At 38.8% G+C, this 72,089-nt stretch overlaps 2 protein-coding genes across 2 annotated transcripts; both read left to right on the top strand.

The window, feature by feature from the left end:
• The first annotated feature begins 18,039 nt into the window (after nucleotides 1-18,039).
• Nucleotides 18,040-56,037, top strand: LOC134568159 (ras-related C3 botulinum toxin substrate 2). The gene is made up of 7 exons (XM_063426512.1): nucleotides 18,040-18,156; nucleotides 31,138-31,209; nucleotides 32,767-32,884; nucleotides 33,360-33,422; nucleotides 39,755-39,914; nucleotides 40,036-40,167; nucleotides 55,778-56,037. The coding sequence occupies exons 1-6, from the start codon at nucleotides 18,122-18,124 to the stop codon at nucleotides 40,164-40,166; spliced, it is 579 nt and encodes a 192-aa protein (XP_063282582.1). The 5' UTR covers nucleotides 18,040-18,121; the 3' UTR covers nucleotide 40,167; nucleotides 55,778-56,037.
• An 857-nt stretch (nucleotides 56,038-56,894) lies between these two features.
• Nucleotides 56,895-62,761, top strand: SSTR3 (somatostatin receptor 3). Its single transcript, XM_063426511.1, has 2 exons — nucleotides 56,895-57,055; nucleotides 60,334-62,761. Exon 2 carries the CDS (start codon nucleotides 60,941-60,943, stop codon nucleotides 62,147-62,149), a length of 1,209 nt encoding a protein of 402 aa, XP_063282581.1. The 5' UTR covers nucleotides 56,895-57,055; nucleotides 60,334-60,940; the 3' UTR covers nucleotides 62,150-62,761.
• Nucleotides 62,762-72,089: the final 9,328 nt, after the last annotated feature.

Below are 72,089 nucleotides of genomic sequence, written 5' to 3'. Positions count from 1 at the left end.
CTCGGAGGCATAGTGCCGGGTAGAAGCTTAATCTTACAGTCAAATGACCTGTGTGGAGGCAAAGAATCAGCATTCTTCTTGTCAAACACTGCCCTTAAGTCTAGGTAAAGGTCTGGTATTTGTCTTTCTGTGGACTGAGTAGGATTCTCCGGTAGGTTAATATTAGCTAATGGAGAAACCTTGCACAAACACCGATCCTGGCAGCCCTGGCCCCACGAGAGTATCTCTCCTAACTCCCAATCGATAATAGGGTTATGTTTTTTCAACCATGGGTACCCCAGAACTATGGGAACGGAAGGAGACGAAATGAGCATAAGAGATAAATTCTCCACGTGTAGGATACCAACATTTAAATCAATGGGTATGGTCTCACGAAAGATAACAGGGTCTAGTAGTGGTCTACCATCTATGGCCTCAACGGCCAAAGGTGTCTCCCTTAGCTGGGATGGGAAATTGTTCTTACTAGCAAAGGCTTGGTCGATAAAATTCTCAGCAGCACCGGAATCTATCAATGCCATAGCCCCTACTACTTTCTTCCCCCAAGTTAAGGAAACTGGTAGCAGAAGCCTGTGATCTTTATAATTAGGAGTAGAGGACAAAATAGAAACACCCAAGGCCTGTCCTCTAGAGAGACTTAGGTGCGAGCGTTTCCCGGGTGTTTAGAACAGTTCGAGAGTAAATGACCCTTGGCTCCACAATACATACACAAACCCTCTCTTCTCCTGTGCTGTCTTTCCTCCTTAGAGAGGCGGGTATACCCTATCTGCATAGGTTCAGTAAGCAAAGATATCGTGGAGTCAGGACTTGGAAAAGCGGGAGCTAACCTAAAAGAAGGTCTCTGGTTCCTCTCTCGAGTGTTCTGTCTCTCTCTTAGACGTTCATCTATACGAGAGATGAACGAAATTAAATCCTCTCAATTCTCAGGGAGTTCTCTGGTAGCAACCTCATCAAGGATTACATCAGATAGGCCATTCAAAAATACATCCATATACGCCTGCTCATTCCACTTGATTTCTGCCGCCAGAAACCTGAACTCTAATGCATAATCCACAAGTGTTCGGTTCTCCTGTCTCAGGCGCAACAGTAATCTGGCTGCATTAACCTTTCTACCTGGAGGGTCAAATGTTCTTCTAAAAGCAGCTACAAATGCGTTATAGTTATAAACTAATGGGTTATCGTTCTCCCATAGTGGGTTGGCCCATCTCAGAGCTTTCTCAATGAGTAGGGTGATAATAAATCCTACTTTTGCCCTATCTGTAGGATAAGAGCGAGGTTGCAATTCAAAGTGGATACTAATTTGGTTTAAAAAACCACGACACTTCTCAGGAGCCCCACCATAGCGTACTGGGGGGGTAATGCGAGAAGAAGCACCCACTGTGGCTACCTCTAGACCTGAACCGACAGGAGAAACAGGGGTATTACGTATCTCCTCTGGTGGGTTATTGGCACAAGCTAATAGAGCCTGTAGCGCAAGCGCCATCTGATCCATTCTGTGATCCATGGCTTCAAACCTAGGATCAGGAGCAGCCAGCTGACTGTTTGTACTTGCAGGATCCATAGGCCCTGTCGTAATGTCAGGATCGGGACAGGGATCCAACACGCAGAGTACAAACAGTAGCCAGATACGTATACCGGACCTTAGAATGGCCGGACTAACGTAAGTAGTACAGTATAGAATGGTCAAAGACAAGCCGAGGTCGAGGGTAACAGAAGACAGGTAAGCGAGAGACAAGCCGAATCAAGGGTAACAGAGATAAGCAGAGTAAGGTAAACAAGCCGGGTCAAAACCAAAAGGGATAATAGAATAAACAAGCACTGAGTGACTAGAACAAGCTAGAACCACGACAGGGCAATGAGCTAATGAAAGAAGCTCTGTTAAATACCCTGTTCAGAGCAGTAACCACGTCTCCGAGGCGTCCTGATTGGTCCTGCAGCAATTGACTGACAGGTTGTTCCGGGGGAGTCTCCTGATGACTACTTCCTGCCTAGATGCTGTAAAAGGCAGTCACTCCCTCGCGGCCGGCCTAGCATGACCGGATAGACCGCGGGGAAGGGAGCCATCAGACCGTCTGGATGGAGGAACAGCTAAGTCTCTACCTCTTTCGGAGGTAGAGACCACAGGTACCCTGACAAGGGTGAGGCATGGGAGGTGCGGGCGGACAGGAAGATGAGCCTCGCCGGCGCATTCATTATGGACTGTAACGGCGCAAGTTGGGAGCACGTAAGACCACTGAGAAGCGGATTACAGTAGTCAAGGCGAGAAAGTACAGTGGAATGGACCAGCACCTTAGTCGCATCTGGCGTTAAGTAGGGGCGGATGCGCGCAATGTTTTTGAGATGGAAATGACAGGATTTGGCGATAGAGTGAACATGAGGCTTGAAGGAGAGGTCGGAGTCAAAGAGAACACCTAGGCAGCGAGCCTGTGTGGTGGAGCTGATGGTAGCACCATTGACTTGGAGGGAGACAGACACAGGAGTAACAACACTTGAGGGAGGAAAGACCAGAATTTCAGTTTTGGTCAAGTTTAGTTTAAGGAAGTGGGCAGCCATCCAGTTAGAAACCGCACACAGGCAGTCAGAGACACTAGTCAAGAGGGACGGGGAGAGATCCGGAGAGGACAGGTAGATTTGCGTGTCATCTGCATAGAAATGATATTGGAAGCCAAAGGAGCTAATGAGTTTACCAAGGGAGGCAGTATAGATAGAGAACAGTAGGGGACCAAGGACTGAACCTTGAGGGACACCAACAGAGAGGAGTTGGGGAGAAGAAGCAGAGCCAGAGAAGGAAACACTGAAAGAGCGATGGGAGAGGTAGGAGGAGCACCAGGAGAGAGCAATATCTTGTAGACCGATATTGCTAAGGATGAGAAGAAGCTGTTGATGATCAACAGTGTCAAAAGCCGCAGACAGGTCAAGGAGAATTAGGATAGAGTAGTGACCACGAGATTTTGCAGCGAGTAGATCATTGGATACTTTGGTCAGTGCCGTTTCCACAGAGTGCTTAGCGCGGAAACCAGACTGAAGCGGGTCTAGCAGAGAGTTGGATTCGAGGAAGTCTGTCAATCTCGCATACACAATTCTTTCAAGGATCTTGGATGCAAAAGGCAGTAGCGAGATAGGACGATAGTTGGATGGGGAGTTAGGGTCAAGATTGGGCTTCTTTAGAATTGGGGTTACAGTTGCATGTTTGAAGGGCGATGGAAATATACCAGAGGAGAGAGAGAGATTGAGAATTTTAGTGAGAGGTGGAGAAAGAGAAGAAGACAGAGTACGGATGAGATGCGAGGGAATTGGATCTAGGGAGCAGGTGGTGGGGCGGGAGGACTGGAGCAGAGCAGAAACCTCTTCCAATGTAGCGGGTGCGAATGAACATAGAACAGCAGAGGGAGTGAAGTTAGGGGAATCCACATAAGTTAGGGGAAGTATCTGATATTTCCTACTCACATGGAATGCAGACGTATATATTTAGATGGTACTTTACCAGGAAGAACATATAGAGGTTAATTTTCTAACACATTCTGGAATGTATAAACAGTACAATCTAGTAGCACACTGAAATGTTTAATAGGGTTATTCACTATACTGCAAATGATCAAAAACTGACCAGGGAATCAAGTTTTAAGTCAAATAGCCATATTAAAATCGTTTTTAACTTTATAACTATTCTTCCAGCTTGGTTCTTCTAACCTGTAATTTATATTTCCTCAGTTTACATTCGCCAGTATGTTAAATGTATCAGTAAGATTTAAAGGGAAACTGCAAATTACTAGTCAATACAAGTGGTTACTGTAACACTAGCTGTATGTGTCGGGATAACTCTCACCGGCAGAGGGATTGGGTGTGAAGGAGCATGAGGGATATGCGGATGTAAGCAAAAATAAAGGTGGAGGGATCAGTGCTTCTCTCTCACCCACAGAGTAAGTTTTTTGTAGGACGCAGACCCTCGCCAAGCAATATCCTCCAGATGTGATCCGAACTGTGCCTAATTATAGTATGCTTGAGATCACAACGTTCTAGGACAGCTTCAGATGCTGTATGACTTCTTATGCAGACCATACACCTCTAAAAAGGTTGAAAAAACAGCTTTTCTCTGGGAGCTCTCAGAAGACGCAACCAATCAGCATGGCAGTCTGGCCCGCCCCTGAATTCCTTTTCTTAACGTGACTCTGTCACTATCTGGGGACTTTACATAATTTGCAAAGTCCCCAGATGGAGACTGCTCCGCTGGGTGTCAGGTGGGTGCAGGGAAAGGTGAGATTTTCTAACTTAAAACTATACTTTGAGGCCCCTGCTATGTTCTTCCTGCTGGTCGTATTTAACTCCTGGCGCTTGAGCTACCAGCAGCCAACATCAGTGTTGTACTCTTGTGTATGGGTGAAAGTACAACACTGAGGTCAATGGAGGGTGCTGAGAGACCCAATAGACAATGCCTTTTCACTAGTCATGGCCGGGATAAATGACAAAACTAGACAAAGATAGCTCTGTAAAGCATTCGGAATACACTAAGAAAAGTAGTCCCTTCTTTGTCTTAGTATAACTTTTGACTGCGTTGGAATTTCAATGAAATTCCAACACAACTGTTGTGGTCGTGACTTAAATATGGATATTAATCTCTTAATACATAATAATTAAGCAATACGGAACAACATTAATATTTTTATAGTTCATGGTATTATGGTCGAATATGTGGATAGAAAATACACAAAATGTTGTAATATTAAATGTATATTTAATATAACTATAATAAATAAACAGATGCTAGCAGAATGTCAATTTACCACAATAAACTACAACATATTACTTACAAAAAGTTGCTAAATGTTATACAAAAGGCTTTTACAATTGCTAAATGTTACAATGGATTCATATTACTTACAAGGCCCCAGCCCTTTGGCTGGGGTTAAGTCAGAGCTGGTACTACATCCTAGGTTCAGTCAGGTACAGGCAAAGAGACAAAGTTTCTCATACATCTGGTTTTTATTCAGTGTATTCCTAAATAGGCTGGCCTGTGATGTCACTGCCAGAAGAAAATGTATTCCTACACACTGCCCCTAGTGGTGCCTCCAAAGCATTACACTAAATATGCTTTCTTTATGATGTAAAGTCATTCATTAATAAATACCATTACAACAACCAATGTGAGTATTTCATAAAGAATTTCCCTTCATGAAATACTCATTTTGGAGGGGAGGGGGGAGATGAGGGGGGTGAGAGTGCTGCTTTATTTGATATGTGTAATTGTTTTTTGGATGGATTGTAACAGGATCTGGGTGCCTAGTTTCCAGATCCACATAAGACCCTGTGTTTGTTCCATTTCTGTGCCTCCAGTAGCTACCACAATAACCTGGTACCAACTCTTGTAACAGCATGCACTTACTCAGTGGTGTCTCACAACTATCAGCCAACCAGTGGATGGAGTGATAAATAGTTCTCTCAACCTCATGCTGAAATTCAAGAGAAGGTCAAAACAACCTGTTTATTAAACACAGACAGGCTATGTAGATGACCGAATTTACAGACGTTTGTAGGCACAGTAAGACACTCCCTGTTCCTTCCTTCCAAAAATAAAATACAGACAAACAGAGTTTAACAAATTTATTAACTGGAAATTGCAAGCATAAAATGTAAAAAAAAAACATATATTCTTCACGGATAACTGCACATGTATGTAAACATGTATAGATATGCATATTTCTGCTTGTAATGTGTTTTAATTTGCGTGTAATGAGTGTATGCAGCTGGGCAAATGCCTGCAGGGTTAAAGGTATGTAAGAAGTGGTTAGTGTAAAGGGATGTTCATGGTTAGGGGGACTTGTAGTATGCAAATAACTCTTCAGCAGCGTTCTCTGCGTTGTCCTGACATGCGCATAGTCGTACCCTAGGCATATTCCAAATAAACCCATCATAAGACCAACCCCAATAAACACGGACACAAATATTTCTTGGGAAAATATCACAGCTTTTATTAATATAATTTTCACACGTAAGTTGTTAAAGTCAAACACACTTAAAGACATTGAAGCCCTATACTTTTCCAATGTAAACATTTACAGACAATGACCCCCACATAAATGACAGCAATCCTAACACAACATTTACCATACAACACACCAGTTATCACAGCCACCAAGGGCAACTTTTCCACAGCCACCAAGGGCCTCCTTAACCACTTGTAGAGGTATACCGAAATACCGCTACACACCCAGGTTCAGAGCTACCGATGAGCTTGAACCTACCCAACAAATGCAAACCTAACTATTGCTCCTGAACTTGAACTTCCCTACCTTACTAAGCCAACGTACCCAAATTATCCTAGCCAAACCCCGCCACAGAACAGAGCGTGACCTTAAGCTGACCCTTCAGCCTAACACTGACCCTTCAGCCTGCTTCCTTGAGCTTCTGGCAAAGATATCTCTAATGAGACAGAAAGGGGTATTTTTTTATATACACCCCTTTACTTATTAACCCTTAATAGGGAACACATGGGATGGGTAGCAGCATTGTAACCAGGCTGTGTGATACAAAGTAAATACAAATACAAAAAGAGAAGTCCTGCGCTTAAGCAGCAAGGACTACAACACACATCAGCCCCAATATATAGTAAAAACCAAAGAAAAGAAAATGTTACTTGCGCTTTTTCCTTAATCCCTCTTTACTTATTAACCCTTAATAGGGAACACATGGGATGGGTAGCAGCATTGTAACCAGGCTGTGTGCCAGGCTTTTGTATTTGTATTTACTTTGTATCACACAGCCTGGTTACAATGCTGCTACCCATCCCATGTGTTCCCTATTAAGGGTTAATAAGTAAAGGGGTGTATATAAAAAAATACCCCTTTCTGTCTCATTAGAGATATCTTTGCCAGAAGCTCAAGGAAGCAGGCTGAAGGGTCAGTGTTAGGACCCGCTTAGGGGGGTCTGCCTTGACGTTGGCAGGCGGGCATCCCTCCAATGGCCATTGGAGCAACTAAATGACCTCCATTTGTCTAAATATACATAGGGATTAAGGAAAAAGCGCAAGTAACATTTTCTTTTCTTTGGTTTTTACTATATATTGGGGCTGATGTGTGTTGTAGTCCTTGCTGCTTAAGCGCAGGACTTCTCTTTTTGTATTTGTATTTACTTTGTATCACACAGCCTGGTTACAATGCTGCTACCCATCCCATGTGTTCCCTATTAAGGGTTAATAAGTAAAGGGGTGTATATAAAAAAATACCCCTTTCTGTCTCATTAGAGATATCTTTGCCAGAAGCTCAAGGAAGCAGGCTGAAGGGTCAGTGTTAGGACCCGCTTAGGGGGGTCTGCCTTGACGTTGGCAGGCGGGCATCCCTCCAATGGCCATTGGAGCAACTAAATGACCTCCATTTGTCTAAATATACATAGGGATTAAGGAAAAAGCGCAAGTAACATTTTCTTTTCTTTGGTTTTTACTAACTTTTATTATGTTGCATTTTTTTTTTCATGTTTTTTTTTTTTTTACGATCCGGTTTTTCTTTTTCATTTTAATATTAGCGTTGGAACATTTTTTCTTTTTCATTTTAATATTAGCGTTGGAACATTATGGCTTTTTACTTGCCTTTTTGGGCTGAAAAAAAGAATTGAAGAAAAAAGAAGGCATCTGATGATAAGTAGAATGTATTTGACTGCGTGCAACTGTATGTTGGATATGCAACCCTCTGTTTTCTGTGGAACTATTTTGGGACATCACCTCGTGGCCGACCGGCCAAAACTTTATTTGAATGGCAATTCTGAACTACCGAAGGGATCTGAGTGCTATTTCAACAAAGTGGGTGGTTCGTGTAGTTGCTGAGGGAGGATTATTACAAACCTTCTTTCAGCTTTGAGGAAGGAATAGTGATACGTAGTCGTGGTATTGGAGCTCCGCTATATAAAGCAAGATGATTTACTTAAAGATTTTATTCCTCTTCTTTTTATTGCAACCTAAATGTTTTTTTGTTTTTTTATTGTAAACTGTGCATAGTCTGTAAAACTACAGGTTCTAATGCACAATCAAAAACAACAATAAAACCAGAAATTAAAGAATGTATTTGCTATAATACTAAAATTGTTATCTACATTTTGGAGTGCCCATGTGGACTCCAATATGTTGGAATGACCACCAGATGCCTTAAGGTAAGACTGGTGGAACATAACAACAATCCTAAGCTTTTTAAGTGTACTGGTATACTTGAGATATTAAAATAAAATTTAATTTAAAATCTCTAGCCCCAGAATTTTAATGTTGTTTTTCATCTTTTAAATGTTTTACAATATAAAATAAAGAAACAATATGGTTATTATGGTTATATTATTATACTTGCTATATATTATATTTTTTAGTATTTGTTTACTTTTTTCCATTACCTATACCTTTTTATTTTTAACCTTATGGTTTGTTTATTTTTATTTTTATCTAATCTATTTCATTGGATTTTTTAGTTTTATTCCATCTCTTATTTATATAAGTAATTTATCCAGTTCTATGTGCCTGTAGTTATGTTTTTATTTTATTTTTCCCAAATACAATTTTATTGTGAATGCAAGATAGAATTGATGATATACATTGCAAGATATATAACATATAAATGGCATAGTGACCTAGTGGACATTCTCTTTATTTTTATTTTACATAAGAAATAGAATGTATAAAACTAAAGAAAAAAAAGGAAAAGCTAGAGAGAGCTCAAATGTCTAGTCCCACTAATTCTTTAGCAATGCGTACTCTCTGTGGTCACTACCATGCCCTGAAAATCATCCACTAGGCCTCCCATCCGGAACCACAAGGGAGAGACAAGTCACACCAAAATAATTACAAGTAGAGCAAAGCCGTTGCAAAGTGAGAGAGTATTGGGAACACAGAAAGGTTGCCATGATCCATAAAGAATGGATAGAATGATTTCCACAAAACGGGGTAAGTAGCTGTGACATCATCTACTATTAGAGTTTTCCCAGCAAGGCAACATTGAAACCCATAGCAATCATATGAAAACCCCTAAGGCCATCAGCTGGTAGTATGGTATATGAACAGGAGTGCAGGTTTTTAGCCTTGTTGTATGATAATGGAGGAGACACAAGTGCACTGTGGAAAAAAAGCTTGGACACAATTCAGTGTGCAATTTCCCAAGTCTCCTAGGGCTACCTGGGAGCAGAGCTGACAATCCAGAAATGGAATGAAACAACACTAAGTGTAGAGAACTGGGCGGATGGACTAGTAGAAACTAAAGAGAACTGAAAAAAAAGAAACAAAACACCAGTCTGCCACTTCACCCTGCTACCATCTTATTCTACTCAAGGATGTGTCTGGATTTGAAAACACTGGACAATTAGCTAGTAGTGATGTACCGAACGGTTCGCTGGCGAATAGTTCCTGGCTAACATAGCGTGTTCGCGTTCGCCACGGCAGGCGAACACATGCGCGGTTCGATCTGCCCCATATTCGTCATCATTGAGTAAACTTTGACCCTGTGCCTCACGGTCAGCAGACACATTCCAGCAAATTAGCAGCAGACCCTCCCTTCCAGACCCTCCCACCTCCTGTACAGCATCCATTTTAGATTCATTCTGAAGCTGCATTCTTAGATAGAGGAGGGAAAGTGTAGCTGCTGCTCATTTGATAGGGAAATTGATAGCTCGGCTAGGGTTTTCAGTGTCCACTACAGTCCTGAAGGACTCATCTGATCTCTGCTGTAAGGACAGCACCCCAAAAAGCCCTTTTTAGGGCTAGAACATCAGTCTGCTTTATTTTATTTTTTTCCTCCTGTGTAATGTAATTGCAGTTGCCTGCCTGCCTGCTTCTGTGTCAGGCTCACAGTGGATACTGTGCCCACTTGCCCAGTGCCACCACTCATATCTGGTGTCACAATAGCTTAAGCTTGCATTTAAAAACCAAAATTTTTTTCACTGTAATAGATTGAATAGCAGTTAGTTGTCTGCCAGCTTCTGTGTCAGGCTCACAGTGGATACTGTGCCTACTTGCCCAGTGCCACCACTCATATCTGGTGTCACAGTAGCTTAAGCTTGCATTTAAAAACAAAAAAAAATGTCACTGTAATAGATTGAATAGCAGTTAGTTGTCTGCAAGCGTCTGGGTGCCAGGCCTTCAGCGTGTACTCTGCCAACCTCTGCAAGTGCACTTTGCCACTCATATCTGGTGTCACAATAGCGTGCCTTTAAAAAGCAAAAAAGTTTTTCACTGTAAGCTAATAGCAGTCCGTGTACTTCAAGCGGGTGTCAGGCCTACAGCGTGTACTCTGCCAACCTCTGCCAGTGCACATTGCCACTCATATCTGGTTTTACAGTAGCTTGCACACATAGTACCACTAATCCCCAAAAAAATGACAGGCAGAGGCAGGCCACCCCGCAGGGGCCATCGTGGTCGTGGTGCTGTGATTCCCTTTGGCCCTAGAATAATGCCCAGTTTTCAGAGGCCACGTACCCTGAACTTGAAAAGTTCTGAGGACATAGTTAACTGGCTAACACAGGACACCCAATCTTCTACAGCTTCTGCTCGGAACCATGATGCACCATCCTCCTCCAGCTTAGCTTCGGGCACCTCTCAAGATACCACTCACCCGCCTGCCGCCACCACCAACACTAGCACCACAGCCGTTTCACTTGGTATGTCAGAGGAGTTATTTACACATCCGTTTGAAGAAATTAGTGATGCGCAACCATTATTGCCAGCGGATGTAGATAACAGGGATATGTCTGGCAGGCCCAGAGAGGCAGGCAGCATTACACGCATGGACGTACGGTGTGATGATGTTGTACCCGCTGCTGCTTCCTTTGCTGAGTTGTCAGATACAAGTGAAGCGGTTGATGATGACGATGCGTCCATGGATGTCACGTGGGTGCCCGCTTGGCAAGAAGAACAGGGCGAAAGTTCAGATGGGGAGACAGAAAGGAGGAGGAGGAGAAGACGAGTTGGAAGCAGGGGGAGGTCGTCGCAAGGAGCTAGTGGCACAGTCAGACAGCATGCATCGGCACCCGGGGTCAGCCCGACAGCACGCCAATCAACGCATGCTGGTGTCCACCACCAGAATGCCGTCATTGCAGAGCTCAGCAGTGTTGCATTTTGTTTGTGTGTCTGCCTCTGACAACAGCGATGCCATTTGCAACCTGTGCCAAAAGAAACTGAGTCCTGGGAAGTCCAACACCCACATAGGTACAACTGCTTTGCGTAGGCACATGATCGCACATCACAAACGCCTATGGGATCAACACATGAGTACAAGCAGCACACAAACTCAAAGCCGCCATCCTCCTCCTGGTCCAGCATCTTCAGCCACGTCAACCACTGCTGTCCTCCTTGCCCCCTCTCAACCATCCACCACTCCGTCTCTCGCCCTGAGCTGTTCCCGCTCATCTGCCCACAGTCAGGTGTCTGTCAAGGACATGTTTGAGCGTAAGAAGCCAATGTCAGAAAGTCACCCCCTTGCCCAGCGTCTTACAGCTGGCTTGTCTGAACTATTAGCCCGCCAGCTTTTACCATACAAGCCTGTGGAGTCTGAGGCGTTCAAAAAAATTGTGGCTGTTGTACCGCAGTGGAAGGTACCTGTTGTACCGCAGTGGAAGATACCTGGACGAAATTTCTTTGCCCTAAAGGCAATCCCCAACCTGTACTCGATTGTGCAAAAGGAAGTAATGGCACGTCTGGCACACAGTGTTGGGGCAAGGGTCCATCTGACCACTGATACCTGGTCTGCAAAGCATGGTCAGGGCAGGTATATCACCTACACTGTGCATTGGGTAAACCTACTGACGGCTGCCAAGCATGGAATGCGTGGCTCTGCAGAGGAGTTGGTGACACCTCCACGACTTGCAGGCAGTCCTGCTGCCACCTCCTCTACTCCATCCTCTTCCATAACCTCCTCGGCTGAGTCCTCTTCTGCTGCTGCGTCTTGCTCAACATCAACGGCACCTCCCCAGCTCCCCAGGTACTATTCCACATCCCGGATACGGCAGTGTCACGCCGTCTTGGGTTTGACTTGCTTGAAAGCAGAGAGTCACACCGGACAAGCACTCCTGTCCGCCCTGAACGCACAGGTGGAAAAGTGGCTGACTCCGCAGCAACTGGATATTGGCAAAGTGGTTTGTGACAACGGAACAAATTTGTTGGTGGCATTGAAGTTGGGCAAGTTGACACATGTGCCGTGCATGGCACATGTGTGTAATCTGATCGTACAACGCTTTGTGCAGAAGTACACAGGCTTACAGGATGTCCTGAAGCAGGCCAGGAAGGTGTGTGGCCATTTCAGGCATTCCTACACGGCCATGGCGCACTTTGTAGATATCCAGCGGCGAAACAACATGCCAGTGAGGCGCTTGATTTGCGACAGCCCGACACGTTGGAATTCAACACTGCTAATGTGCGACCACCTGCTCCAACAAGAAAAAGCCGTTAATGAATATTTGTATGACCGGGGTGCTAGGAGCTGGGAATTTTTTTGCCACGTTACTGGACGCTCATGCGCAATGCCTGTAGGCTCATGCGTCCTTTTGAGGAGGTGACAAACCTAGTCAGTCGCACCGAAGGCACCATCAGCGACATCATACCATTTGTTTTCTTCCTGGAACATGCCCTGCGAAGAGTGCTGGATCAGGCCATAGATGAGCGTGAAGAGGAAGAGTTGTGGTCACCATCACCACCAGAAACAGCCTTATCAGCATCGCTTGCTGGACCTGCGGTAACGCTGGAAGAGGATTGTGAGGAAGAGGAGTCAGAGGAGGAATGTGGCTTTGAGGAGGAGGAGGAAGACCAACCACAACAGGCATCCCAGGGTGCTCGTTGTCACCTATCTGGTACCCGTGGTGTTGTACGTGGCTGGGGGGAAGAACATACCTTCATTGAGATCACTGAGGAGGAGGAACGGGAAATGAGTAGCTCGGCATCCAACCTTGTGCAAACGGGGTCTTTCATGCTGTCGTGCCTGTTGAGGGACCCTCATATAAAAAGGCTGAAGGAGAACGACCTGTACTGGGTGTCCAAGCTACTAGACCCCCGGTATAAGCAGAAAGTGGCGGAAATGTTACCAAATTACAAGTCGGAAAAGGAGCTGTTCCGGAGGGGGCCAGGCCGGGAGAGAGCGAGAGCTTAACTCCCAGTCACCCCAGCCAGCCCACTGGATCCCAGGGAAGCCACCCTCCAGGAAAAGGTAAGATACTGGAGGATGGTTATCACATTTTGCATGAGTGTCTGAGTGTGTGTGTCAGTATGTATGTCTGTTAGTGTGCCAGTATGTCTGTCAGTGTATCTGGATGGCTGTGTCTGTGTGGTTCAGTATGGCTGCCTGTGTGTCAAAATGTCTGTATGTGTGTTTGTCTGTCAATGTCTGTGTGTATGTGTGTTTCAGTATGTCTGTCTGTCTGTCTGTGTGTAAATGTGCCAGTATGTCTGTCAGTGTATTTGTATGTCTGTGTGTGTGAGAGTCTGTCAGTGTCTGTGTGATTCAGTATGTATGTGTGTGTGTCTGTCAGTGTGTCAGTATGTCTGTGTGTGCGTGAGTCTGTGTGGTTCAGTATGTATGTGTGTTTCAGTATGGCTGTCTGTGTGTGTCAAAATGTCTGTATGTGTGTTTGTCTGTCAATGTCTGTGTGTATGTGTGTTTCAGTATGTCTGTCTGTCTGTTTGTATGTGTGCCAGTATGTCTGTCTGTGTGTATGTCTGTCAGTATGTCTGTATGTGTGTGTCTGTCAGTGTCTGTGTAGTTTAGTATGTATGTGTATGTGTGTTTCAGTATGGCTGTCTGTGAGTGTCAAAATGTCTGTATGTGTGTGTGTCTGTGTGTATGTGTGTTTCAGTATGTCTGTAGGTTTGCCAGAATGTCTGTCCATGTGTATGTGTGACAGTATGTCTGTCAGTGTGTCAGTATGTCTGTATGTGTGAGTCTGTCAGTGTCTGTCTGGTTCAGTATGTATGTGTGTTTCAGTATGGCTGTCTGTGAGTGTCAAAATGTGTGTATGTGTGTTTCAGTATGTCTGTCTGTGTGTATGTGTGCCAGAATGTCTGTATGTCTGTCAGTGTATGTATGTGTGAGTCTGTAGGTGTCTGTGTGGTTCTGTATGTCTGTGTTTGTCAATATGTCTGTCAGTGTCTGTGTGTATGTGTGTTTCAGTATGTCCATCGGTCTGTGTGTATATGTGCCCGTATGTCTGTCAGTGTATCTGTATGATTGTGTGTGTGTGTGTGAGTCCATCAGTGTCTGTGTGGTTCAGTATGTCTTTGTGTGTGTGTTTCAGTATGGCTGTCTGTGTGTGAGTCTGTGTCAGTACGTCTGTCAGAATGTATCTCTGTATCTGTATGTTGTCCATTTGTGTTTGTGTGTGTGTATGTGTGTATCTGTATGTGTCAGTGTTTTTATCTGTATATCTGCATGAGTGTCAGGTTGTGTATCTGTGTATCAGTGTGTGTCGGTGTATCTATATTTAATCAGTGTGTGTACCTTTGTATCTGCATGTATGTCAGTGTTTGTATCTGTGTGTGTGTCAGTATATCTATATGTAGTCTGTGTGTATCTGTATGTTCTTGTGTGTATCTATATGCGGTCAGTGTGTATCTGCATGTGTGTCAGGTAGTGTATTTGTGTGTATCTTTATGTAGTCAGGGGGCCCAAGTAAATGCTTGCCCAGGGTCCAATCAAAATTAAAGACGGCCCTGTTTATTATGGCCGTCGCGATCGACCACACGATTCGTGGTGACCATTGTTATCATTCTTTTCCCTCATAATATGGCCGCAAAGTTATATGGCTGCGAACATGCGGTTTGCGGCGACCAATTTCTTCTGTACATTCTCTCATTTACTGTTTGCAGCCGCAGCTGATCATGTGGCTTGTGGCAACCACTCTCAATATTTAGCTCTGCTACCATGTTCCAGATGAAGTATAATATATTTGCATTGGTATAATCAACGTTAAGTTCCACCCTCTCAGATCCTCCCCTCCCGCTCTATACTACATTTCACAATAACCCTGCTTCACGCTCATGTGATGCGGCGTAGACGTCGGGCACCACGTGACTTTTTTTAATTTTACAGCTGTTCCCATTCTCGCTTTAACTATTTTTCTACAACATATGCTTTCTGTAATATATACTTCATTAATATGTACGAAATACATTTTTTTTATTCTGTAATATATAATCATATGGTCACATGATTATGACATCATATTGGCGCCAAGTTCGTAATTGCTATGAATGTATATCCTATTATCTGTTTGCCAGGTTGTATTTTTTCTTTTCCACTGACAAAGCCCTGTGTGGTGAAAAGTGTTATCGATAATGTGACGAGACCAATCTCGCCACATTGCTTTGGAGGAGCCTGGTTGCCCGCCTGCTGCCTTTGGACTATGGCCCTGGGAGATTGGGCCCTTTTAAAAAACGTATTCGGCCCTAACAGAGTGCATGTCACTCATTCTGGCCCTTTAAACACAGTGGGGCCATTCGGTACTTGCCCTGTGTGAGCGGTGATACCCCCAGATAGCTATGCCATGGAGCCTATTCATATAATGAAAGACTATGGGAAAAGACTTTGGCTCCATGGCAATTAAACTGTATTTGTGTGGTCTGCGTGCCATTCACCTAATTATGTGCACGCAGACCTGAGCTATCTGGGGATAAGTTACATGTCTGTGTTTAATGTATAAAAAGTAACTTTATGTATTTTAAAGTGTTTTACTGTCTTTGTGTAATCATGTGCTCAATGGAGTCTGCCTCTATCCCTGGATAATTGGATTACTTCCCCCCCCATTGTCTCCAGGATAGAGGCCTCTGTAAAACCTGTGTGAGCCAGATTTTGCCATGCTGCCAGCCAGGGCCCAAAATATACTTTTACTAACTGTTGAACCCCTGGTCTGATTCATGCCATTTTTTATATGTTGTTCCCCTGAATGGATTGATTGTGGATATGTATTTTATGTGAATGTGATGTATGATTTTAAAGTTACAGAGTATGTGTGGAAACTGTATTTTTACTGTATGTAATAATTATGTTAACTGCTTATCTGAGGGGAGGGGATGTGTGGGTTGTACTGTTACTTGATTGGTTATTTTATGCCTCCCCCTGGGTGTGTCCTGTATGTGCACAACCGTAATAAAAACCAGGCTGGGTGTGCCAGCACCTCAGACCACTGCTTGACCCTCAACACGGAGCCTTATCTCGTTCTTGGGGGGATTCACTGTATGCTGTTGGAGATTGATTGCTAGGAGTGTAAGCTGATGTCTGCTTTTCCTGTTCATCTGCTAGCAGCTATTCGTGAGGTTCCAGTTTGGAGTGCTATTTTGTATCCAGTTCGGGAGTTTGGTGTTCTGCAGTAGCTGTGCCTGTCTCTCAGAAAGGGGCATATCGCCTAAACGGATTTTAACCCCTTGTCTGATGAAACGGTCCGTTACAGATAATTTCACTCTTATTTTTAAAATAAAGGATTATTGGCTACCCTATTATAATTAGTGTGTGTCACAAATTTGTGGTGAATGGGCTCAGTATGCACAGATTTGAACAAAACACAGTCACTTAAACTTAAAGTCTTATTGATAAAATAAATGGCATACATTGGAAAAGAGTAGCAAACAAATGGAATAGGACCAGGACCATCAAACAAATAATGTTTAGAACGCCTTCTAAGGATAAGCAAACAAAAGTATAAAGTCTTAGGTTGATAAACAAAATAGGCAAAGTTTCCCATAATGTCCAACACTGGTCCAGGGTGGCATGGGTTAGCCTAAGCAAGTCCAGGCTGAGATTAACAAAGGCAAGTCCAGGCTGGTAAGGGTTAACAAAGGCAAATTGAAACTGGTAATGGTTAACAAACTCACGTCTAAGCTGGTAAGGATTAACAAGGCAAGTCCAGGCTGGTAAAAGTTAACGAAAACAAATCCAAGCTGGTAAGGATTAACAAAGGCAAGCCTAGGCTGGTAAGGAATAACAAAAGCAAGTTCAAGCTGATGAGGGTTAACAAAGGCAGACACAGGCTTGTAGGAGTTAACAATGGCAAATCCAGACTTGTGATCCTTAGGGTGTCCACATAGCAACTACGCACAGAACCCCTGTACTTAAATAGGAGAAATGGGGGATCTTCCCACAAGGATGGGTCTCTGGGCCTATATACTAGCCAGTGACTGGGGAAGCCAAGCACACACCCCACTCTGAGGACGCCGAGGACACCGAGTGAGTGAGTGCGCGCCCCCAATCCTCCTATTGTGCCGTGATAGTGTGCCATATACCTTTGCTATTATTTATTTATTATTTTTACCTTCTGGCTTTCTGTTTATTATCCTTATGAAGAATGGGCCAAAGAATCCTAGGTGGGGATTATACATTATATGTGCCTGATTCACAGAGTGCATGAGGTAATTGCCCTTGGCACAACTGTAGTCCACATGTATACTTGCAGGGTACACTCCTTTCAAACGATATGTAAAGAACCCATGTTGACAGTTATAAACTATTTAAAACAAATAAATCAAATGTATAATAAACTGCTTTTTAATATTTCATGTTTTTAATGGTAAACTGGTGAATAATAAATAAGTGACACACTATGCTAACACAACGCTCACTTGTGATTTTGTTTTTTTAAATAGTGTGAAATTTTAAACTCTCAAACCTTTTTTTTTTTTTTTTTATAACTTTTATTGTCAGTTGTTAAGATTTCTGAGTAAATTAACTGATTTCTGCTCCACCAAATTGGTGCATACAAAACTAACTAAAGTCAATATAAAACCTGTAAAACACACATTATCACTGTGATTGTAAAATGTATATAGGTCTTATAAAAAGTTTCACCCTTTTTGTGATGTATATGATGTTTTATGGGTCATATATACATGTAAATTAGCTGCCTTTTAATAGTCAGGGATGGAAGAGGCAAGCTGAATCATCACAATGTTTGCCCCATTTGTTTTATACATATTTACTCAAGTGGGTAGCTAACTAGAAAATGAGGTTTCTGGCAATGGAAGGGTTACAAGCTTAAGTTCCTCTATGGTTGAGCAAATATCTTTTCCTGTTTCATAGCATTGCACTCTTGCGGTCGACATCATTCTAGCTGCCTGTCTATCTGCTGATGTAGTTAGTTCCTTTTTGTCTCTTGGTGGTAGTTGAAGTTTTACCTCCTGAATTCAACTATGCAGGCCATTAAGTGTGTGGTGGTTGGTGACGGGTAAGTGTACAAGGTGATGGGGTATTTAGCTTGTGGGGTAAACTATGGGTTAAGATTATGCAGCATGAAAATATTTTTTTAAAAATGTAAAAACTAAAATGAAAAAAGCAGCACCTGCTTTTCATATAGTATGTCTTTACTTCCTGTATATGTTTTTCTGTTCAAAGACCTCGAGTAAATGTGTGTTTTTTTTTTTAATATAGTTATTCTGCTTTAAGAATGATGGTGGCATTTTATAAAGAAGAACTTGGTGGCAGTGTTTTAGAAGTGCAGTAGTCACCATAGAAACCAAAGTTTTTATCGACTGATTGTCCAGGAATAGATTTTTTTTCTAAATTTCCTTTAATGCCCACACTAACTTTAATTAACAGTAAAGGTTGTCTATGACAATCAAACAGATTCAGGTTTATTTGCTGAAGTTAGAATTCAAAGTGAATTTTAAATTTAAGGTTCATAATAGCCAAACAATTCTCTAAGTATGCCAAGCTGTTAATCTAGCTACTCCGGCCTTAACCCCTTAAGGACCAAACCTCTGTAATAAAAGGGAATCATGACATGTCACACATGTCATGTGTCCTTAAGGGGTTAAACTGGAAATTCATTTTAAATTCCCTTTGAAGTCTTACTTTAGTAAATAACCCTGATAATGTTTCTATACACATCTCTCACCTTTCTATTATATATATTATGTGCAGTTGTTGCTTTATTTTAAAATACACAGTGTTCTATGTATAGTGTCTATTAGTATAGTGTATACTTATGTATGGTGTATTTACTATACCTATACCCATGTGTAGTGTCTATAAGTATAGTGTCTTTTATTTAACTATTTTAAGTATAATTTATATTTACAGGCAATGTTATACATAATATAAGATATATAAAATCTTATCATCTAATAAAGTACGTTAGACTATATGCATAGCTATGTATTTAAACACAGAAATGTCTTATTCACTAAACAAGGAATTGTCTGGAGTGAAAAAGATAATTGCAATGTTTAGACAAAAAACAATGAACAGGAAAGTGCGCAATGCCCTTCTAAGATTTCCGCAATTTCCCATTTATTGCGTGCGTTTATTGCGAGTGCCGGGAGGCTGGGACTAACTAACAACTCTTACACTCAAATAGTTAATGGCCTTATTCCAGCAGTACTTTAAATACATAAATAAAAAACAAATTACAATTACAAATATTTACATCGCAAATACTTTCTGCAGCACTGTACAATAGGAAAATCAGACAAACATTACATTCTAATAAAACATGTATGACATACGGGAACTGAGGGCTCTGCCTAAACGTGCTTGCAAGCTAAAACACTTCTTTCTTCCTTGTGGTGTTAGATTACAGAAGTTTACTTGCTGTACTTGCTTTGTTTAAACGACAAAAATATTCTTTGGCATGGATCTGTCTGTTCCCTTTAGTGATCAATAACAAAATGATAACATTTATAAAATGTTACAACAACCTGTTTATTCTGTGACCTTTTTATTTTTATTGTCATTATTAGGAGAATTTATATAGCACCAACCTATTTAAGACCAATTTATTCCTCAGTGCTTTGCAAAGTTATAAAGAAGGGAATTTTACATTAACAATAAATTAGACAAACAATTACAAAATTTGGTAGGTTGATGAGTAGCTTGAGCTTACAATGTAATCAATATAAAGGTTGTTAATATAATAGTGCACAAAATATAAAAATGGTACATTTGTTGACTATGAATTTTATCTCAGAACACAAACCTTCATGGAGAGATGATTTGGTTTAATGTAATAAAACACAAAAGACTGCTTAACTAGCAAACAGCAATTCTCCATACAACGAATAAGAGCTAAGTGGAAGTAACAGCAAAAGGAAGTGATTCTTATATTTGAGGTCAGAGGCAAGTAAGGGTGAGGCTGAAGTCTGTTTTGACCTTTTGGTTATAGGATACTTTTAATCTGGTTTTGCAACAACAAGTAGTCTGTATAATAAATAGCAGCTATCAGACAAACTGCTCCATACTAGCGGTTTTACATAGTTACATAGCTGAAAAGAGTCGTGCGTCCATCAAGTTCAGCATTCTTTTTGTATTCTTTGAGACTACAGGTTCAAAATATGATGGCTCTACGTGTCTCTCTATATTAGAATCCCAAACACATTTTGCTTCTGAATGGAGCTTAACCCCTTAAGGACCAAACTTCTGGAATAAAAGGGAATCATGACATGTCACACATGTCATGTGTCCTTAAGGGGTTAAAGGCTTTCTGGCTTCCCAATACTCCAGTTTCTGGTGGAAAAGTCCCAATGTTATGGCCCTGTCCCTATCCCAGGTATGTTCTCTGGTGTCCTGCATTTGGGTCACCAGGGAACTGTGCCCAAAAAGCGCAGTGAGATCATAATAGACATGCTCACACTATGTTAAGGGCACCAGGACCATGCAAAGAGTACTGAAACAGTTCTCCCTGCATGCTCTGTCCTTAATGGGCTGCCCAGGATTATTGACAAGCAGCCTTTTTTATTACAGGCTTACCTGCCAGTTCTTCGGGCAGAAATACCCCTGTGGCCTCTGGTGCAATTTGTGTCCACCTGCCTACGTTCAGTGAATGCTGGGGGGGGGGGGGGGGTTGAAGTTACTCCAAATACCATGACCACTTCAGTGATTTGAAGTGATCATGGTGTTTATATGTGCAGTGTTTTTCTATGAATTGCTGAGCATACTGAGTTTAACAACTTTGATGCTGGAGGTGTAATTCCACCTCCTGCAGTGTCATTAGGGCACCATTACCCAACCCAGAACAAGAGATCCTGGCTGGCTTATGTCAATTCTCTGCATATGTCTATGCACTGAATGTCATGTATTGGCTCAGCAGACATTTTTAGCCAATGAATAATGACAGGAATGCCATCCAACTTTCTGTAACTCTGCACAAGCCTCACCAAAGAAGACTCTGCAAGGAGCCTCAGTGACCGGTATGGGCTCTGGTAAGAGGGCAAACCATTGCAAAATGATTTGCCCTTTATTGGGAAAAGAGGACAGTGTACTCCCCACATACCAATGCCTACAGCGGACTGTAGTGATTATGATGCTTGAAGTAACCTTTTAACTGCATGTTCACAGAAGTAATTGTGTAGTATATGTATACATGGTGGGCAAATAGACAGATGTCATTGTCCAAATGAATGCTGCTCTTGGGGAAAAAAATATATATAACTAATATAGTGATAGTATTATTATTCAATATTACCAACAAATTCACATTAGCATCCATACTTGAATATTTCAAGCTCTTTTGGGCAGGGCCCTCTTCATCTACTGTTACCGTTTGTCAAAAGTGTTTTGCTAGAATTACTTGTTTGCCTTGTTTTACCTATTGTACAGCGGTGTGGAATATGTTGTAATTGCCACTAGATAAATAATTGTAATTACAGTACAAACAGTAGCGTAAAAAATGAGGGAGGGGGGAGTTGCCAGCAAAATATTAAAGCGTGAAGGGCCAATCATGGGCTCACCTGGAGGCACCATAAGGTGAGGGGCGGTGAGAGGAGCATGCCAATGGCTTTTCACAGGGGGCATATTGACTAAGGCAGAGTAGGCACCTTTTTACCTGGACGACAGGGACTTACTCTGTCAAAATATACTGGGAGGGGGGGACAGAGGAGATGAGTGAATGCATCACCAGTTAATTTTTTCTATTGCATTAAGAAGTGTTCAATCATAAATATGTAAACGCACTTTGTCAACCAATACTAGTTTTTACAGTTGTTGAATTAGACAGGAGGACAGGGTGGATAGGGGCTGAGTAGTGGTACATGGGGGAACAGCGTGCCAAATTTTGTTCTGCCCCAGGCTGGTTTGAATGTAACATATATACCAATCATTTAACTTGCTGTGCTAAAGTCTACAAATAGAAAACATAGAATGTGATGACAAATAACCATTCGGCCCATCTAGTCTGCCCAATTTTCTAAATACTTTCATTAGTCCCTGGCCTTATGCCTATCCCATGCATGCTTAAACTTCTTCACTGTGTTAACGTCTACCACTTCAGCTGGAAGGCTATTCCATGCATCCACTACCCTCTCAGTAAAGTAATACTTCCTGAAATTATTTTTAAACCTTTGCCACGCTAAGGAATATAACAAACTCCCCTACATTGTATAGTTGGCTAAATTCCTTGCTATTCCTGTGCGGCATACTTCCTCATTTTAAACCCACATTTCTTAAGTCCAAAAACTATATATTTTTTCTGCAACCTGTTCTTAAAGTATCAATCACGCAATTCACCTCCCACACCCATTACAACATAAAGCTAGAATTTGCATCCCTTTCATACTTGCCCACCTCCAGCACATCTCTCCACAAATGTTTCTGATGCAGACTATAACTCAGCGAACTAGCCCTAGCTTATATCTCCAAATACTATTCTTAACTCTTACTACTGCCATAATGTTTGTGCATATTCCTAACCTAATCATTCTTAATCTTAAAAAAACAAAAAACAAACAAACTACAACCTCAAATATCACCCATAACCCCAAATTAAGTCCATAATCCTAAAATTGAACCTAGTTCTACCTCTAAAATGGTTATTGACTAAATCTAAAACAACCAGGAATTGAAAGTGAATTTCAAAGAACTAGAAGCATAGTGGAGAATTTTTCCAGTTTGGCGATTTTTGTCTTGGATTTGAAATTTACTTAGAATTCACTTTTTACTTCTGACAGCTCTCATTTAAGTGAAAAACATGGCTAATGTCCTGTAAAATTCTAGCTCCCTAACTTTAGATCCTAAACCTCTTTTCCCAGTGCTTTCCTTCCTCTCCAACTTTTTAACAGTTCTTGTTTTTTTTATTCACTATATCCGCACTCTTGTTTTTGTCTACCTTTCTGGGATAGTCATGCAGGACTCAGGAGAACCTGCTGTCACTGACTGTCACGGCCTGGTTCAGGTCTTTTATATTTTGCGCTCCAGCATATTCTCAGATGGATCTTACTGACAGTGAGATGATGCAAAAGAAACAAAGCACACATTGAGATCTTGCTCCCTGTGGCTGTTCACTTTAGGCCATTTAGGAGCGCTCTTTTGACCTGTACTTACCAATAACACCATCCAAGACATAGAGAGTTACATCGAGGCCAGTATCGGTTCACTATGCCTGCATAGCGAGATGGGCAGTATGTGTAGTTCAGGTAGCCTGGGGTATCAGCACTGGAAGGGAGCATACACCTGAAAAAGTGGCCCAATGCTGCCTGGAATATCTGTATGGCCGACATTGCCAAAAGCCTTGATAAAAATGTACAAAGTGTTAAGCATTGACCAAACAGCCAGGAATATTTTAATTATGGCCCCATATACATGTGAAGCAGGCGTTATGGGAAATTAATAACAGTGATGGCTTCTGGACAATTATAAACCATTAAACCAAAGGTCAAGGCAAAGCACCCAACGCGGTTCTAATGGCTAGATCATGTAAAACTTTTAGAGGTCTCTGTATCTGAAATAGTTCACAAAACCAGGCAGGAAACTGTAGTGAACTAGTAGTAGTAGTTTGACAAACCACCAGTGGAAACTGAAAATGTTACAGCCCAATAGTAGCTATACCAAATCAATAATCGCTGAACTATACTAATTACAGTTTTTTCCTACTCTTTGTAAGGAGACATTTTGTAACAAAAGAAAAATATGTTTGAAAATTAAAAAAAAAGAACATGGGTTAACTGCATTAAAAGAGGCTATATTTCAGAGAGATGATTTTTAAGTTTATTGGTCAACCAAAGAGGAGAATGGCAGTTAGCTAAGCCAATTGCTTCCTCTTTTGCACCCACTTTGGAGACGGTTCTTTCAAGCCTTCCTCCACCCCCACCCCAACCCATTTTTTTTTTGCCCCAGAACACTCCCTTTTATTCCTCTGTAGCCAAATGAAAGGGGGTTGTCTGGGGCACTGCCATAATATCAGAACTCTGTCATAGAGACTGATGTGACTATGAAACGTTTTGCAGATTACTGCGTGATTGTGAGAAATGTAAAGTGCCCACCTCTGAAAATAAATACTTTTTTCATGTTTAGTTTTTACTATTAGACCTAATCTCCACTTGATCTCCCCATGTTCTCATACTTAATGATAATGATATCTACACATCAGGAAATATCTGGCGTATGTGCATCTATCTTATTCTTTATAATTGTATCATAAGAGTCAGTGTTTCCAGCTGATTTCAACTGTTCTTTTTTATCTTATTTTCTGTTAAAAGGCTTTTTCATGCTACTTCTGTTTTTACCGTCCTCTATTGATTCATACTTAGCTCATTTTATTTCTATTCAACCTCATTCTTAGTTCCATCTTACATTCTATTTTTTTCTTGTGTGTACTGTGTCTCCAACATTACGGACCACCTCTCTTTTCGTTGTTCATTATCTATTCTGCATCTCCACAGTCTTTCATTTTGTTATGCTGTTTAGTTTCTGTTGTATCGTAGGTTTTCTTTTGAAAGGCTTTTTCATAAAGCCTACTTACAGTGTTCTCATACCAAATAAAACAGCACAAGAAAGAGACTTTGTCAAATAGCTAGAAAATACCAACCACACAATGTTTCTGTTGTAGCAAAAATGAACACCTAAAATCCTCCAACAAATGAAAATTCTGAAATCTGAATCTAACACTTTAATGTTATGTTTACATTTCCCTATGTGTAACAAATATGTATTTATGAGGTATGGAATTCAAATTAAATGTAGAAATCCATGAAACTTTATTCAGAAACTGGATGCCTCCATTTTAGCTTCCTGTCAGTTATTGTTATAAGATCTGTCCTTCGTAGTTGGCAGTCAGTACAGATGAAGCAACAAAGAAGAGGAGGAATTAAGCAATGCTTCTATTTCTCTTCTTCATTTGCAATGTTAGCTCTAATATTGCCTTGGCTGAGGTGGATTATGATGCCATTCGCTAAATCATTAATAAATATGAGAAAGAAAATAAAAAACACGTAACACTTTTATTCAGTGGTGTGAATTTTAGAGAAGTTACGGTTCTTTAAATTCATAAACACGTCGAAAAATACAGGACACAATTTTTGCTTGACAATTACATTAAAAGTAAGCCTAAATAAAAATGTCATTTTCTTTCCCCCTGATTCATCCAGTGCCCTATTCATCCAGTAATATGATATATATATATACAATACTATTTTGCTAGATGATGTACTAAAGTATATTATAGTGGTAAAACTAAACTGATATTCTGTGTTTCTCCCACACCAAGATTCTTTTTTTTCTTCAAAACTTTGCTCTCTTTCAGAGGAAATCCAAAACAAAATGTATTCTTCACTATAGAAAGAGAAAATGGTACTCAAACATTTTATATAATTCAAAAGGCTTTGACTATTATACTATAGGACATTCAATAGTCTTTTAACTTCCATTTATTGTAAGAAAAGGCCAGTCTCTGCAGTTATGCTCCAGGGCGCTGTTACTGTTACCTTTCAAATATCCGTGTGCTACTCTAGCCTTTGGCTAGGTCTTTAACAATAGCGATACCAACATATACTCTAGCATTCTGGCCTACAGACATGTTAAATGTCTCTACTCAGTCAACTACTCAGGTCAAGAGAACTAAATCATTGATAACAATGCAACTGAAAATGTTTAATTTTCATTTCATTTTCCAGTGTTTACTGTATTCACCTTACTCCTACTGTCTTACTTTACTTTGCTGATGGATTCTCAGTACCCTTTTACTTTTTAGGTAAGTCACATAAGTCGTAACTGTCACTACTGTCATTAATGAGATTTCACAATGGTTTGCAAAAAGGACCAGATTGATAGGTCCATTTGCATGGTAGTGCCTTGGGGAATAAGAAAATGAGGATATACTTACCAAAAGCTCTACCTCCTCAGTGCTGCTATCTTTATCTCTTCCGTTCCTGGTTGATGACGCTACCATCAACTTCATCATGCACTCTAGGGCATGTACTAAACTGCAGCTAAGAATGATTATATCACACTACAAAATCCTCTATTGGTCTTACCATAGCATTGATTGGGTGTTTAGCAAAAAACTGCCAGTTGCCTTTGATAACTATTGGGAGACCGCATGGTACAAAATGCAGAAGGTCATTGTTATACATTTGGCCATATTTTCAGCATTTACATAAGATAAATTACTTTGCACATCAGATAAATAAACACACTTCCTCTTTATGTCTTTAGGGTTTAAATGGCCAAAATGATGTGTAACAAAACAGACAGTGTCTGGATCAGAGGCCTAACACACCATTGCTCTTAGCAAGCCTGTTTGAAACGTTACATTTCTTCAATTTTCACAGTGAGGCACATTTTACTTGTAACGAGAGATTACATGCAATGTATGCTCCACCAAATATAAGCAGCGTCATTTCTAAAAATGTCCCCTAGATGAGCAGGAAGATAGCAAACCTCCAAACATTTCCAATGGACAAAGATGGATACTTTAATTTTTAGAGGTGTGAGTTGGGGTGTGGCAAGAGGTGAGGCTGTTCTGAGAAAGTTTAAATAACAATTTACTAATGTCAGGGGTCTGGTCGGGAAGGGGTGCTGATCATTCAGCAACAGTGGAACCCAGAATGCAAAGAAACCAATATCAGACATGCCAACATGCAAAAATGCATTTCAGAGAGGTATCTTCACAGGAAACTGCCCCCCAGCCCCCTTCGCGCTCAACTCCCTCCCCCCCAAACACACACACACGTACCTGCGCATACACACAGACTATGGCACATTCACACTGACACACTGAAACATACATTCAGATACACACACTGACACTCAGATACACACACTCAGATACACACACTGACACATACACTCAGATATACACACTGACAGTTACCCACCCTCCTGTTAGCTTACATTTGTGTCCAGAAGGGTGGCTTGCTTGGAGTTCTGGCTGTGGCTGATGGGAGTGAGCATGCAGCAGCTCACCTCAGCCTCTCCTGTACCTGCATGTTGCCTCCTGCCTCCATGCTGCTGCCCCCTCCCTCCAATCCCCCAGGGCGGGTGGCACTCTGTGAAGCAGGGAGGAAGTAGCTGTCACTTCCTCCCTGCTGGCTAATATCACAGGGGCTCGGTCGGCTCTTAAAGGGCCCCTGATTAATGAGTAGTATGAGGGTGTTAGGGGGTTCAAATCATACACAATATAATGGAAATGACACACACACAACATATTGTGTGTGTGATTTCTGGGATATTGGGTATGTTTTGCAGGTGTAAGGGAGCCGCACTCAGTATGCGGGAGTCTCCCGGCACTACTGGGTGACTTGGTGTCTTCAATATACACACAAATCAAGACAAAAGATAAGTTTATTGATATTTACAAGGTAGACGGATAAATAAAATACAAAAACAGAAAACTGAATGTAGGAGAATGGCCTCTGCGTACAGGGAGCTCAGAGAGGGCCTCTGCGTACAGGGAGCTCAGAGAGGGCCTCTGCGTACAGGGAGCTCAGAGAGGGCCTCTGCGTACAGGGAGCTCAGAGAGAGCCTCTGCGTACAGGGAGCTCAGAGAGAGCCTCTGCGTACAGGGAGCTCAGAGAGAGCCTCTGCGTACAGGGAGCTCAGAGAGGGCCTCTGCGTACAGGTAGCTCAGAGAGGGCCTCTGGCCTCTGGAGGGCCAGCTCATGAGCACAGGATAGGCAACCAGCTCAGGAACTCAGGACAAAAGGACCAGATCAACAAAATTAACATTAATGAACTGGCAAACAAGAAGGGGTGAGGCTCAACTAAAAAGGGAGAATATGATTGCAAAGTGAGGCCAGCTGGGAACAGAGAGTGATCTCAATCTGGGTGCAGCAACCTGCAATAGCACCACAGACCGGTTGTGGCACTGTGAGGTACTGCACCAGACTGAGAGTAAACCGAATCGTGACAACTAAAATGTATTTTAGAACAATAAAATATATTTTTATTTTATTTATAATTTTTATAATTATGTATTATTTTATATATCAATACACAGATTGAATTCTAAATATAATTATTGTAGTTTACATATTACTGTAAGTATTATTGCTAGAAAGCTCTGTTATGCACTCAGACAACAAGAATGCTGAGCTCCTAGAAAAGAGGGACACGTTGATTCACTTATAGAGACTGTCCCTCCTACACTTGTGGTATAAGATAGACTAACATTGTGTTCACTATCTATTGATGGTGTTCGTAAATGGAAAAATACTTGAGATGCAATAATTCCACTATTTTCCAACCCAATTTAGATACATATGAAGGAATTAAATATGAGCTCTCTAATAAAAGCTTCTCTTTGTTCCCTGGATGCTGGAACTGTATAGCTAACCCTTTTACATCAACTCGAGCCAGTTCTACCAATGCCACATCATAAACATGATGCTCTTGATGTACTTGAGAGCACAGTTCTGTCATTGGCTCGTAACAAAGCACAACCTTTTATATTCATGTATTCTGTATTATAAAGCTGACATTTATATGTCTAAACTAATTATTCTGAACCTTAAGAGTAACAAGGATATGTATTCTATATATCATATATTAATGATGAAATTATTTTTTTTAAATGAAAATTCTGTAATTATGCATGATTTTCATTTCGCGCTTTCCTTAAACAGCAATCTATATTCACAATTGCATTTTATTTCCACCATTTATAAGCTGATTTTGTCCATATAAATGTGTTTCTTTGCTACAAAAACTTAGCTAAGAGATTAAAGCTTCACAAAATAGCAAACATACTAAGCATTAGTATAATAAACTACCAATACGAAGAAAAAAAATGCAAATATAAATTGTGTCATTGAAAAGTTATATAGAATGACTCTAATGTTTTAAAAAAACATCAAATCAGTGTATAGTAACATGATATTCTACTCACTGTACAGTTTTCAAGATGGAGCAGTACACATTAGCAGATCATATGCATGTAGACAATCCAATCAGCTACAGCTCATTGTAGTAGTTATGGTGCAATGATACTGTGGGCACAATCTCCTGTTTTCTTTGCAAACCATTTTGGAGTGTTTTGACAAAAAGCAAGGCTTTCTCTGTCACCTGGATAACCCATCAACACCTGCATTGATAATGCAGAAATGTTACTTTATTGATAGTGAATCCATCCAACCTTGAACAAAAATAACAGGCTGAGAGAGTTAGAGGAGGTTTAGTCCAGTGTCACCCAAGGTTGGAAGGATTAGTACAGATCATATTGAAGTATATATTTTTTCTTTATCAATGTAGCTTTAAAAGCACTGAATGCTGCATGGAGCCCAGGATTTTGTCAGACTTTAACAAAGCGATTTGACAAAAAACAAATGGTGACACGGCCAATATAGACTTATAGCAATATAAAAATTACGAAAACTCTACACTCAAACAGAATAAATACTCTAATATTTGTCAATTGGCAGCAGAGAAAAAAATGGCTAAAGTAAAAATAAATTAATAAAATGAAACCAACTTAAATATAAATACACTATAAATATATACATTCATTAACTTAAAGGGTCACTGTAGTCACCAAAACCACTTGCCTCTGAAGTTGCACTGCTCATTTTTCTGCCATTTAGGAGTTAAAGCACTTTTGTTTCTACCTATGCAGCCCTAGTCAGACCTCCTGTGACTGTGACTGACACAGCCTGCAGGAAAACAAAATGGTTTCATTTTCAATCAAATGTAACTTACTTTACAGGTTTTTGTATCTCCTGCTCTGTAAATTCAACTCTAATTACCTACAAGAGGCTCCTGCAGGGTCTAACAAGCTATTAGCTGAGAGAAAAAAGTAAGCTGCAATAAAGGAAGTGTAAATATTAGATGACTCTTTACAGTAAGTGTTTAGGAAGGCTGTATAAGCCACATTCAGGGAGGTGTAACTAAGGCTGCATAAACACAGGGATTTAACGTATAAATTACAGAGAATTGAGCAGTAAGACTGCAGGGGCATGATGTTTACACCAAAAATGGTTTATTAAGCTAACGTTATTTTGGTGACTATTGTGTCCCTTTAACCCCTTAAGGACACATGACATGTGTGACATGTCATGATTCCCTTTTATTCCAGAAGTTTGGTCCTTAAGGGGTTAAGGAAATGTGTTTTCGTCTCTGGAGTATATTGGACTCCAGCCATCAATATGGTGCTAATTGTAGATTTTTTTTAACAATAGCTTAAATTAGAATTGGTAGGTCTTCTTTTAAATTCAGTCTAACCAAATTGAAAACAATTAGTTGGATTGAATTGCAGGTAGACAACTGACAATTCTGTCTAATTATCACTGTTCCGTGGTTGTACTTCAAAAGAACCTTTAGGAACAATGTCCCAATTTTGCAGTCCAAATTCCTCAGGATGGACTCGGATTAATATTCCTATTTTTTAGTGAGTAATGATGAATGTATAACTTCAGTTATGCTAGCTTCACATGTCAGGAAAATATTAAGCTGCATATTTGATAAGTCGATCGTGGAAAAGATACATTTGGGGACGGTATAAAAAGTAATACAGAACTCACAGATTGAGTCAACTTAGTCTTTAATCATACCATATAGTAACTGAAAATATGTAAGAAACACATAATATTGAGACTATTAGACTTATGCAATTTATTTCAAACAAATTACAATTTATCCATATTTTGTGATATCAGATATTCATCCAAAGTCCCGAACTCTGAACTGCAGTAAGGATAAATCATGAAACGGCAATGGATGAGTTTTGTTTCTTTTTTTCCTGATTTGAAGTGGTACACAAAACATGGTTGATGGAAAAAAAGATGATTGATTTTAGGGGGCAGCCACAATTTTTTTACATTTTATTAACAGATTAAGTAAGAAGTGACCAAGTGAATTGGATTTTTGAAATCTGAATTGTCCTAAATCTTAGTGCTCCCAAATATGTAACATATAAAATGTTTGATCTCATGACTCTTTTGTAGACTGTTTAGCAAAGTTTCTATAATATTAGGATACTTTAATATTCTTTTTTCATTTCCTTTTACAGAGCAGTAGGAAAGACATGTCTTTTGATTAGTTATACAACGAATGCTTTCCCTGGGGAATATATCCCGACTGTGTGAGTATATTATTCCACAATGATTAACAAAATTAAAGACAATTTAATAGGACTGTTTGGTGTGCTATATTGGAGCAATGTTCATTGTAGAACAGTTTAAACTGTCAGATGCCTATAGACAATGAGCTATATATTAAATATTATGTATCATAAATAATAACTTGATAAGGTACATTAAATGAAAGAGAAAACAATATGGGTTAAAATGTTAATAATAATAATAATAATGGTCCTAAACCAGTAAGGAATTACATGAAGAATTAAAATAAAAAAGCTAATATGTATGTATCAGAGTAAAGGCTTTTGGGTACAATTAATAAGAAAATCTCAGACCATGTACAATGTTTAAATGAAGCATAGTAAGATACAATTCAATAGTTGCTTTACTGGATTAAGTGATTCCAGTAAGTCAACAAAAAAGTGTTTGTGGTGTTTCCCAGAGTTTAGTGATTGTGTTTCTTGTTTTCAATAATGGATATGGATAGACTAGGTACATTTGTTGGTTTCAATAATGGATATTGGTAGATTAGCTTAGTAAGAATATGAAAAATATGTATCTCATACACTTCCCAAAAATAAGTAAATTAGGGAAAATATAACATATGTGCCTAAATGGCATAAATGGAGATGAGGCTGGCTTAACCCTTTGATCACCCTTTGATCACATTTGTGTGTGTGTGTGTGTGTATATATATATACACACACACATATATACATATATACACACACACACCAGCAGAGTTGTGGTGGGGGAAAAAGTGTGGATGAAAACCCCTTTCACCTGAAGTGAGTGGATAGTTAATACATTGCTAAAACACAAATACACACATGAGTTGCATTAACAACGAAACAGCTGTCCATGAGCGGTTCACTGGCGTTGCTCATCTTCCTGACTTGTGTTTCAAAGCTGTTGAAACAGCTGACACCTACTCCAAGGAATGCATGTATAAAGTGGAATTATGAGACAAAAATTTGGTTCTTGAGCTCATTTGCATACGCCTACCCAAACTCCCTTGCAGTAGTGAGAGCACTGTTAAAATTACATTTCTGTGGGAAAAGGAAGTCTTGTGGCTTGACTGGTGTGTGTATTTGTGTTTAGCAATGTAATATATATATATATATATATATATATATATATATACACACACACACACACACACACAAGTATAGGCAAAATCTATAAATCTGTAAATTAAAGTGTGTGTGTTTCATTTATAGATTGACCTATATAGCTATGAAGTGTGTGACAGCTAGGCGGGTTGTTGTGAGAGTTGCCTGTGTTGTTTAGGCAAACAAGTTATTATATATCAATTATATAAATACACCTGTTGGTTAGAATATATTGACTAGCCATGGCTTGTGCTGATTGTGAGACATGAACGTAAGGAAGTTAACCCACTTCAATTTGAAGCATACATTGCCATATTTCAAAATCTAGATTCCTGACCCTGCCACATGGATTGAGTAATACCTGTTGTTGATGCAGATGAATTATTTTCAGTGTCTTGTCTAACTATGCACTCCAAACTAACGGATTGGATTTTATTTGTTTTATAGCTTTGATAACTATTCAGCTAATGTAATGGTGGACAGTAAACCAGTGAACTTGGGATTATGGGATACAGCTGGACAAGAGGACTATGACAGACTAAGGCCCCTCTCGTACCCACAAACAGTAAGTAGAGTAAAGAAAGGTGCTACAAGGTCAATGTATTGGAAGTGTCAGTTGATTCATGCAGGAATCTGTAAATCACAGACACATTGCCCCCTATTGCCATAAGATTTAATGACAGACAGATCATTTCCCCGGTGATCCAATTAGTGCATTAGAAATGGTTTGTTTGTTAAACCTTCAAAACTAACTCAGGAGAAAAGGTTTAACCCAATACACGTGAGTCTTTTTTCCAACCTAAATTTCTATGCAACCAAGCCAAAACCCAATGGAAAAAAAAAAGTTTACTTGTTTGGAGAAATAAAAAGAAACATTTATTACTAATATGATTATTTATAGCATTTATATGGAAGAAACATTTCACGCAGCACTTCAGTTAAACAGCGGGGCAGCAAGTAATTGAAAGACAAAAATACATTTGATAGACACAAAAGGGCCATGTTTAAAAGAGCCTAATCACATTTTGTATTTATTTTAGGATGTTTTCTTGATCTGTTTTTCATTGGTGAGCCCTGCTTCATATGAAAATGTTCGAGCCAAGGTAAGTATCATCTGACTCAATAAAAAAAAGAAAATATGTTTACAATCTGCTAGCTTCTTCTACCTTTTTCATCCCACTTCAAACTCTCCCACTCATTCATCTAAGCTTTTTTTTTTTTTTTTTTTTTATCTACATTTGCATTCAATTTGAATATTAGCATCCTTCAGACTGGAGCACTGGCACATCAGCAGGTGGAAATGTCAAGTGATGGAAATAGATTCTGGCCTTGACATTACCATTGTCTTTACTGCCCAGTCTGCCTGTCAGACCTTCTCAGAGAAAAATCTACGTAGGCACTAATTAAAGAGTTCCCCACCCAAATGAAATGCACTGGGCTTGCTTATGGTATAATTATTTTTTTTTAAATCCTTGAGAATAAAAGATTCTATAACTTTTTGCCTTTAATATTTTGTTCCTTGACCCATATATGTCCCTATGCGTTTGTGTGACCATAAAAAAGGATTGTCTTGTTTTTCAACAAGACAAGTGTTACTTTGATGCAGTGTATCTACATTTTTCTATTCTAAGCTATTATAAAATTGGAATGTAAGACTGATTTTAATAGAGCTGTTTTAAAAACGCATTTTTTTACGGTCAGTTTATTGAGTTTAAGCAATGTAAGAGTACAGAAAACAAAAGGGTGATATATGTCTGCATTTTAGAGTTCTGTACAAGATAGAATAATAAGAGCGTAATATAACATAGCAACTCTTACTATATAACTATTATGTCATGTCCCTGGTCAGGTTAAACATGATACATTTGAAATAAAAAAATAAAAATACAAACAACAAATATAATCAGTTTTACATCTGTATGGAATTTGTTTTTCATTTAATCCTAAAAAGACCACTAAAGGCAACCAGATCACTACAACTCAATGAAGTGACCTTGAAACAGTGACCCTGTAGTGTAAAACACCCTGACAGACAGTAGAGGTGCATCTGTCTTGGAAAGTGAGTCAAACTCAATTCTCAATCAAATACTGCTCCCAGAAGAGCATTTGATTGACACAACATGGCAATTTGCCACACACAGGAATATCAAAGCTGCCCTATGGGGAAGCGTTGGATTGATTGAGAAAATAAAGACTGATGATCTCAGCAAAGAAGGAGGAGTGGCTGTGGAGAGATTGTCACGGTCTTACTTTGGTTGGAGTCCGAAGTGCAGAGATGAATGCTCACTCTTGTAGATAAACACAACCCACGGTAACCAGGTAAGAAGCTACCTGGGCTGTGAATCTGTGCAATCTGGGCTTGGAGAAGAACAATAACGGGTACAAGGAAACAAGGGCAAATCCAGTAGAGTAGTCAGGCACAGTATCAAAAAGGTCAGGGCAGGAGGCAAACACTCAATAACGTAAATTCCACAAGCAGGGGTCACAAGCCAAGTCTTAGGCAACATGAAACAATAACTTAGGGAGAGGCAATGTTATATAGGTGGATAACGAGTAATCTGCCTTAGATGGACTTAGAGTAATAGACAGCAACCACAGGTGAAGTCCAGCCCGCAGTGCTGCAAACAATACCAGGCTTAGGATACAGAAGGGCCCAGGTTCAAATCCCCTGTCTAGCATAAGTGGGGTGACCACGCCTAGCTGTCTGGATGGCACAGTGAGAACTGCGACAGAAAAGGTAAGCAAATCTACCTTTGTCATGCATTCTGAAGTGGGCTGGACACCTACATAGTTACAGTTCACCATAACGTTAGGAATATAAGTTTGTTAAAATGTTTTGAAAAAAATGCAAGCAGCAGCAATCAACAAAACATCAACGTCAATGATTTCATTTTCACAATGCTCTTTTAGTAGTGTTTATTTTTATATTTCAAGGTAAGTAAGGTTTACAGAAGCAGAAACAGGTAGTTGGAGATGCCACTGATAATGATGTATTCAAGATAACACTGCAGTACACATATCATATTATGCAACGGAAAAGAAATGTACATGACTCATTAAAATGCATAATGAGTAACATTTTCTACAACTAAGTAGAAAGAAAGAGAACTAAACTAGAAAATTGAGAAAAAAAATGAACAGTGACAGGGTTATATACTAAAGTGTGAATGGGGCAATGCCATCTAGTGCAGACCGGGGCCTTTTGGAGAGCAAATAACAGACATTGTGTCATTGTATTTAATTTATGGCAGTATCTTAGGCGTATTCTCCTATTAAGAGCATTTGATTGGAGCGTCATCCTGCAGACACGCCTCCAGGATAACATCACTTAAGGAGGTGGTCGCTGCCCCGTAACTAATTCATTTATTTTATTTAGGTTTTTTTTTTAACACTTGGGGGGTCCTAAACTAAACAACAACATCAGCACTGTAGCATTAGGAATATAGACATATTTTCCCAACGCTATAGTGTTCCTTTAACCCTCTCACCGCAAATGTTTTTTTAAACATTTTTCTTCTGGCTGCAAGCAGGGCCAGCAACTAAATAGTACATCAAATTATCATTCACTTGTAAAACAGAAGGTGAATGATGATTTGCGAATGTACACCCTGCTGTTTAAAGTCAGTGTTCTGTACATATACTGAATCCTATACTTTGTACAGGGTTCCGACGCAAAAAACACACATTTCCAACCAGACACCGACTGATACAGATTCAGACTGAATTTCAACTGGAATTGGCGTCGGTAAATATGAGACTTATCATTCTTGTCATAATCCAGCAATTTTCACAGAATTTTGTCCATTCAGTCAAAGTTCTCAGTTTAAATAAACACTCCAATGCAGCTTTATTGCATTTGATAGGTTTTGGCCTCATTAATATGGTCTATTTTTGCATGCTCAAGTCATATATATTGTTTGCGCAAAAAAAAAAAAATGTTTTTCAGAATGTTTCACCATAAGCCTACTTTTTTAGTCACGCCCCCTCACTCCAAAAAAAGACTTCCCTATCAAAGGTATGCACACTGCTCAGACACTGACCATACTGAATGTTCTGAACACAAAACAACCTGCATTAGAAGGCAAGGACACCCAGGGAGGCATATAGTAAGAATATCAATACCTGTTTAAAGTTTCTCTGACTGTCTGTGGCCACGTTGTGAATTAAAAGCAGCTCACTCAGTACTGTTGGGGCTGAGAATGTGTGCGTACATTTGATATAGAACTCTTTAGCATATTAATGAGGACAAACATCTATCAAATGCATTAAGGTTGTTTGGTGCTTAGAGAGTCCATTTAATTCTTATGGGATCTGTCTTGAAATGATCACAATTTATTCGCAAAACTTTTCAAAGCCTCTAATGGTAATTTTGTAGGTGAATCATTTGAAATGTTTTTCTAACAGATTGTGATCATTTCAAAAGCTTATCCAAAATAATTAAATTGAGGCCAAAATCCAGTGCTTAGTGAATTACCTGTAAGTTCACGGTAAGTACCGTTTTAGTTCATGTTGTGATCATTTTGAAATCGAGGACAATGTCTCAAAAGATTTTCTTTTTTTTTAAACAAAATCTTGGTCTGTGACTTTGTGCTGCAGTCCCCCACAAGGTCCAGGTGGGAGTGCCCCTTGCATGGGGACATGCATATAAGGCCAGTTGTGGCTGCCATTAAAGTATTCCAGCTTGCACTCCAAAACTGTGTGCCGTCCTGTTATTGGAGGGAAGGAAGATTTAACCCCTGTGTCTGCTGTTCCAACTTGCAGATGATTCAATAGGGAAAGTCCTTGTAAGGACTAGAGCTCCCAGGACTTAGTGCCGTCAAAGTGCCTGGGGGTGTCTAGAGCTAATTCCCCATTCAGCTCAAGGAAGGAGCGGTTCCAGGGCCCCAGTCAAGCCACAGCACCTGTGGGCAGAAGTCAAGCCACAGCAGAAGTCAAGCCCCAGTCAAGCCGCGGCACCTGTGGGCAGAAGTGCTGCGGCTTGTCCCCTTTTCCAGCTAGGAAGCGGTCCTTGGCGGAGGTACCCAGCCAGGGGTACAGGGAGCTCCGTTACAGAAATATTTAATTCTCTTTTATTTTGTAGATTCTTCTCATTGCTGTTTTTTCAGTTTGTCTGCCTTATTATTTTTATAATACCAAGCTTGAATTAATTCTCTTTCATTTTTTTTTCATGATGTAAATTTATCTTGTTTTTAATTTCGGCTATCTTATTAGTAAATTGAACTGATGGAGTTTGTTTATTTATTCTTGACAATTGTTTAAATTCTAAGAGCATCTCTGGGAGCGGAAGCTCGTCTTCCCTTTTATCTCTAGACCCCAACATTATTAGGCTGCCCCCTCAACTTGCATTTGTATGCACACCAAATATTTTCTGGCTGGATTTCCTTAGAATCATTTTCTTTATATAAATAAAATCTGTAATTTCCTTAATTATTTAATCTCTAATCCATGCCAGGGATTCTATTCTTTTTCTCATCAGATATCATAATTACCATGTTATGATCGGACCATGTTAAATCAAATATATATATTTTCTCTATCTCTCTCATAAAATGAGCTTCGCCTAGGAACATGTCCAATCTGGAATATGAGAAATATACCTGAGAAAAATATGTGTAATACCGTTCATTAGGCAGAAGGCTCTCTAGAAATCATATAGAGAATGCTCCTTCAGAATCTGTTAAAACTTTTTAGATTGAATTACTATTTCTTTGGAGCATCAAGCTTCTCTGAGGAGCTTTTTGGCCTAGCTTTTTCTGGGGAACTTCTAGGATCACATTAAAGTCATGCCATTATCAATTTGCCTTGTTTTACTGTATATAATCTATTAAATATTTTCCTTAAAAAGATTTGTGGGGATTTATTAGGGGCATACAAATTTACAATCGTATATAAATTTCCATTCAGTCGACATACTAAAATAATAACTCTTGCATCCTGGTCTATCTCTACCATTACTTCTTCATAATTCAATTTCTCCTAAATCAAAACTAAAAAAATAATAGTTTTGTGTATGCAGAGCTACCACCGGGATCCCCTTGCCACAAGGGTCTCCTTAATTTACTTGTATATTTTTGGGTTACCCCCTACTCTGTAGCTCTGGGGTAGGCACCACCTAGGATATTTTTTTCGCTTTCACACATGTGATCGCGATGATCTATCCTCTTTATTATTATTTTTTTGCATTCTCAATATCTATATGCTCTTTATTTAAAGTTTTCGATAGGATAGTTCTTTTAAAAAAAGTATTTAACCCCCGAACATTCAATGTCATCCATCTAACCATGAATGATTGTCAATCAGTATAATTAAAAGCATCATCTTCTAACCCACATGGAATCTTCCACTTACAATAAACAACATAGAACATATAATATACATGAGGAAAATTAACCCTTTCTTCCACATGTACCCCTCTACAAAAGACAACAATTAACGTTTATAGTACTTAAGAGAAAGGAAATATCCCCCCCCCCCCTCTCCTCTCTCCTCTAATATTCAATTTTTTTATATTATGTGTATCAAAAAACTCTTGGTGTAGATCCTAAAAATGAGGTGAAAGGTGGGGGTTACATTATTAAATTTATAACTTCTTCTCCTATATTTTTTTATCTTCATCTTTCCCTAATTCCTTTCAATATAATGTGATTTTGCATCTTTAGATTTTAATTATATCAACAAAAAGTGGCATGTGAGAAGGATCAGCTATATTTGTGAATTCCTTAAATTCTAATATACCCATATAATTTAAGTTTAGGCATTTTGTGTATCACGTGCTCTCTTATCTAATTTTAATTCAATGAGTGTAAAGAGGGCCTTCTCTCTTTTATCTTTATCATTGAAACATATTTTTCTCACGCCTTTCATTTTTTTTTTTTACGATTATTATTATTTTCCCTTCCCCTTCCTTTTCCCAATGTCTCAAAAGATTTTATATGGAGAATGAGTTTTATAGAAACTTAATTGCAGCCATTGTGGTACTTTGTAGCAACATATATTTTGTGCAATAAGTGTTATTTTAGTAGGTTCTATTTTTTATAGGTCATATTGATGTTGTTGTAAGGACAGTTATTTTTAATAAGTTTCTGGATGTTCTGGGAAATAGTTCTATTTATCCTATGACTTATTTTCTTTCTCAACTTTCCTCATCCCTGGTTTCCCTTACTACTTTGTTGCTTCTCCGTGTCCTTACTGTTAGTAGATGATTTCTTAATTAAATCCCCTTATTCGAATTCATATTTTTAAAAGAAAGATAGTGTTTAATTCTCTGTAAAGAAGTAGTGAGAAAATGTAGCTTGCACTAAATGACCAGCAAGAAGGGAAATAGGATGACCCTAGGACAAAAAAAAAAGAATCTAAAACATGTCAGGACTATAAAGGAAGCGTTTAAAAAATAAAAATCTCATTCTCATGCATTTTTCTTACTTCTTTCTTGCAGTGGTTCCCAGAAGTGAGGCACCATTGCCCGAGCACTCCTATTATTCTTGTGGGAACCAAACTTGATCTTCGTGATGACAAGGAGACCATTGAAAAGCTTAAAGAGAAGAAGTTGTCCCCAATCTCTTACCCTCAAGGGCTTGCCTTGGCCAAAGAGATTGGTGAGTGCTGAAGAATTTATTCAAAGTAAAACAATCTCAGGAAGAGATACAATAAATTTATCAGTTCATGAATTTATTTTCAGTCACAGATATTTTCATATTCTCATATTCCTCTTTTCAGAGTCTGTGAAATACTTAGAATGTTCAGCTCTCACGCAGAGAGGCCTAAAGACGGTCTTTGATGAGGCTATTCGAGCTGTGCTGTGTCCGCCACCTTCCCGGCCCAAAAAACATGGGTGTGCTCTGCTGTGAGGTGAGATAGTCACTCATTACAATTTAATATAGGTGACTTGCTGCATCTTCTTTATCTGTGTATATCATTGGGTATATTTCATTTTCAGTTGACTTGTGCACGAGAAAACATTTGGTTCTGTAAAATCATTTTTAGAAGATAGAAAATGTTTCTATTTATTAAATATAAAATTAGTTTTTTTTAATGCTCCTCCTCTTTTTCCCTCTATTGCTCACTTCTCACTTTAAGGCCTCAATTTAATATGTTTGGGTAAACTTTAAAAATATATTTTTCAACATATTTAAATATCAAAAATATAATGTAACAAAACAATATAGAAATATATCACATATATCAAAATATTACAACATTTAAACAGTTTTCATACTATTATAGTATTTTAAACGTTTATCCAAAAATATTAAATCATTTGGAAATCTTATCCAAAAATATTAACTCGAGGCCTTATTATGTAAATACATTTAACATTTAGTAACTGTACCCTAGCCATCAATCATTTTTTTTCCCCCCCATCTCTTTTTTCAGTGCCATGGGCTGAATTTAGAATTGTCACCTCCTCCTCTGAACATGTTCAGTATTTCATATTTTGGGTATATTTCTAGTCTGAATTCGAGGATTCTGGAGGACACCCAATCTGTCCAAATTTGGGTTAATTGCAGTTTGGTCCGAAGCAAATATTCAAGTCTATTTGTCAGCTGATAATGGCTCTTTTAAAAAGTAGGAGAGTAATTGATGCAAAAGCTATACAGGGAGGTCTGTTCATAACATGTTCCCACAAAGGCTGTATTGTGAGTGTTAAATCAAGATATGGTATTTTTAGAGGATGTACAACATATTAGTCACACATTGCGGAATAATAAAACTTGTAAAATAATATTATCAGAAAGAGGTGTCTTACTGTCTCACACTGTGTAATGTTTTAATATACCAGCTGTGCCAAGCTTTGTAACATTTGTTGCATTAATTCATATTAAAACACTTGATATTTTCTCCTCAAAAGTGGATATTGTACATTTTTGCCAACTCTGGGTTATATGAAGCATATGTTTCTTCTTAGATTGGACTCAATAAAAAATACATTGCTGACTTAGATATTTTTTACAATTTAAATATTTTGGGCTAACATTTAAAATCTCAACCGTCCACACGTTACTGAATAACCCTATTACCTATTAGTGTTTCTACCTAATACATACATTAACCACTACAGTAATTTGTCGTGGTTATGGTGCTCGGAGTGTCCTGGCACCCACCCTAGGAAGGTATTCAATCTATTAAAGCATTATGTTAAGCTGGTGGTGCAGTGTTTGTCTTGTTGCCTGATAATACTGATCACCACCAAAGAGCTGGCCCTTCACTGCAGGGTTTAGCGCAGTGGAGTTAATGGAAGATTCTTGCAGGAGCTTGCGGGTTCCACAGTTGGTGGTGTTGGGTGCCCAGATGAAACTGATAAGTTTTCAAACAATTCTTACTGTAGCGGTGGTAGTGGTTATGGTTCTTGAAGTTCTTGAAGTGTTACTGTAATAGAAATTAATCTTAATTGTGCTGATAAAAAATGAGTTTATTCCATCTTTATATAAGTCAATCTGCTTTATTTCTATATCAGCTGTACTTACGCTTGAAATATATGATTGAGGTTCATCAACGTTTCCGGACAATCTGTGTAGCAGAAATATTTCCAGTTATCCAGTTATATATATATATATATATATAATTATTTATTTATTTATTTATTATTTTGTTCTTAAAAAACGGTATTCTGTACACCAAGCATTTCAAACTCAAAGGCTTAAGTTTAAGTTTATGTGGGCCGCAAAAAAAAAATGTAAATCTTCATAGAAACGTAGGTTTATTTTGAAAAGTACAGTATTAAAAAAACAGCGACCCCCTCTACTAAACCCCAGTCCCCCCCTTCGTCTACTAAATCCCAGTCCCCCCCAGTCTACTAAATCCAAGTCCCCCCTTAGTCTACTAAATCTTAGTCCCCCCCAGTCTACTAAATCTTAGTCCCCCCCTTAGTCTACTAAATCTTAGTCCCCCCTAGTCTACTAAATCCCAGTCCCCCGTCTACTAAACCCCTGCCCCTGTTCTCACACACACTCAGTGAGACACACTCACTGACAGACATACACACACACATATACACACAGAATCACTCCAACATACACATACACTCACAGGCACACATTCACTGACAGACACACACTAACTGACAAACAGGCTCCCTCACAGACACACACACACTTACTTACAGACACACACAATCACTCAGACACATAGGCTCCCTCACAGACACACACACACAGACTCACTGACAGACACACACACTGACAGAGAGACACACACAAAGAGCCATACACACACAGACAGCCATAGACACACACACACACACACACACACACACACACACAGAGAGACAGCCATACACACACACACACACACACACACACACAGACAGCCATGTACACAGACAGCAATACACACACAGAGACAGCAATACACAAACACAGACAGCAATACACACACACAAACACCCATTTCCCCCCAACACTTTTTTAAATTATTCTTTTAATCTAAATCCACCCAGCCTCCCTACCTTTGAGAGAGCTGGGTGGATTTCTTACCTGGTGTCTAGTGGGGCTGCTGGGCAGGTGTACATTCAGGCAGGCGGTGGGGGGGGGGGGGCACTGTGCAGGGAGAGCTTACACTCAGCACTCCCTCGCTGCCTGCGGGCCACAAACATATTAGTTTTGGGCCGCAAGTTTGACATCTATGCTGTACACAAAAATATTTTTTTAACTATTACAAAAAAGCATTCTCTATCGAATTATTAAGAGATGCTTCTCATTGCAAATAAAAAGTGCTTATTACTGTGCCAGCAAATTGGTTGGTAAATGTGTTTTATATTGCAAACTACCTTTGACAGGAGCAAAGTCTGTTTCATATTAAATATGGGTTTCTACTGTCACATTTTGGTAGATCTGATTGCTACATGGGATCTTGAAATATACCATGGTAACGCTGTCACTTGAACATTGTTGAGATGAATTTTTATTATCTACGATGTGCCACCATGTCATTCTTGGATTACAGGCACCTTTTTAGCACTTTGTCAGGTGTTTCTGCTTCTTGAGGTTTTTTTTTTTTTTTTTTAAACAAAGCTTGTATCCTGCTTTATTTGCAGTCGCTTATCAGTGACCGTAGTCAAGCGTAGGCAATAATCAATACTTCAAATTCAAGATAGAGTGCTGGGATACCAGGTTTAACGTATGTTTTATTCTTTTGCATAAAACAATCTCATAGGATGGATTCATTTTTTTTTAAAAACAGCAGTGCCTTCAAAAATGTTGCATTTAAGTAATAATGGATTTGTACCAATAACATGTAGTGTGCAAAGAATCCAGCGCATATGAACCCTTACAGATACAGTGTGTTTACATGCATTGTGATAAAAAAAACAAAAAAAACTAATCACCATCACAAATGCCCTTTTTCCTATGCTTTCCATCTTGGAAGGGAAGGGTGGATAATATAATAGTTTCGTGATGACCAATTCCCAGACCATTTCACTTAACTAAACACACCATTTCCTCCTGATCTCTCTTTTACATGTATGGCCTGTACTACAAAGTAGATCAGCTTTATCTCTTATTGAATACCTGTCAGCTGCTCGCAATTCAATCTTTGTAAAACAGGATTACTTCATTTTTTATCTTCCTTGCGTTTGTGTATCTCATTGAATATTGTCTCCAAGTGGTTTGTTAGGTTTTGCTGCTTTGGAAATTCTCACATTTGTTAATGTACAGTTGTGAAAAGAAAAAAAAAAGTCAACATACAGTGTACAGAATAGCGTCAATGTTAGTGTCTTCCCCACGGTCATGCCACACAGTTTGATGGAAAATATTAACCAAGTGATATTATATTTGTTTGTTTCCTTTCTAAAACTTTAGGCTTATGTTATTTTCTGAGAAAGAAAAAAGAAGAAAGAAAGGTGCGCCTTAAAAACAAATACAAATAATACTTATGTAGATATGTAACAGTCCAGGCAATTGTGCAATAGTCCAATATTAGAGTGGTTCACATAGGTAGAAGAAGATCCTTGTGAGACAGCGAGCGAAGTTTATGGTCACAATTGTGAACTCGTAGTCCAGAGGTATATATATGGAGAAAAGCAGAAGACAAGAGACTCCAATGGTGCAGTATGTCTTAATCAGAAATAATATATCGGAAAAAATAAAGAGAAACTACTCACACTTTACAGAGCTATAATTCCAGCTCTGGTTTATATGGCATGAATGGAACAATGCCCACTCAAGGATATGCGGAGTGTCTCTGATGTTCTTCTGTATAGCAGTCCAATATGACAGTCCAGCTCGGGATAAAGATAAAATATATAGTGCTCACTGAATAGCTGTTATGGTAATAAAAAATAGGATAAAATATACTCACGATATTATGAGCAGACGCACTGCTCGATGAATAGCGTGTGGGTGGTATAATCCCCACCTCGGGATTCTTAATGCCTCTTGTGAGTCGTAAGACAGTGGTGTCAGGCCAAAATAAAAAATAAAATGATAAAATACCAAAATTATGATAAAAAAAGGAATATGGCAACAATATGGAAAGTGGCCAAAAATTCCTTTATTACACTTAACAATAAATATTAAAAGGTTTCTAGACATGTTTCGCCACTGCTGGCTTCATCAAGCCAGGTGTGCTGCCTGTATATTAAACTATTTTATTTCCTATTGTCATATCAGCGCTGATCCTTTCTGAGTTTTTTATTTTTTTATTTTCTGTTCAGGACTCCATTACCAGAAAAACTAAAGTGGCTGTAGTTATATAACAGACTTAGGCCTTGATTTAATAATGTTAGATATGTTTTCCAAATGATTCGATATTTTCGGATAAACTTTTAAATGTATTTAATATTAAGAATTACATTCCAATGTTGTAATATTTTACTAATGTTTATGTATTCATATGTTTTATATACATGAAATCTTTTTTTATATGTGTTGAAAAACAATTTGAAAAGTTTATCCAAAAATATTAAAAAATGTGAAAAGCTTGTCCAAGAATATCAAATTGAGGCCTTAGAATACTTAAAGGACAGTTTCCTAACAGGGACCTTCTAGTTGATGGCTAAGATTCCTATCCAAGTTGTCTTCACAACTCTTCTCTGATGTTTTTTTAACCCTTTTAGTATGTCGCGAACATAAAATATTCAGTTTGCGAACGGCGAAAGCGAACTTCCGCAAATGTTCGCGAACGGGCGAACCGGGCAAACCGCCATAGACTTCAATAGGCAGGCGAATTTTAAAACCCACAGGGACTCTTTCTGGCCACAATAGTGATGGAAAAGTTGTTTCAAGGGGACTAACACCTGGACTGTGGCATGCCAGAGGGGGATCCATGGCAAAACTCTCATGGAAAATTACATAGTTGATGCAGAGTCTGGTTTTAGTCCATAAAAGGGCATAAATCACCTAACATTCCTAAATTGTTAGGAATAACGTGCTTTAAAACATCAGGTATGATGTTGTATCGATCAGGTAGTGTAAGGGTTACGCCCGCTTCACAGTGACAGACCAAACTCCCCATTTAACGCACCGCAAACAACCGCAAACAGTCCATTTGCACAACTGCAAACTCCCCATTTGCAAAACGTTCGTGTGTGGGGGTACTGGAATGACGTGGGCCAATGGGAGCCTGAATCAACTTTTGGCTCCAACTGCCCCTTTAAGAGCGAGCTCGTGACTCGAGCCGTGCTCCTAGTGCCAGGCGGGCCACGTGACCGATCACTGCGGTCAGTGCACGCGGCTAAGTCAGAAGAGGAGATCAAGCCGCATGCGGCTCGTGTGGAGGCAGGAGTGATCCAGCCACGCGCGGCTCAAGCTTAGGAGCCAGGTCGGTCCCAGGATAAGGTAAATACAGCCACAACCACTTATCCCAATCACACACCTTTCCTAACGTCCTATCCATTTAAAAGCATATTACCGCGTATTTAATAAAACAGATAGACCCCCTACTTCATCCAGGTTACCGATCGATGGTTCGATATTCTGAGCCCTCTCTGATTTACTGTACATGACTATTCGATATTCCCACAAATTTTATATAGCATTTTATGTTTGTTTGAGACCACCTTAAAAATATTGGATATCGCTAAAAATCATGATCACTATATACTTTCTCTACAAACCTCTAAAACGAACCAAACCACTCATCCATCCGCTATACCACTTTATCCCACCTAGAACTAGTGCCCACCCAGTTAAAATACTTGACTCTTGCTTACCCACACTCAGTCATGTCACACACATTTCACCACTACTCTCACTGAATCCCTCTGACTACGGCTAAATTCATCTTCTACATCAGAACACTACTCCTAAGATTGGGTTGTATCCATGTCTCGGGTCTTTCATTTAGAATAGGGGCAGCTTCGGTCTCCTTCAACACTGACACTCCAGTGCATATTATTAAAAGATTGGGCAGATGGAAATCCTCAGTCTACAACTGATATAGTCCTCAACCCGAGAAAGAAATGAGGAAAGCTTTTAAAAGTTTGGCTTTGTAAATTTGATGCAATAAGTGTGTTTTTCTTTAATACCTTTTCACCCTCTTTGCATGAACCTGATTTACATATATTACTAATATGTTTCTGAACATATATATTATATTATTCACTCACTCACTCACTTACTCTCTGGGCCGGCCTAAGACATCATGCTGCCTAGGTCCAACGATAAATGACTATGGGGGATAATGTATAATAAACACAGGTTACTGGCTATGGGGGGATAATGTATAATAAACACAGGTTACTGGCTATGGGGGGATAATGTATAATAAACACAGGTTACTGGCTATGGGAGGATAATGTATAATAAACACAGGTTACTGGCTATGGGAGGGATAATGTATAATAAACACAGGTAACTGGCTATGGGAGGATAATGTATAATAAGCACAGGTTACTGGCTATGGGGGGATAATGTATAATAAACACAGGTTACTGGCTATGGGGGGATAATGTATAATAAACACAGGTTACTGGCTATGGGGGATAATGTATAATAAACACAGGTTACTGGCTATGGGAGGATAATGTATAATAAACACAGGTTACTGGCTATGGGGGGGATAATGTATAATAAACACAGGTTACTGGATATGGGAGGGATAATGTATAATAAACACAGGTTACTGGCTATGGGGGGGATAATGTATAATAAACACAGGTTACTGGCTATGGGGGGGATAATGTATAATAAACACAGGTTACTGGCTATGGGGGGGATAATGTATATTAAACACAGGTTACTGGCTATGGGGGGGATAATGTATAATAAGCACAGGTTACTGGCTATGGGAGGATAATGTATAATAAACACAGGTTACTGGCTATGGAGGGATAATGTATAATAAACACAGGTTGCTGGCTATGGGAGGATAATGTATAATAAACACAGGTTGCTGGCTATGGGAGGATAATGTATAATAAACACAGGTTACTGGCTATGGGAGGATAATGTATAATAAACACAGGTTACTGGCTATGGGAGGATAATGTATAATAAACACAGGTTACTGGCTATGGGGGATAATGTATAATAAACACAGGTTACTGGCTATGGGGGGATGATGTATAATAAACACAGGTTACTGGCTATGGGGGGATAATGTATAATAAACACAGGTTACTGGCTATGGAGGATAATGTATAATAAACACAAACACAAAAAAAATAGTAAAAAAATAATAAATAAAAAATGCAGCTTCAGAATTAATCTAAATGGTATGCTGTCTAGGAGGTGGGAGGGTCTGGGAGGGAGGGTCTGTTGCTGATTGGCTGGAATGTATCTGCTGACTGTGACGTACAGGGTCAAAGTTTACTCAATGATGACGAATAGGGGGCGGACCGAACAACGCATATGTTCGCCATCCGTGCCGAACGCGAACAAGCTATGTTCGCCGGGAACTATTCACCAGCGAACCGTTTGGGACATCACTAAACCCTTTCAATCTATTATTTACAGAAACATTTGCTTGCTAAGGCATTTGTATTCTTTTTTTGTCACATTCCTGCAACCTGCTTTTTTGCACTAGGTGGCGCCTTCTTTCTTTCTGATAATGCAAATTCTGATGTTAACTATTGGATTGAAACTACAAGTGATCCTCTTTAATTAGGTGTCCAAACGTCTATCGTTTTTCTGTCTAAACTGTTATTAGAATTATTGTTATTTTTGTTAATATAATAATTATTCGAACACTCTTTCCAAATGCCTATAAAAAACAAACAACTAATCAAAAACTCACGAAAGTTGGTATGATGGTAGAGACCTATGTTATACTACATACTTTGCAACACAAATGTCATACACCGCATAATCTGGAAGCCCTCTTGACTTTGGCATCCAATTACGCATTATATTTAAACATCTCCTTCAACAGAACTATTTATGCTAGAGATGTACAAACTGGTCAATGGTCTATGCCAGGCATAGGCAACCTTCGGCACTCCAGATGTTTTGGACTAGACCTCCCATGATGCTTTGCCAGCATTATGGGTGTAAGAGCATTTAAGGGGATGTAGTCCACAACATCTGGAGTGCCGAAGGTTCCTGATACCTAGTCTAGGTTATGCTGTGGCTTTGATTCTGATTTGCTCAAGTGAAGATAATTGGCAGCATGATTTCACAGCCATATTGGATTGTGCAAAATTCTTCAAACAACATCTCCGAAATTGTTTGTTAGAATATGTACTTTATACACTTCCATAGGTAGGTAAGTTTTCATGTTTGTTCAAAGCAAACCAATCCAAATCAAGTTGGTCATGTTGAACCAGTTAACTGAAATATGTCCTTCAGTTGCACAGGTGTGCATTTTTACACTACTGAACATGATTACAACTCAATAAATATATGTCATTACTCAATTACATAATTGCTATGGGTAATATTGGGTTGCAATGCCATTTTGAATTTGAAAAATAAATTAATAAAATTCACACATTCAGCATGCTAGCCTAACCATTATCTTTAAATATGTTATTTTCCTATGCTCCAACACTGAAAATAGTACCCAGCAGAAACTAAGCTACAGAACTAACTATAGTTTTGCGTGTTATACTATTCTCTTTTCTTTGCCTATGTTACTGTCAGCCTACAAAATATGTCTCAATTTATAAAATATGTCTCATTTACTCTCGTTGCCTTCACATTATCTGACAACTTGTATCAGCCTGTTTATTAGTTTAAAAATGTACAGTACTATTGCATGCCACATTATTATTTATCTTGAAATGCCTGTATTTGCTGTTGGGGCATAACGAAATTGTCTGTCAAACGTTTGCACAACAAAAATGGAGGATGTAAAAAAACAAATAAATACAAAATCGTTTGCAATTGTAGAGGTTTGTGTTGAAATACAGATCCCCATATGTCACATGGTTTAGTGGACATTTCCTTTCTGTGCACACAGAAAAATAAAGTATAAAATTTTCTTCATTTATGCCACCTATTCAAAAGATATTAAACTTTTGTGTATGGAGTTATGTTATGGACTGTATTCAGATTTTTTCTCAGGAGAATTCAATAACTCATGTGGTTTTGCATGTAATTTGCTTAAGAATATGAATGTCTAATAATCAGGAGGTCATATTACTTTATATGACCAATAAAGCAATATTTTTGTAAAAAGCTTTATAATGTATTTCTTAGCATGCAATATATGTTCATGTGCTTTATCCATGGTCCTAGTATTAACCAACTCTACTGGTTAATCATGTATGTGCTTTACCAACCAGTGTGAAAATGTCCCAAATGTTTAAATGCATTATTAATCAACTACAAAATCACTTCTTGACAAAAATGTTTTAACATTTTTAATTAGTGTGGTGATATTCTGTACTGTGACATCTTCAATATAAAGCCTGTCAAGGTTATTTACCAAAGTGAGAATTCAAGGTGAATTTCCAATATGAGGCCAGAGTATCCAAATTAAAAGAATTTTTGTCGACGTTGAACTTAAATTGAAATTCACTTAAAATTCTCACCTATTAAATATCAGTTTATGTGGCATGCAGTATGGAAGACATTTTGGAGTGCATCACCAATTTAAAAAATATATATTTCCAATCTACCTGCACCATCTCCTGATGTGCTGTTTCCAGGCTTTAACAACTAGACGTCCATTGCTGTTTGTAGCTATGTATTTGTTTGCATTGGTACTATAATTCAAAAAAGTGCATTTATTTATACTGTGTTGTCATTTTTTTCTGCTTTTGCCACTGATTTCTCTCTTGCTCTCAGCATGTAGAAATACCTAAGTGGGGCTGGAAACAGTCAAAGCAATTGGTGTACAAACAGCAAACAAGCAGGAGCCATCATACCTTATCAAAGAAAGCTCTTATATAAAAATTGAATAATTGTATCCTCCGTGGCTTTCCCACCTCTACTGATGTACTATGTCAATCAGATAAAGAATAATAACCGCCTTTAAGAATTATCTTTTAACTTAGGTCACATTGCCCATGCTTTTATATTTCCTGTTTAAATACAGCGTTACTATATTATTTACTTACTTTGTTTAAGCAAATATATTCACTCCCAGGCAGCTCTGTATTTGTCCCAAGATTTTTTTAAAACTAGATCAATCTCTACCACCTTTGCCGGAAGGTTATTCCATGCATAGACAACAATTCATTGTGTTTTACATTTTCCTGCCTCCAGTTTGAGGTTATATACTTCTGTTGTGATAACTGTATTAAGGCATGTTGTTGTTTAGCCATTCAGTCGTGTCCGACTCTCCGTGACCATATGGACCATAGCACGCCAGATACATCTGTCAGCCACTGCCCCTATGAGCTCCAACAACTTCATGTTTGCGGCTTTAGTGAGTTCATCTATCCATCTCCGTCTCTGTCATCCCCTTCTTCGTGTGCCTTCAATCTTTTCCAACATCAGAGTCTTCTCTAAAGAATCCTGCCTTCTCATTATATGGCCAAATTATTTGAGCTTCAGTCTCATGATCATAGCTTCCATTGAACAGTTTGTTTTGATTTCCTGTAGTACAGATTTATTGGATCTTCTTGCAATCCAAGGGATTCTAAGCATTTTTCATCAACACCACAGTTCAAAGGCATCAATTCTATGACGCTCAGCCTTCTTTATAGTCCAGCTCTCACATCTGCATGTTACTACTGAGAATACTATAGCTCTGACTATGCGGACCTTTGTTGATAGTGTAATAACTTTCGTTTTTATCAGCTTGTCCAACTTGCCATAGCTTTCCTTCCCAGAAGCAAACATCTTTTGATTTCATGACTACAGTCACCATCTAAGGAGATCTTGGATTCCAGGAAAATAAAATCTGTCACTTCCTCCACTTCTTCCTCATCTATTTGCCAAGAACTAAGATTGCTGTTTGCCATGATCTTAGTCTTTTTTAACGTTAAGCAGCAAGCCAGTTTTTGCACTCTCTTCTTTTAAACTTATCAGCAGGTGTTTTTGTTCTTCCTTACTTTCATCCATCAGAGTAGTACAATCCACATATCTGAGGTTGTTGATATTTCTTCCTGCAATATTGATTACAGCTTTGGATTCATCCAGTCCAGCCTTACACATTATGTATTCCGCATATAAGTTGAATAAATAAGGTGACAATATACAACCTTGTCGTACTCCTTTCCCGATCTTGAACCATTCTGTTGTCCCATGTTCGGTTCTGACGGTGGCTTCTTGGTCCACATACAGATTCCTCAGGAGGCGGATGAGATGATCTGGTACTCCCATCTCTTTAAGAACTTGCCACATGTTGTTGTGATCCACACAGTCAAAGGCTTTAGAATAGTCTATTAAGCAGAAGTAGATATTTTTCTGGAACTCTATGGCTTTCTCTATTATCCATTGTACATTGGCAATTTGATCTCTTGTGCCTCGTCCTCTGCACAACCCAGCTTGTACATCTGGTAATTACCAATCCATATATTGTTTTGAGTCGAGCTTGTAGGATCTTAAGCAATAACTTGCTGGCATGTGAAATTAGTGCAATTGTTCGATAATTGAAGCACTCTTTGGCATTACCTTTTTTTGGGATTGGGATGTAGGCTGACCTTTTCCAGTCTTTTGGGCACTGTTGAGTTTTCCACATTTGTTGTCATAAGGCAAGCAGAAATTTCACAGCATCATCTTGCAGAATTTTGAATAGTTCAATTGGGATTTCATCCACTCTTGCAGCCTTGTTATCTGCACAACATCCTAGGGCCCATCTCACTTCGCTCTCCAAGATTTCTGGTTTCATCTCATTGGACCAACTATTAAGGTCATCACTGCTGTTAAGATCCTTCCTGTATAGATCTTCAGTGTATTCCTGTCATCTCTTATTTATCTGATATTCTTCTGTTAAGTCCCTGCCATTTTTTGTCTTTTATCACATCCATTTTGGCATGAAATGTAACTTTTAGTTCCCCAATTTTCTTGAATAGATCCACTGGAGAAGGAACTAGCAACCCACTCCAGTAACTTTGCTAAGATAACTATATGGACAAGCACAACCAGATACATTGCAATATGGCACTGGAAGATGAGCCCCTCAGGTCAGAAGGTGCCTACCACATTACTGAGGAAGAGCAGAGGGCAAGTACGAGTAGCACCAGATCTAATGAAGTGGTTAGGCCAAAGCCGAGAGGACATCCAACTGCGGATGTGTTTGGAGGAGAAAGGAAAGTCCGCTGCTGCAAAGAACAATTTAAAAAACGAACCTGGAATGTTTGAACTATGAACCAAGGTGAATTGGATGTGATCAAACATGAGATGACAAGGTTAAACATCGATATCCTGGGAATTAGTGAACTCAAATGGACTGGAATGGGACATTTCACATCAGACAACCATCACATCTTCACATCAAGAATCCCACAGAAGAAATGGAGTAGCCATCATAGTAAATAATCGAGTGGGCAAAGCAGTGCTTGGCTACAACCCAATAAATGACAGAATTATTTTAATTTGAATTCAAGGCAAGCCATTTAACATCACAGTGATCCAAGTTTATGCTCCAACCATGGATGCTGAATAGGCTGGTATTGTCCAGTTTATGAAGATATCCAACAAATGATAGATATAACACCAAGAAAAGATGTTACTATCCTCATAGGAGACTGGAATGCTAAAGAAGGGAACAGGGCCGGCCTTAGGCCTTTGGGCGCCCTGTGTGAAAAATCTTCACAGCGCCAGCAAGAAGAGACAAGGAGACATTCTACAATGAGCAATGTTTTAAGGCTAGATCTAGATAAAGCCAGCTGATATTCGGGGGGGGGGGGGTGCTAAAAATAGATCAATTCAAATGGAAACCAATAAAATATCTCTCAACATCTTGCAATTTTTCTTACAATAACACTAGTTTGCCAGGTACAGACTCCACAACTATGAATCGTTTTCGAGGTGATTACAAGCAAATTTTTTTATTGGCATTAGTTTACTACCAATCTGACTTATCTGCATAACAAAGTATGTTTCTGATTTGTTTTTCACCCTACTTTGTCATGCTTATTCCTTAGTTTTAAGGTGATTAAGGTGGTAACATCCAGGTGCCCTTTATCTTCTCTTAATTAAAAGTATTAAGCTCATCTACAAATATGTATTTTAAGAATTTCTCGATATACCATATTAAAGGAATACTCTAAGCACCAAAACAATGTATGCTTTGTGAAGCAGTTTGGGTGGATAGATCATACACCTGTCTTCCTGCTCAATTATCTGCCCTTTTGGGAGTTAAATCAGTGTTGTTTCTGTTTATGGAAAACAGAAAATCTACAATACAATAATAACAGAGAAAAACATTAGAAGATGGAAAGTAAATGCAATAATCACACTCACAAACCAAAATTGATTGTAGGCGTATCATAAAAATGGTAGAAATCTCAGGACTTGTGGAACATCATGGCAAATATAGAGGAAAAAAGATAAAAATAATAATGGTACAGAGTATCTCAGTCAGAATAGACACTTTAATATAAAGACACACTTACAAAGTTGAAGTGAAAAACAGGCACATCATATAAAAATGGTTCAATCACAGGATCCCAGCAAACGGGAACACCGGAGAAAACAGCATTCAAAATAATAAATAAATGAATAAATAAAAACAAATAAATAGATAAATAAAACTCTGCACTAATCCAAATAGCCCATTGAACTTTAATCACACATAGAAGGCTTATGTAGGCTGTGATAGGATATTAATAGAGCAGGAGATAAGAAATTCTAAATTAAACAAACCCTGCAATAAAGGAATTTTAAACACTGAATCTCTCCTTACAGGAAATGCATAAGGATACTATCTAGATCACAGTTAGGGGAAGTGTAGTTAGGACTACATAAGCAAAGTGATTTAACTCCTTAACTCCTAAATAGCAGATAATTGACCGTGAGACTGCAGTGGCATGATCTATACACCAAAACCACTACATTATGCTAAAGTTGTTATGGTGCTTATAGTATAGTCTTTAAAGTGCATGCAATTCACAATTCACAATTTTCTTTATATCCTATATGGGCTTCTGTTTTGCTGCATATCTTTACATCCTATGCCAAAATATACACTTTGATTTCTGAAGAATATAAATGACCGGGCTCTGAAGAACACACTAAGAACTGACACTTTTCTGATCACCACAAACTCTGTTCTTTCTCACTTAAATTATTCTCTATCCATGGATATTTATCTGTCGGATTCTCCTGTCAATTACGGTCTGGTATAATCTTACTGAACTTTTCTACCCTTACCACTAGACCGGCAAGGAGTGTTCTTATCATTAAAAACCTTCAATTACCTGACTTATCCGTATAACTGAAAATGTGTGTCCATGCTTATAGCTATACACTATCACAGGTGCTTTGAATGACCCTCTTTATCACCTTGAAGTGGGCCAGTATGTTGATTCATATAGAGTAGATAGCCGATTATAGGCTGATTATGAACGTGGTGGTAAGTGAACCACTTTCAGAGATTAGCAGCTAAAATGTGGATCGCATTAATATCGTTTGGTTCAGTGACTGTCAGATAATACGGTACTAGCTTGTGAATCATTGGGTAATCCGCAAACTGCTTTAATTTATATTTCTACAAAATAAGTTTGCATGGATGAGACATAAATATATAACTTATAATCCCTGCTAAGTGCACATCTCTAGCTTTCAACAGTCTTATAGACTGTGTTTTTATTTTTTTTCTAGTAGCATAGTCGAGTTGTTCCTTACTTCAGGTCTAATAAAACTCAAAACGTCAAAAAACATGACGAAAAAATCTGTATTATCAGTCATTTTTCTTGTTGATGACCAGGGTTCTTCTCTATAATGAGAATTGTTGGAGACTCAACAGGAATTCCAAATGAATGGGCGAATTGGTAGCATAGCAGATTTAAAGATTTTTTCCAGTTAACCTATTTTAGTCTTAAATTTTCATTTTGATTTCCCAACAATTTTTTTAATTCAGTGAATAAATCTGTATGAACGGTGTAGTTCAAAACTTACAGAACTTTTCAACTCTAACACTGGATTACCACCCACCTCACTAATGGTTGTTCTCATATCTTATGCAGGATATCAGAAGAGGATTCTTCAACCGTTAACAGCAGAAGAGTACGAGCATGTGTTTCTCTTTGTCATAAAACTGCCATCTTTACCCAATTATTTTGTCCGATGTACCTTTTTTTTCAGCTGCTTCCCCCCCACGTTGCTTCTCATGAAATATTGTTTGTTTGCTTTACATTCATTATAATTATTTTTTTTTTTTATTCTATTGTTGTCTGTAGTCCTGGAATTTGTTTCAACCTATAAATAAATATTCAGTAATCCTGTATATATCTCATTTAATTTTCATAATTGTGTCACCTTCAATTTAGTGGTACAGAAATTTCACTAATGCGAATCTCTCCATGTTTTCAAACACTGCCCGTACAGAAGGTATTTATTAATAAATGTGGTGTGTATGAGTTTAGGAAGACTGAATGTAATGGAATGCATCTTCAGAATTGTCAGGGACTGCGTGTTCTAGAATGTGCGTGTGTGTGTGCATGTGTGTATGTGAGTGTTAGCAGTAGAAAAGAAATGAATGGGGCAGAATAGATGCATGCGGAAAAATGAATGAGACAGAGGGGGAGAATGAGTATGAGGTATGACGCAGTGAGGAGGGGTGGGGGGTGGAGGGGGGGGATACAGCATGACTGCCATTAACTCTTTGCAAGCTTAGGCTGCTACGATATTAGTTTTCTTAAAATGCAAGATTATTTATCCAAGAGCCTCTGAATTCCTAAAGGGGTTAACTGTTTAAAATACAGGTGTTATCCCCATGTCCCACTTGGGAAAGCGAAATATTCCATGATTCATTACTTGTGGAGCTCTTTATGGGTCATGTATCATATATATTGATATGCAAACACTGAAACAGTTGATATCACCATTAAAGAAAGTGTTAAAGGCTCCCAATACACGATCTATGCATTTCCTTTCTGCATTTTGCTCTGTTTTATTTTTTCCATTCTTTTTTTCTCTGTCCATCCCTCTCTCTATATATATTTATAGATCTCTCTTTCCCTCACTCCCACTCACTCCCCCTCTCCCCACCTTCCTAGTCACTGATTGGTTTGCAACCTGTGTGCCACTGACAGCAAATCCTTAATACGGCGAGATAGAGATGCAGAAGGAGAGAGGGACTAGGTAAAAGAGAGAACACAGTAGTGTTAGTTATAGGAATAAGGAAACTGCATGTACCTGAGAGACTAACCTGTACCTGTGAAACAGACTCAAGCAGGACAAATCTAATCAACAGGGAAATCCCTAATTAACTGATTGATAATGTGCATACGTCTAACACAGTGGTAAGTATCATTAACTAGGTATGTACCTATGGAGTGAAAACTCTCACTGTACCTGTGTGACTCTTGTCTGGGAGAAATGTATTATTTGAGATGTTTGCACATGTCTATCAAACTCACCTGCACTAGGCACTATATGTTTTGCCTACACACAAAAAAAGAGGTTTGCAGTCACAAACCTTCTGTCTGTGATGCTCTGTTCATCATCATTCACAACAATCACTGAATGTTAAAATGTTTATTTTGTCTGTCATTATGACAGCGATTTATAAAGGTGAAAACAGGTGATATTCTGAGGCAATGTGCTAAATATGGAGCAATTACCATGGAAACCAAGAGAATGTTTCTCAACGTTGAGCACTTAGCACCTGTTTTACTTTGATAAATCTGCCGCATTTTGTCTCTGTGTAAACGTTCTACCAAATGTGTATCTGCCATTGTGGGTGCTCAGTGGGTTTATTTCTAGATTGTCAATGTATGTCTTGATCATGCCAGTATGTCCATTTGTCCGTATATCCTATCTCTGAGTCACCGTTGTCGCTTCTCTTGCTGTTTCACATTTATCACTGGATATTTCACCTTCTGTCGCTAATGAGTTTCACTCCTTGCCTGGGTTTTTGTTAATGTTTGCATGTAACCTTCCATTTTCATGTAATTCCATGGATGTGGCTGTGTGTGCTTAACCTTCTATGTGTTCCTTAATTGCACTCTAATATTTGCTTGTCATATTGCCTTACTTAGCTTCAATCACTGCATGTTTGTGCGTTGCTGTTTTATTGTCTCATCATATATCTCCAAAGGTCCCTGTTTGAGTTTGTGTGTGTCAGTGCCTCTTTGCAGTCATGCTACTGTTGCACTCTGTGCGTCACTATTCATGTTTTATACGCATTGTGTTTGTTTCAGAAACAGTGCTTGATTATGACTGCATGAGGCTTTTATTTAGCATTCTCTGCTCATTAGTGTCTCTCTGTCTCTCTCTGAAAGCATCTCTGCCTGTGTGTCTCTGTTGTGTTCACCTTAGACTGCTTCAGTGAGTTTAAGTCAATGCCATGTACACCGATATGCTAAGTATCTTTCTGCCAAGTCTTGTACTGTTGGAGTTAAGGGAAAGTCAAGAAGCTAACTATCAACTCCTGGTCACACAATGGCACAGGCACTAGGGGCCAGCATTACATTCAGCTGACTGATAAAAGATAAGCTAAAAAAGAGAAACTCCTTCACTGCCAAATGACTAATATTGCACTCCCTGTATTGCCTGTTTGGTGACAGGTTGCATTTTTAACTGAGGGGAAAAAAACATATTCTTTATCTAACCTTGTTTTCAAAAAAGTCTCAATTTTAATTATTTAACATTTTAATGCACAAGGACCCACTCCAACTGCTATTGGCATTATGATGGCCGCCTTCAATGCCCAAGAGGCGTTCATATTTAAGGTGTTAAATCTTGGTCCACTAAGCATTCAAAAGTAAATTGTCACAAAAGGAAGCCGAATTCTTTTTAACCCATTATGTCCAGAGAGCGCCATACTGTTATACTCACCATAGAAACTTAAAATGCCACCAAGAGCAGGGTATATAGGTTAACTTTAAAATTAAACCATGCACGTAGAATGGTCAAGTATATTGAATATTTAGTGTAGATTTTTAATTTAAAAAAAGGTAAAAAGGTGTGTGAATGTTGGAGTGAATTTACTTGAGAGTCAGTGAATTTACTTGAGAGTCAGTGTATGTCTCACTCCAAATTTTGTGCAATTTTCCTTACCCCTGTTGCAGCAGACAGTGTGCCTTTTTTACACAATGCCCAGACGTGCATTCACTAACACAGACACACAGAGTTAGAAACACACCCACACAAAAATAAATGTAACTACGTCTACAAAAACACACACACATAGACAGATATAGAAGTACACCTCCAGAATTACAAACACAAATACAAGTACACCTTCAGAAACACACAAAAACACCAATTGGAAAATCATTACTCACACAGCCCCCATGAAAATAAATGATTTACTTTTCAATCAGATCCTACAGTACAGTGTGTTTTTATCATCTTCTCTGTTATCTGAACATGTATCACACACAGGAGATTGTTACGGGCTCTAATAGATTAGATATTCTAATTGATCAATAAGGGAAGCTAAAAAAAAAATTAGACTATTTTTTTAGGAAATGTGTAGAAAGGATGTGTGAATCACACCAAGGGGAGGTGTGGTTAGGGCTGCATAAACAAAATAATATTAGTTCTAAAAGGTGGAGAATTGAGAAGTGAAACTGCAGTGGATTGGTCTAGGCACCAAAACCACTTAATAAAGCTAAAATTGTTTTGGTACTTAGAGAGCATCATAGGGTGACAATGTTGTTCCATAGCAGTAGAATCTTTATGAAAAATGGGATATTGTCTGTGTTAGAATTTACTAAAACTTCAGCACAATCCTAAAAAATCCATAAAGCAATATTTAGACAACTTAAATTACACAACTAAACAAAAATGTCAAATGGACTTAAAATTAATTTTAGCGTGTCATTCAAACAATAATTTTATTAATAATATAAATAGGTGGTGAATTAAAGGATATTTGTTAGGAGATGGACTAAGCTCTGGTAAACCATACCAAATTCCTTTTTCACTCTGTGCAAGAAATTAACCAAAATATTTGTGTATAATCTCTTACCCATTGTACAGCGCTACGTAATCTGATGGCGCTATATAAATAAGTACATACTGATAATTCTCTAAACTGGGAATTGTGGAGAAATTATAAGAAAAATGCAAATGTTAAGATTCACTTGCTAATTGAGAAGCCTCGCATATTGAAAAGCCTCCATGCACGCACGTGCCTGCTCGTGTGTGCCCATCTACTGTGTGCGTGCATGTTGGCGTGTTTACACACACACAAGCAGCAAACTGGACAATGGTCTGAAGTATGCAGGGGGAAGGCTCTAGTTGAGCGCTCCTGCCAATTTAGTTGGCCTAGGGTAGCTAACGGAAAAAAAAAATTATTTATAAAAGTGCTAATTTCTAATACAAATTGACACTTTTATAAACTGTCATTGTTATGAGATTCTCCTCAGAGAATCCATAGTTGAAGTGCTTTATGGGTGTGGAGTGGTTATTTAAATGTGTTATCCCTTTGTCAATTCTCCACAATTCCCACCTCAGTGTATAGCCCCCAATAAACAATACAGAATAATGTAGGAGTTATAAATATTTATCATAAGGTATCTGCCATATCTTTTTTTCTCAATAAATATGATTTTGTTCTCTTCTTTAACAGATACAATTTTTTACACGCTCTCTGGAATATAGAGCCTATTTAATACCGGCTGCACAATGAACCTTACTTTATTCAGTTACCAAAGCTATGAGAACACAGCAGCTTTTTAACATTGTGTTGAAGAGAATCACTATTCTGCTTATTCATACAAAGGACCAGCATCAATGACAGAAAATACTTCAGGTGCACTGCCAATGCATTACAGACAGCCTTAATACGTCAAATTGTTTATGATTTTACATAAGATCTTTTGATAGGCAATTTGATAACAACAAGTTGAAAACTTTCATCAAATATATAAGTTGATAGACACATACACAACCAAAGAAAGTCCATACCAAATGGGCATGGAGAGGAATTAAAGAATTGTCTTTTGACAAGGACATTGTAAGTCTAACAAAAAAAATAACTTCAATATTACAAAATCTACAAAAGAGAGTAAAAGGCTATATATAACAGTGGCGGAAAACATGAGCCTTGTTTCAAAGACATTCAGACCAAACATGGAATTAGAAAACCTCCAAATAGTTTTTCAACCAAAGAAAGCGTTTACAGGAGCAGAGAAAGTGTGCGTCAAATAAGTAACATTTTAACCTTTCACTGAGAAATGACCCCAACTTCTCCAACAACTCTCCTTGCAAGCTCTTTTGCTGAAATCAACACAACCTTGTATTCCAATGCTTCAGCTCCCCAAAGCCTTTCTGCCCCAGGACTCATCATTCCACTTGTCTATCTGGTGGTATGTGCAGTAGGGTTATGGGGCAACACTCTAGTTATTTACTTGGCATGGCGCAGTCCTGCTGGACAGAACTCAGTCACTGCTCTGTACATCCTAAATTTGGCCCTAGCAGATGACCTTTTTATGTTGGGCCTACCATTTCTGGCTGCCCAGAATGCTCTGTCCTATTGGCCCTTTGGCTCTCCGGTATGTCGTATAGTAATGACTCTGGATGCAGTCAATCAATTTACTAGCATATTTTGTCTAACTGTATTAAGTTTGGATAGATATCTAGCTGTAGTTCGACCAGTCCAATCAGCAAAGTGGAGAAGACCTAGAGTGGCCAAATGTGTAAATGTAACAGTGTGGATCCTCTCTTTCCTGGTTGTACTGCCAGTGGTTTTCTTCTCTGGCGTCCCAGTGAATTCTGGAACTTGCCACATTGCCTGGCCAGAGCCAGCCCATGCCTGGAGAACTGGTTTCATTATATATACTGCTGCACTAGGCTTCTTCTGTCCATTACTCGTGATCTGCATCTGTCATATACTAATTGTGGCCCAACTGAGATTATCTGGACAACGAGTCAGAGTGGCCCCTAACCGGAGGCAAGGGCCAGAGCGCAAAGTAACCAAAATGGTGGCCCTTACAGTAACTGCTTTCTTTCTGTGCTGGTTCCCCTTTTATGCTTTGAACATCATAAATTTATTGTGGCCACTACCAGAAAGTCCTAAGTTATATGGGCTCTACACATTTGTGGTGGCTCTTTCTTATGCAAACAGCTGCCTAAACCCTATTATCTATGCTCTTCTTGCTCGTCCTTTTCAAAGAGGTTTGCGGCGTGTTCTCTGTAGGACCTCTGTGAAGGTGGGTGATGGAGTATTGAGAGCCGGTAATGAAGGGGCACATGGTGAACTCAGCAGGGTTAGTGGCATTTCTCAGGAAGTAAAGACTTTGAGAATACAGCCTAGAGACGAAAATGGAGAAATGGTAGTGACAGAGGATCAGGCACAAGAAGTAGGAACGTCTGGGCAAAAAGCTCTTCCGGAAGAGTTAGGGGCATCTGAGAAAGAAAACATGCTGGGCATAAGTTACTTGTAAATCAGAAAGCTTGTAAATGTCAGAAACTGCAGTGTTTGTGGAAATAAACACTTTTGACTCTGGGAAATATTAATCCTTAAAAAATTGAACAGACAATATAAAATTAATTTTATTACTAACAAAATGACTATCGGCATTCTATGACTTTTCTAGTATTTTAAGCTGGTACAGATTATCAGGAATAAAGCAAAAACTAACGTACTTTCCAGTTAATTCATTTAAAAATATATTTGAGGAATCTATGAATCAGATGAAGGAAGAGCAGAATGTGAACAGTTATTCTGTATAGGTTATTATGTCTATATCAAGTGAGGCTGGTGATCTTATTTAATGCTTATTGCCTGTTGCTAAGACTGGTATCAATGATGGTATTTCAAGTTATGAACATCTGACGTAACCAAGCAACCCACCTTTGAAATGAAAAGACGCACTTTGTTAAAGTCCTTGGGCAATTCGTGATAAACAACTATTCACATATTTATGATTGTAGGTTCTGCAAATCAGGAACTAACTAACCCAAAGAACTGATGATGAGAGTCAAATGCTTGTTTACTATAGGAGTTCAAAAACAGATAAGCAGCAGAAAATAGGGATTCGACTATTTAGTCGTTTTGTTTTTTTTTTCTGCAAATCTAAATGCAAACTTTTTATGAAAAGGTTAAGAGCCAGAGAATGTTTTTCTTTCCATAATTTTCAACAAAATGCTTCATGCCTCAAATACTCAACATGCTTTATACAATGCTTCTTGAATCTGTTTTTCCATTGCACTGGCTGTAAAGTGTGAAATGCTTTAAAAGGAAGAGACTTACAATCCAAATAAAGAATTGAGACCAATTAAATTTATACTAAGCAATAATTCCTAACCATTATTATTTTTTCTTTTTTGCAAAGAAAGTAATTTAACAAACATTTTTGAGTGACTAAAATACATATACTATTTAATATAACAAATACGGAAGAATTACACTTCTACAACGCCGTTGTTTTTTTGTTGTTGTTTGTTTTTGTATTTCTATTTCTAAGGAACTGCCTACATTGCAGAACTTATGCCAGCAGTAAACATGCCAAATTCAGATTATTAAAAAATAAAGAATTAACTAATTTTAGATGCTAGAGAAGCATCATGATTGTCAAACCACCATATTCTGCATTCTTATCAAGACCAAATACACCGGAATGTTAAGAAGACAAGCAGGCTTTCTTTGGTGGTGCTGAGCACCTTCTGTGGGATTTGTTTTATATTATGCATTGTGATATAATGATGTGTTCCCTCCACCTGTGGTGGGTAAAAAAAAAAATAATGGAAACACCTACAAAATATTACTGTCTAGGGTCAAAAAAATGAGTCGGCCTCCTGGATTACTACCCCCAAAAAGTCTTCTATATCTATGCTCCAGAACTGGAATACTGCTTTGAAAGACACTAATCATTATGCTCTAGAACACAGACTTTAATTTGTTTAGCAGTATGAGGCTATTTTCAACATGGAAAACATCTACAAGAAACAGTATTTGCACCGTAAGGTGCCCCTAGTAGTTTAAAATTAGCTAATTTCCCTTGTCTAACAGATATATATATATATATAATCACTCTATTAAGATGGTTCGCATCATTGTGGGGCCATTGTGGGTTTAATACACTTTCTGTCATTTTGAAACCTGTTCAAATATAGAAATTAAGATGAAAGAGCAGTCATTAGACTATATTCATTTTCTTCACTGCTTATGGGTCCAGGTTTTGATCATCTACATCAGTGGTTCCCAATCAAGTCCTCAAGTACCCCCTAACAGTTCAGGATTCAGGGATTACCCAATTGTGTCTAAGGTGTTTTTAAAAAAAAATAAAAATAAAAAAGACACTTTAGACACAACAGAGTTATCCCTAAATATTGGACGGGTAGGGGGTACTTAAGGACTGGGTTGGGAACCCCTGATCTACATCATGCTATGTGCGTTTATACATTGGATACATTTTGGAATGGCAACCTTTTATTTAAAGGGAAACTGCCACTTTTTATTATTTTTAATATTATGTTTACTAATCCCCCATATAGTTAACATATATATCTGAAAATTCAAATTGAATGTTGAAATCTACACTTCGCTATCTGGGAACACCTCCATCTTAGTTCCCTGTCAATCATTGTTACATTCTTCTAATGGCCTTTGTATCCGACAGTCAGCGTACAAACATAATAGAGAGAGAAGAAAGAACACAAACAATGTATAAATTACTTCTCCTCCAATGAATGTGTGCCTTGGCTGTGCCTAGACCTAAACTAGATTTTGATCTTATTTTTTTTATAAAAGAAAATGGAGTATTATAAAAAGTTAACACAAGTCCTATGTTATTTTCACTACTTTATTTAGCATTCTGTTTTCTAGAGAAGTGATCGTGTCCCTTTAAAATAAGTAAAGCTCTTCACACGATGTTCTTTGTGGCGTGTCGATCTATCTTTGAGAGATAGCAAGGAACCATGACATGTTTAATCATTTTGCAGTGTTTGTGTAGAATGCACTTGCAAATGAATCATTTACGATTTAACTCTGTTTAAATTTTATTAATTATCTCATGCTGTATTGTAAAAACCCATAAATCGAACAGCTAATTGTCAGAACATTTTACAAGTGAGGTAAAATTGCAATGGGCAATCAACTTACGATGACTTACCTTTGCAACATTGACATGGCTATTTACGAAGTTGAGAATTCAAAGGGAATAGCACATTTAAAGCCAAAGTACACGAAATAAAATCATAGCAAACTTAGAGAATTTTTCAGTTTCGGCTATTTTGATCTTAAATTTAGAATTCACTTTGAATTCTCACTTTATTGAATGACACTGTTAGCTACAACATCAAAACCCTATATCAATCTGGTGTTTCCTTTATTTTGCCCACTGCCTGTATATTGATTATGCTCTATAATATTGCACTTTAGTAGTGTTTAATCACATGCACTCTGTCAAGAAAATAAATCTACAACAACTGTAAAGAGTACTGGTGATATTATTGCAAAGCTTATTTAAACCATACCTTATTATTTTGTATAACATATAAACATTGTATATAACTAAGTGAACAAAAAATGTTTCTAGTATTTGTGCATGAATGGTCACAATACATATTACACGCAACACAACATAATCACTGGAAACTATTTAAATAATGAAAGTATTCAGAATACAGCTTAAAGGAAGCTGTCATTCATTTTTTAACTGTTGTATTTATCTTTAATCATAGCCTTCAGTAGTGTAGAGTAGTTTCTGTATCAATATAGTTTTCATAAAATTGTTAGTTTTTCAATGCTCTATTACCAATTGGTTTGTCTAAGAAAACCTCTTCCAATTGTACTGTTATTCTGTAAACAATAGAATGCCTCTTCAAACACGTCTCTAAAAAAAAAAAAAAAAAGTAAAAGTGTCTATTTATTTAGTAACAGTTTATGGACCAAGATAAGCAAGCTCTATCACAACCTGCATACATATATATTGTATAAAACACACACAAACACACAACCAATTTACATAAATACATTTGCACAAATAACATGCCTGCTTTCGAATTAGTAAAAGTCACTGTAAAGTAAGAATGCCTTTTTTCTGTCATTTTCTTACACACGACTACTTATCTAGAATGGCAAACCTGCTATGATTTAGGAATACTTATAGAAAATGTCTATCGGGATTAGCCCAGGAGATCTGGTAAATGTTCCTGCTTTCACTACTTACACTGGTGGGGGGGTGTTAGGGGAGCACCAGGAGGGCATTCCTGGCATCATACCCACTATAGTGAGCAATAGAGGTCATTGTGTTTGGCGTGTTCCTTTAACTACTTAAACACTGATATTGATAAACATTTATGGCTGCCTTAATGAATGAGAAAAAGGACCCTAGTAAGACTACACAGAAATGAGAAAAGATAAGAATAGGCTTAATGGTCCATTTACTATAAACATCGTAGGTGTTCACTTTATTTTAATAACTACTTAATTACCAACATGGAAATCAAGTATAGTGCCTTGTACTACGATATGCTATACTGAATGGCCACGTTGGTAATTAAGTGGCCATGGTGAGGGTCATAAGGTGAACTTAGGCAGCTGCCTATGGTCCAAGGATTAGACAGGGGCCCTGGAACCATGGTTGCTTTCCCTCATTTACCATCCCTATGTAAAGAATGATGCAGGAGGCAATCTGGTAACCTGCCTAGAATGACGTGGGAGTTTTAATCCCTATCTGACAAGGGTAGATGTATCAGTTAAAATAAGCATGGGCCATAAGTAACTTGGATTCTGCCATCATCAGTTTAAAAAAAATAAATTATGGTAGTGTCTTGTACCTGTTTACTGGTGCATTCCAGCATGGATCAATTTGCACAATGAGATTATCTTTGTGTTAGTCGACTCAATTATAGGAGAACCAGAAGCATACTTAATAAAAAAAAAAAAAGAAATTCTGCCAAGGTGTCACAGCAAAACACGTACATTGTGTTATCAAAGTATGCTGCCCTTGCTTAGTGACCCAGTTATTCCATCCTTGATGTACTGCTGTATACACACATCTGTTTGCTTTCTGCACACTGTGTCAACAGGTACCTGTAACAGGAGCTTTTAGCGGCTTGCACTGATGTGTTTATTGCCACTCTGTCATTGCCTGTGCAGTAATTCCAGCCACAAACACAGCAAGGCCAAGAGCAAGGGAAACAATGAGTGCTTCAGTTAAATAACTGTGGAATCCAAGAGGCGTTCAAGGCACTATAACCACCACATCCTACTGTAGTGTCTATGGTGCCTGCATGCCCCATTTGCCATTCCCTAGTTCTGTGCGTTGTACTTTACAAATTTTGAAGCAAAAATAAACACACTGATGGTTCTTAAAGCTCACATGGTCCAGACCCCTACTGAGAATATTGATATTGTGAAAGCTACACTTCTGCATTTGCAATAATTTTTTTGTCTACATTTAGACGATGCTCATTGGCTGGGCCTGATAGTCTGAGCCCACTTTAAACGGCTCAGCACCACGTGAGTGGGAGAATTTGTCTTCTATTTTTTTCAGTTACTTATACAGGTTATACTATGATTTGTTATTCTGTTTAGGTTGTACCCTGTTATTTGGTAACTTGCAGGGCAGACCATAGAGACTACATAAAGGGTTTTCAAACACTGTCTGATCCAAGGTGTATGTATATCACTCAAGGATCCTGTCATATACTAAATGTAGGGATGAGATTCTCTCATTTTTTACATGAACTTAATTTAAAAACATAATCAACCTTTTAAAACTTGATGAAATTACCATTATGTTTAAAAATAGTATTGATGTGAAAGTTGTCCTTTAATATTAGTTCTGGGCATATTGGATAATATCTGTTTTCAACACATACAGCATTGTGATTACATGTGTCCAAAGGCAGCCATGTGCAGATCCAGAACACATTTGTGAGAGGGGCACCAGAAGTTTAAGATTGCAGTGTTGCATATAAAAAAACAAACAAAAAAAACATTACCAACTGTATTTTCCAGGAAAGTGTATGGTTCAGTATTTAAGGATTGTTGGGTCATTAAACAACAGGTTACGCAGAAAAGTGGGACTTGGTCGATACCTGTTGTAATACCAACACTCATCCAGACAGAAGCAAGAAGCAACAGTGATGATTATTATTATTAGTAGTAGTAGTATCAGCATTTATAAAGTGTCAACATATACATCACCCACAGACAATGAGGCTAGGATCTTCAACATCAGGCCAGCCAAACATTCTCCTCTCCACACCATTAAAAGAAAACAAAAGAACTGCAATTAATCAACACTATCCAATCAGATAACATATGGACAGGTAAAAGTGACATTTTATTTTCTTCACAACACCCTTATAAAGAACATAATCTGCTGAATCTGGATAGTGTATAATGACATTAAATCAGGACATTATTGCCTATGGATTGTTTCCAATGTCTTGGTATTTTTATATTAGGGAAAGTTTACATATAAGAAACATTAATCCTCTATGTCTCTCCCTCTATTCTACCAAGAGATTAACTGCCAACATTGACATCATTGTGAAGCAGGACACCTGTGGGCAGGGTTAAAGAGTGCAGATCAGTGACGCAAATCGCATCCAGAAAGGTAAAGGGCCAGCCCGATGAAATGGCCCATAGAATTGGCTGGTCATCCAATTCTTCAAAATGCAAAAAACTTAGTCGGGCCAGAGGGACATGACACTGAGATCACTCTACCACTGAAATTAGAGCAGTTGGGAGTCCTGCAAGAAGATCACATCTTCACAGAGGCACTCAAGCAGATAGAGCAGAAAGCACTCTCTCGTGCATGAATGCTCTCAGATATTAAATATAGGATTGGGTCATGCATTTCATACGCTTCTCTGAATGCTCACATGTAATTGGAATAAAAGTCTTCCATTTGGAATTAGCTAGTGTAACTGACTGTTATTAGACCAGATATGAAGGAACTGGTGTAAAGGAATAGCTTGACAAAATGTAGTTGCAAACCCAGTAGACATTACCAACAATGTTATTTACTAAACTGCAAATTGTAGCATGCTGAAATATGAATTGCCAGTTTATGTCAAACATAGCTGATTTGGTGAATTTAGAATTCAGCCATAGTCATAACATTCAGTGAGATTTTAATTTGTTACAATTCAGAGTTTAGGAAAAAACCCTGTGTCCATTATATTGCTGAGGGACTAATCAATGTAATATTAATTGACTATATGTGCATAACCCCAAACTGCAGTAATAAAACTCACATACATCCTCATATTATTAACCTCCTTTACTCCCTATGTGTGAACGTCTTCCTCTTCTGCCCCCTTGTATCTCTTCACATATCCCTTTTCTACACTTCTGTTTCTCACCCCATATGCTTCTTGTTAAGCTCTTCTTGTTATATTCTTCACCTCACCCCTATTTTCCATATTTTTTCCTCCATGTGTCCCTCTATCTCTGTATATCATACCCCAACTGTCCTTCATTCTGTATGCACCACGTTCTAGTGTCCTTTTCAACAAAATACTGGTACAGTGACAGTGCTCGGGCACCCCCCCCCCATTTAAATTTTCCCCACCCTTTCCTGTCAAGGCCGCACTTTGACTGACAGACACTCACTCACTGACAGACGCACACACTCACTGATAGATGCATACACTCATTTACAGACAAACACTCTCATATACACTGACAACAATGACATACACACACTCACTGATTTGACACACTCATAGACAGACATACACTTACTCGGACACACATTCACTGAGAGACGCATGCACTCACTGACAGATGCACGCACTCACTGACCAACGCACGCACACACACAGACTGACCGACACACACACACATTCACTGACAGACACTCACTCACATTCACTGACACACATATTTCCCTCACACTCACAATTATTATTATTATTTTTTTAATCCACCCAGCCGCCCTACGTTTGGGAAAGCTGGGTGGATTTCTCACCTGGGGTCCAGTGGCACTGCTGGGCAGGGAGGAGGCTGGACAGGCAGGTAGGCGGGCGGCCGGCGAGGGAGCACTTTACCCTGAGCTCTCTGCTCAGCTCCCTTGTGCGCCGCAGAGTGATGACAGAGCCGGAATATGATGTCATATTCCGGCTCCCAGCATTACTGTGGGTCGCGCAAGGTTGCTGAGCAGAGATCTCAGGGGAAAGTGGTCCCTCGCTGCCCGCCCCGACTGCCCCGGGGGAGCCCAAAGGTGGTCAGAAATGGAGGCAAACAAGGCATTTGGGGGCGGCGTGTCCCTGCTGGTACACACATCGGGTAACCAGCCTGGTATCTTAGGGCTCCTGCTCCAGCCACTTTGAAAGGGGAATCATAACTTGCTCTGATTTTTAATATTACATTTATTTATCTCCAATCTTTAGCCCTAATGTGTCTGTAAGGTCTGAAAATACAGTAAATGTAGATACATGTCATGTATCTGGAGGTGGTGCTAGAAAGAAACTTAAAGGATATAGCTATAAGAAAAAAAAACATACCTTACGCTTATCTCTTGCTTTCAAGTAAATCCATACCCCCTAACAGCAGTGCCCGGTGAAACAGGACATCCTTGGGTGAGGTAAAACGATGGGCCACTGCATAACTAGCACCGCCCAAAGGGACAAACATGCCTAAAAAAGGTGGCATGTCTGCCTGATGAATTAGAAGGCCAGCCAGGGGGTAAATGCATATCAGGCTGCCTGCCAATCATGGCCAACTAAGGGTGTGTTATACAGACAGTGCCCTGAGCTTGGCATAAATGTGTCTAATGATGCTCCACGCGTTCTAAGGACTGTCCTCTAGCACTCACTTGTCCACTCCTCTCCTTATCTTCCTATATAGCAGGCAGAAGCTCCTAGTATATAGTCTGGGACAGAGAAAGCTGGATGTATTGAGCGTAGAAGAAAGGAAACATGCCACAGTGTTAGAGAGACTGAAACAGCAAGAGCATTTGCAAAGTGGCAACGACAGCTTTACCTTAATTAGTTTCATTGTCAGCCAGTCCACACCAGTTTTTTTCCCCCTACATCCCTCTTAAGTTTCCATACTTAAGCAAGAGCAAGTAAAGAGTAGTTTAAAAAAAAAAAAAAAGTTTTTTTATTTTTTTAAATCAATGGGCCTACTCCATGGACATGGGCCTGGACCTTCAGCTCCATCAACCCCTATGTTAACCATCTCCCCGGACTGATTGCATATGTATACACAGTAAAAAGATGCACTATGGTGGCGGAAAAATGCAGGTGTACCCAAAAATCCTTATTCTGGTCCTGCCCCACAGAGCCATGATCTCAACACCACTGAATCTTCCTGGGATTACATGAGATGACACAAGCAACTGAGACTGTTTAAATTCACAGACGAACTGTGGTTATTTCTCAAAAATATATTGAGCAACCTGCATGCCAAGTTCCTTTAAAAAATGTGTGCAAGTGTACCTAGGCTAATTGCTAATGTTTAAAGGCAAAAGGTGGTCACACCAAATATTGATTTGATTTATATTTGTTTTCTGTCCACTAACTTTGTGTTTAGTAAAAAAAAAGATATCATACGATAACTGCTACAAACCACCTAAAGACTCTCACCTTCCACCTCCCCCCCCCCCCCCCCCCCACAGTTCCCTTAAATAGGGCTAATCCCTCAAGTCTATTGGTGGTATAGTGACATTTTGTTTTATAACAATATCACACTTTGTTTGGCTCTATTTCTTTTTTCTAGAGCCACCAGTTGTATATCATATTGTTATACATATATCAATTTTTGAACATTTCCTTGTATGGGTAAATCAGGGGTCTTGTTCTGCTGGGTTAAAAAGCATGTTCAATCTCCTTTTTTGGATGTGGTTAAATTATCCCCTCCGCATTCCATACCCCATTTTTATATTTGCTTGTTTGTGGATCTTATTACCACTATATTATGTCCAGCGATACATTTATCCTTTTTACTTCTTTAGGCCAGGGTCGGTGCGAGGATTTATGGTTACGCAAACAAATATGCATTTTGCTGCTCCCCCACGACGATACAGCATTTACACAGAAGTGTCATAAATAAACACAAATATCATGGCTTTGAAGTTTCTCATCCATGCCAATCACTACTGTGAGCTGTATTTCTTTAGACCTCTGAGTTTTCTACATTTGTATTGCTTCTAGAGATATTTTGGTGTTGTTGCGGACTTCAATTATGGGATAAACCTTCACCTTCTCAGAATTTCAGAATTGAAACTTACAGTAATGTGATGTGTGAATGGGTGTATAACAAAGCCGCAGCAATGTGTGATTTGTATGAGTGTATCACAGAGCTCCGAGGGAAAACAAAATACTCACAGTAATATGCGCAGTTGTGTATCACAGAGCTCCACAGCTATAAAACACAAGCTGAATTATTTATATAATATATTATTTAATAATGATAAATAA

The sequence above is a fragment of the Pelobates fuscus genome, chromosome 7, assembly GCF_036172605.1.
Source record: "Pelobates fuscus isolate aPelFus1 chromosome 7, aPelFus1.pri, whole genome shotgun sequence".
Lineage (NCBI taxonomy): Eukaryota > Metazoa > Chordata > Amphibia > Anura > Pelobatidae > Pelobates > Pelobates fuscus.
Note: the sequence above shows the minus strand (reverse complement) of the source record. Positions and strands in the feature narration are given on the sequence as shown.

What these genes read in the sequence shown, in the direction of transcription:
- LOC134568159 (XM_063426512.1), top strand. Translation starts at nt 18,122, where the DNA reads ATGCAGGCCATTAAGTGTGTGGTGGTTGGTGACGG. An exon ending in ATGAAAATGTTCGAGCCAAG is followed by an intron (nt 33,423 to 39,754) that starts GTAAGTATCATC and finishes TCTTTCTTGCAG; the next exon opens with TGGTTCCCAGAAGTGAGGCA. An exon ending in TGCCTTGGCCAAAGAGATTG is followed by an intron (nt 39,915 to 40,035) that starts GTGAGTGCTGAA and finishes TCCTCTTTTCAG; the next exon opens with AGTCTGTGAAATACTTAGAA.
- SSTR3 (XM_063426511.1), top strand. Translation starts at nt 60,941, where the DNA reads ATGACCCCAACTTCTCCAACAACTCTCCTTGCAAGCTCTTTTGCTGAA.